This window comes from Canis lupus, chromosome 17 (assembly GCF_011100685.1).
Source record: "Canis lupus familiaris isolate Mischka breed German Shepherd chromosome 17, alternate assembly UU_Cfam_GSD_1.0, whole genome shotgun sequence".
Lineage (NCBI taxonomy): Eukaryota > Metazoa > Chordata > Mammalia > Carnivora > Canidae > Canis > Canis lupus.
The window spans coordinates 42,525,346-42,597,434 of NC_049238.1; the positions used below are offsets into that span (position 1 = coordinate 42,525,346).

The window sequence follows — 72,089 nt, forward strand, 5'->3', positions numbered from 1 at the left end:
AAACAGTGCTTATTTTGGAGTACAGTGCACATCCTCATGGGTCATACTCTGTACCTCGCCTTTAGGACCCTGCTGGAACTTACATGGTTCCAGTTACATGTCTAAAAGCAAGGGAGAGGTGTTGGGTACGGGTCCTGAGGAAAATCAGCATTGCCTTGCATCACAACTGCCTCCCGGAAGCCATTACCATCTCCTTGGAGAATGCAAGGTTAATCATCTCAGAAGAAGGCAAAAGGCTGCTGTCACTGGGGATTGGAATGTCAAAGCCACTCAAAGTGAAGAGGTTGATACCATTGGCTTTGGGCAGATATAAGGAGATTTATTCTAGTAATTGGTTTACTTCCTATAATAAATTATGAAGACTGAGAAACCCTAAGATTTGCTTTCTGCAAGCTGGAGGAGTAGGGAAGCAGGTGGTGAAATTCAATCTGATTCGGAAGGCCTGAGAATCAGGAGTAATATACCAGAAGGGCAAAGAAGATGGATATCCAAGCTCAGAGAGAGTAAATTCACACTTTTGCCTTTTTGTTCTATTGGAGGCCTCAAAGAATGGGATGATGCTTACCCACTTTGGTGAGGACATCTTGTTCCCTCAGCCTATGATTCAAATGTTAATTTATTCTAGAAACACCCACACAGACACAATCAGAAATGCTTTTCCAGCTTTCTGGGCATCCCTTAGCTCAATAAGTTGACATATCAAATTAACAATTGCATGGATATAGATGGTAAAGAAAGAGAGAGGAAAGAAAGAAAGAAAAAGAAAGAAAAAGAAAGAAAGAAAGAAAGAAAGAAAGAAAGAAAGAAAGAAATGATAGAAGAAGAAGAAAGAAAGCACCTCAACCTCACCGACGAAAACTGCACGCCTTCCTTCCTTCCGTTCCTTCCTCCCCTCCCTCCTCCCTCCATCCCTCCCTCCTTCCTTCCTTCCTTCCTTCCCTTCCTTCCTCCTTCCTCCTTCCTCCCTCCCTCCCTCCCTCCTCCCCCCCCTCCCTCCCTCCTCCCTCCCTCCCCTCCCTCCTTCCTTCCTTCCTCCTTCCTTCTCCTTCCTTCCTGTCCTTCCTTCCGTCCTTCCGACTGACAGTAAGAAGATTACCGTGGTAGGTGATCGGACATGTAGATAGCATGTGATTTCAACTTTGATACACATTTCAAAAGGAAGTCTCAAGTAGTGGAGTGGAAAAGGAAACTTACTGGTTTAATCAATAATTTACAGACAATAAGGCACACTTGGTTTCAGTTTCTTTGGTTTCAGTTATTATGTTAAATCATAGTCTAGAAGCAGATAGCCCTCCTTTTGACATATCATCAGAAGATCAGTAGTAGTCTAACTACATCACATAGCCTATGCCATTCATGTCATTTCATCTCATCACATAAGCATTTTATCATTTCATGTCATTAGAAGAAGAGTAAGTACAGTACAATAAGATATTTTGAGGAGCACCTGGGTGGCTCTGTGGTTGACATCTGCCCAGGCTGTGATCCTAGGGTCCTGGGATAGAGTCTCAGCTTAGACTCCCTGCAGGGATCCTATCCTGCTTCTCCCTCTGCCTATGTCTCTGCCTCTCTCTGTGTTTCTCATGAATAAATAAATGTTTAAAAAATATATTTTGAAAGACCAATTTTACCTAACTTATTACAGTATATTGTTATAATTTTTTTCTATTTTATTATTAGTTATTGTTGCTAATCTCTTCCTGTGCCTATTTTATAAATTAAACTGGTATGTATGTATAGGAAAAAATACAGCATATATAGTGTTCCATACTACATGTGGTTTCAGGCATCTCCTGGGTATCTTGGAACGTATCTCTTATAGATAAGAGCCGGTGGGGGTGGCTACTGTAGTAAGGTTTGAGTTAGAACAGCATCATCTAGCCAAAAAGCTGAAACTATTATGAAAATAAATTTCCTCATTAAAAAAGGGGAACTCTATATTTTTGCAACTTTGAAAAATATTGCTCATTAAAATGTTTAAAATGTCAGCTGGTTCTTAAATTATATTAATTAGAAACAATGCCAAACACTTTTATTTTGTCTCAATTCATCCTAATTAAAAAAGTTCAATGTTCACTTGAAAGGAAGCTTCTTAAAGCTCATCCAATGGATGTCAGAAAAAAAAAAAAAAGAATGTCATAAAGACAAAACAAAACAAAACCTTACAGTATTCTATGTATTAACATCTAAGAAAGTTATATGAACTGATTGGAATCTCACACACTATGTACTTTTTTTTTACTATATACTTTTTTAAATCTTGTGATTCCACTGTCAAAATATTAAGCACACAAATAAACTCTTATTTCTGTTCTATGAACAAAACTTTCTCAAATCATTTGTTTAGTCATTTATTAAAGAATAGATTCTGTGGAACACTCAAGTCTAAAAATATGTGTTAAGTTCTGGAGAATACTAGTAAGTATGAAGCTTCTTGACTGTATGTGAAATGAGGATGGAGATACTGTTTGTATGTTCACTATTATCCCCTAACACCTATCAGTTTTTGGCACATAGTAAGTAGATGCTCCAAAAATAAATGTCAAAAACTCTGAAAATTAAGTTGATATAATAAGGCATGCACCTGCAAAAATTAAATGAAATTCTATTATTTATAATTAAGTCCTTATATTGGCACTTGTAACTTTTCCAAGTACTTTCCTAAGTTGTCTCGTTTGATTTTAATAACTTCATAGCACAGAGAACTTTTATTTTACTAAATAGGGTGCATTAACTGATGTGTCTAAATTGCCATAGCAGAACCACTAAAACTCAGACCCATATTTCTTTTTTCCAGCCCTAGGAAATATTTATTTATTTATTTATTTATTTATTTATTTATTTATTTATTTATTTGATAGAGAGAGAGAATGAGCTAGATAGGAGGTTGGCTAGGAGTAAAGGAAGGGGGTAGAGAATCTTAAGCAGGCTTCTTGCTCAGTGTGGAGCCCTATGCAGGGCTTGATCTCACAACCCTGAGATCATGACCTGAGCTGCAATCAAAAGTTAGATGCTTGCCTGACTGAGTCACTCAAGTGTCCCAGGGAATCATATTTCCTATATGATTTATATATATTGTAAGACACATATACTAAGGAAGTAGCTTCAAAATTACTCCTCTGAGTCACTATTCTCAAATATAGTTTCTCACTCTCTTAAAACAATTCAAGCAGAATACCTAATCCAATTTTTCCAGTGAGCAATCATTATCTCATATTTCTTTTACTATTTTCCTAGCATAATATTTAGATACTATTGTGTAAAAGATAAAGTAAAAATAGGCTGTTTGGAATAACTTGTTTCCTGATAATTTTCGTTCCTCAGATCCAAGTAGCCTAAGACCAGGAGAAGGAGGAGGATAATTAAGTCTACCTTAATATTCTGAATAATTCTTTAGGTTACTTGCTTTTAAAAGTTAGTTAGTTGGCTATTGTGCATTGATAACACATACTAAGACTGTGAATTGAATTATCTTATTTTTCCTACAAAATCCCTACAAGGTAGACACTGATAAATCCTTTTATTTTGAGGAAGATAGGGAGGCTTGGAAGGTTCAAGCAATTTTTCTTTTCAAGGACTAAAGGAAAGACTGGAACAGGGGCAATCTGAATCCAAAGCTATCCTTTTAATCCCATGCATGCTTACCTGAGTAAAGCTTGTTTGTGTCTTCCTAGCATATATATGCAAACATAAATGCAATGATTATCTTCCTGCACTTTCATTCTCTGGTATTGCTTGATAAATTATTTGCTCCCCACTATATACTTATACTAATATATATATTCAGCCTCATAATCAAGGACCAAGGGTATATCTTAGATTGGAAGAGAAAGGAAAAAAATAAATAAATAAAAATAAAATAAAAAATAAAAAAGGAAGAGAAAGGAAAATAACTAATAGTTATGTAGCCCTACCAATGAATCAAATAACATGCTCCTCCTGATTATACTTTGCTGGATTCATTTTTTAAGTGGATGCAATCTGGCAATGAGTACCCTTCCCTGACACTATTCACATTTAAGAAGACCTTGTTGTGCCTGTGGTCACTGAAATAGATAACTGAACTTCAGTTTCTATGCTTTGAACACCGAGTTCATGAAATCTGATGCAAAATACTAAAAGGAATAGTATCAGTTGGTGTTAAAATACAAAGGTTGGTTTTAAATCATTAGACCAGAATAGTAGGATAAAATTACATCTGCAATACATATTACATATATCTGGAGAGTCTTTTTTTTTTTTTTTTTCTGGAGAGTCTTATTAAAGCTAAGTTCAGAAATAGCAATTAAGCAAAATTTATGGATTAATGATGAATCAAGAAATTTGATGTAGAATTTGGAGACAGAATGCATTTAAAAACAACACACATGATTTGGTTCAGTAATTTTCAAAGAGATAGCTTTAATAAATAACTGAGAGTTTGTCATATTAACCAGGTATCAGGGGAGAGAAAGGCTGAGAGAAATGAGTTCGTAGCCTGTGTTAAGATGAAAATTTCTGACATCAAAATCATATGTTTGAGGGATAATAAGAATATTCATTAAAATGGGGCTGCATTAAAGTGACTAGCTAAAAACTGAAATGTCCAAAGCTTGGAATTGTGGGAATGCAGAACTGGAATGGGAATAAGAAATCTGTTTTCTCACATTTTACTATTATCCCAAACTTGAAATGTCATAGCTATCAGTACATGGTCCAGTTAGTAAATCTTTTTTAAATGCTATATACAGAGAACAACAATTTTTTGGATTTTTATTAGGATTCTCCAGAGAAAGAAACAATAGGATGTATAGAACCATAGAGTATATAGAATTCTCTCTCTCTCTCTCTCTCTCTAAAGAGATTTATTTTAAAGAATTGGCTCAGATGATTATGTGGCAACGTTGGCAAATGTAAAATCTGCAGAATAGACTAGCAGGAGACCCAGAAAAGAGTGTTGTAAATCTGAAGGTTGGTAGTCTGAAGATCTAGTTAAGAGCTGATACAACTCAAGTCTGAAAGCTATCTGCTGCAGAAGTCCCTCTTGCTGAGGGCGGAGGGGCAGTCTCTTTTTAATTTAGGCTTTCAACTGAATGAATGTGTTCCGCCCACATTATGAAGGGGAATCTGCTTTACTCTGTCTACCAATTTAAATGTTAACCTCACCCAAAAACACACTAATGGAAACATTCAGAATAATGTTTGACTATATATGGGGGCACCATGGTCCAGCCAGGTTGACTTGTAAAACAAACCATTGTAAGAGTTAAAAGGTCTCCTCTATAATCCTTAAGTACAAACTATATGATAGTTTACTAATACTGTGGAGAAAGTTACTTTGCCTGTAAAATGAGGGAAGTCCTACTTCTTTTGATAGCATTGTTGTAAAATAAAAAAGGCAGTAACAAATATAAATGTTCTTACCATAGCATCTGGTATTTGTTGGTATTTAATAAATAATACTCATAATTTATTAATAACTTTGCATGTTTGCCCTTTGCCTGAATGAACTTTTCTTGCCCTTTCTTTTCTGGAATAAAGCCTAGATCTTAAGTCCTTTAATTAGTCTTTGAACTTTCTCAATTTCTATCTTTCCTGTACAATGAAATGAGTTTCCAAATAATAAATGCATTGGATTTCTATTTCTAATTTTCTACCTTAAATTAATATACTTCTGTCTCCTAACTTGACCTAAAGGGGCCCTGATCTAGTTAGACATGTTAATCTTTGAATGTAGCTCGGTTGATCCTAAATTTCCAGATTAAAATAGAGAAAGCTAAATTACCTAGGTTAAAAAAATACATTTCACCACATAACTTATATGTGCTATTTGCAGGAAAACGAGCAATGAGATACTTTTAACAATCCAAATATCTAAACCTATAAGGACAGTGCATGTGGGGGAGAAATAAGACATTTACTCTACAGCAATGAGTTCAGATTCACAATTGTGAAAATGGATGCCCATTTGGGAGCAATTAATAAAAGATGTCCCTAAACTCTGAATTACTACAACGTTTCTGACCTATTTACAACAAAAATAAATCTTCTGACGAATTTCAAGTTTTCTTTCTTTTTTTTAAAAAAAAATTATGTATTTATTCATGAGAGACACACAGAGAGAGAGAGGGAGAGGCAGGGACACAGGCAGAGGGAGAAACAGGCTCCACGCAGGGAGCCCGACCTGGGACTCCATCCCAGGTCTCCAGCATCACACCCTGGGCTGAAGGCGGCCCTAAACCGCTGAGCCCCCCAGGCTGCCCTGTTTGAAGTTTTCTGGGTCTGAAGGCTCCAGGAGTCTGGCTCCTTTTTTCTCTTTTGCCTTTGGCAATATTGGCAATTTAGATATTCAGTTGGCCTGCCTACGTAAGCGAAATCCACATTTATACCCTGAAGTTCCAACCCCAGCTTAGACCAACACATTACTCCTCTGCAGAGCATAATGAATATGGCCTTATTCCTGTGACAGTACAATAAGGATAAAGAAAAACCAACTCAATTCATTATCTTAACACAAATAAAAATCCCCACCTGAATTATTATTTTCTCATTAACCTCACTTAATGAACCTCACTATGAATCATTTTAAATCCATCTTATCTCTAGTTTCCCTTTGCTCTGTTCCCATATATATTCAACTTGCTAAGATCTCTAGATTTGCTATGACTCTTAAGTTTTTCCTCTTAATCTAATACTAGTCTCCACTGACTTCACCAAGCACTTATTACTTACTATATATCCCAACAAGCATGACTTTTTCCACTCATATCCTCAACTCCTACACCAATGTTAGCCATATTCCTCTGCTAATAGCAAGGTTTTCAGACAGATTGAACTCTTAATCATATTCTGGATTTCCTGTTAATTCACTATGAATTCAAAAAGTGGATTTGGTCTTCATCTTAGCAGGGGAACTGATCTTTTAGCTTCACATTGTCTTTGACACTTTTTTTTTTTTGAACAGTGATCTTTAAATTACAGACTTCTCTAGGCTGCTGTGAGCACAGAACATGCCCTCAAATTATAAGTCTATTTGTGCTGGTTGGCAAGTGCATTTATTAGCATTAATGCATCTATTATTTTTAATTAATTCTTAGAACTTCTCTTTTACCAATAGTAAAATCATCAGCTGCAATTTGCAAATGAAAATGATCACAGTGTTTCTCGTGTCCCATATAACAGTGCCTCTCATTATCTAACCCAGAAAAGCACTTATTATTTACTCTTATTTTAGTCCCTTTTTTTCTTGTTATCTGTTTGCCTAACAACCTGTGGAACTCTTAACAATGTGACAAAAGTTTCCTAATTGCTCTTTCCACCCCATACTGATATCAGAGTGGATTCTGACCTTCTCTATTCTTTTTCTAGCTTATTTCTGTACTGCTAGAACAACAAAACACATTTTTGAGAGCAACAACAACAGCAACAACAAAAAAAAAAAACACAAAAAACCCTGCCTTTGGAACTCATAGTAGTTTTGTGTACAAGACCAGAGAGAGGCAATATCTTTAAACCTCCACTATCTAGATCATTTCAGATCATAAGTGATTATAATATTTTTATTCAGTGTAATTCTGTATATTTATTTTAAAAGTGATTAAATTTTGAATGTAATTTTAATATTTTAAATGCACTTACAATTACAAAAACATGCTCCTTGGAATAAACTGGGTAAGCATTATAGGCTATACATAGTCTTAAACACAAAACCACATCATAACCAGGACTATCTTGTTCACATGAAAAATTAAATAAAAATAATGTGGAAAATACTAAGTACTTTGCATTTTATTTTCCTTAGTATTTATATTAAAAAAAACACATTAGCCTATATTTCATTCAATCTTGTAGTAGTCTCAGAGGACATTTATAATAACGATTGTTTTATACTGAATACACAATTTCTCAAAACTTTCCAGTGACTTCATCAAAATCAATAGATAATTAGATAGAATTAAAGCCAAATTCCACTGATTTCTGCTACAGCAAATGCTCCTGTAACAATAAGATATCATGTCCAATAACTAAGATTCCAAAATTAATTCAATCAATACATATACTGAATGTCCTCTTTGTAAGTCAGATTTTAAATGAAAGGAAAGGATATGATAAATATATGTCAATAATCACATTGAAAAAAATAAAACCGATGCTTAATACAGGAAAGTGAATCATGATCAAAATATATTAGTTCTAGTGAGAACAAACATGGAAAAAGCAAAGAACCAGGAATAAAGAAAAGAGAGTAAGCATTTACACAGTACAGCTCATGTTCCAAATGTAGTTTATGTTATGTGATTTATTATCTTAATTGATCAGTTTCCTCCATGCTGATGGGGTAAGCAAGTTTCCAATTACATTTACAGATAAGGAATGGGCCTAGGTCATTTAAGAAGTTACCCAGAATCACACACTATGGGAAAACCAGTGCTAAACTTGCAATTGGCTCTATTTTTTTTTTTTTTATCAAAGTCATTTTCTCTTGATGTATGGGAATATGGATAACAAAGAAATGAGCTGACTGGTGCAATCATCTAATACTTTAAAGAAGTAGGAAGCCTTCATAAACAAAGATGATAGGAAGAATAGGAAGTTTTTTGTATCTAAAAAGAATTTAATATGCATTACTTTTGGTTCACAAACTGGCTCCCACACATAGAGGGCTAAGAGAGATCAAAGAAAGAGATAGGGTCCGTGGTCTCTCGCGCGGGACGGAGGGGCTGGCAGGAGTGGCGCTTTCTCAGCACTAGACCTGGACTCCGACCCGGCGCCAGAGTACAGTCGTTTTGAATCAAAGATACATGACTTGCGAGAACAAATGATGAACAGCAGCATGAGCTCTGGGTCTGGATCCCTCCGAACAAGTGAGAAGAGGTCTTTGTATGTCAGGGCCCTGTTTGATTATGATCGAACTCGGGACAGCTGCCTGCCAAGCCAGGGGCTCAGCTTCTCCTATGGTGACATTCTGCATGTCATTAATGCATCTGATGATGAGTGGTGGCAGGCAAGATTGGTGACCCCACATGGAGAAAGTGAGCAAATCGGTGTGATCCCCAGTAAAAAGAGGGTGGAAAAGAAAGAAAGAGCTCGATTGAAAACCGTGAAGTTCCATGCCAGGACGGGGATGATGGAGTCTAACAGGTCGATCAAAACGAAACGTAAAAAGAGTTTCCGCCTCTCTCGAAAGTTTCCATTTTACAAGAGCAAAGAAAACATGGCCCAGGAGAGCAGCATACAGGAACAGGGAGTGACATCCAACACCAGTGACAGCGAAAGCAGTTCCAAAGGACAAGAGGATGCAATTTTGCCATATGAGCCAGTGACACGGCAAGAAATTCACTATGCAAGACCTGTGATCATCCTGGGCCCAATGAAGGACAGAGTCAACGATGACCTGATATCCGAGTTCCCACATAAATTTGGATCCTGTGTGCCGCATACCACTCGGCCTCGACGTGATAATGAGGTGGATGGACAAGACTACCACTTTGTGGTCTCCCGAGAACAAATGGAGAAGGATATTCAGGACAACAAGTTCATCGAAGCAGGCCAATTTAATGATAATCTCTATGGGACCAGCATCCAGTCAGTGCGGGCAGTTGCAGAGAGGGGCAAGCACTGTATCTTAGATGTTTCTGGCAATGCTATCAAGAGGCTGCAGCAAGTACAACTTTACCCCATAGCCATTTTCATCAAGCCCAAATCCATTGAAGCATTTATGGAAATGAACCGACGGCAGACATACGAACAAGCAAATAAGATCTATGACAAAGCTATGAAACTGGAGCAGGAGTTTGGAGAATACTTCACAGCCATTGTACAGGGTGACTCACTGGAAGAGATTTACAACAAGATCAAACAAATCATCGAGGACCAGTCTGGGCACTACATTTGGGTCCCATCCCCTGAAAAACTCTGAAGAATCCCCACCAAGCACTCTTGTGAACAGAAGACATCAAGTCCCTCTTCCCTCCTCCCTCTTCAGTCCTGTCCCCACCAGGAGAACAAATGACTACTGTTCTTGTCCCCTTTTTTAGATATGTCCCAAAAATTGAGTTTTCTAGTCCTAAAAAAAAAAAAAAAAAAAAAAAAAAAAAAAAAAAAAAAAAAAACAAAGAAAGAGATAGATCACTCCAGATTCATAGGTGGCAGGTTTCATAAGCAAGGGGATGTACAAATGTGGTTCATCTTGGGCTGTCACAAGATAAGTAGAACTTTGCACCTGCCCACCTGAATCTTAAAAATGTACATCAAAATTAAAAGCTCTCATTCTCAGATCCACAGTCATCCATTTAATCTTTGCTTTCTCCTTTCTCTCTTTACTCAACAATTACATTATTATGCCTAGTTAAACATCAGATAAAAATAACTAAATCTGAGCATTAGATGAGTCCCTCCACATAGCAGGCAATGTGCCAGGTGCCTTAAAAAATGCATCTCATTAAATTTTTGCTGGGACACTGTGAGTTATACCATGTCATCCCTGAGTCAGGGTAAAAGAAATCTAAATAGTAAAGACAAATCTCCCCTCCTGAAGTAAGGAAATAAACCAGGTGATGATCTTCTCCCATGGAACTATTTGGTTCCCTGAGAGTATGGTAGTATATCAGTACTAATCACCACTGCCAGAAAATTAAACACCTAGCAAATCCTGGTCAACTTTAGAGAGTTAAGGAAGAGCCTTCATTCCTGCTATCATGGCCACTTTGTCCATTAGCTAATTCAGTCATCCTGGGGATGCTGGAAAAGGAGCCTGAGATAAATCCACCAAGTCATCAAATGCTTTGTCCACAATGTAAGGCTTTTGATAAGTGTTACATGTGGGTCATGTATAGCCTCATGTTCCACATCATATTGAGATGTCCATTTACATGGTTTCCTCACTTTTTGATAAGGCAAGTTCTCCATTTTTTGTTCCAATTCCTTGACCATTTAAAGTGTTAGATACTTTTCTTTTATCACAGTAGATTCAACATTAAAAAAATATCAATTGTACCAGGAAGAATGGACAAGAAGTTATTCTGCTCACTGGACAAATTTCCTTTATCCGTTGCCTGTAAGTAAAGTTCACTTCTAAGTTAGACTCTGATGTCACTTTAATCAAACTGAAATTGGTTCCAATACATTATAAAATATCATCCCTAAACTAGGTTTATTTTGTTGATTTTTTTTAACCTTAGTTAACTAGTAACTAAGGGACAATTCCCCTGAGGCCAAATTTTTTAAAACATTTTCCTTTTTAAAAACATTTTCTTAAAGATCACAATGCTTACATCACCAGTTTATATTAAGACACTTTGGTTTCTGTATCAACATCGTAACTATTTGGGGGAGTGGAGAAAGCTTAGTGGTATAATAATACATCCAAATTTATTATCTTGTGACTCATCTGTCTACTAATCTCCTTTTAATAGGCCATTATTTCATCTGGATTTGCATTAACTTACCTTACACACAGATAGAAGCTCATCTGCTTGAATGAACATGGATTCTGGTATACACACACATAAACACACATATAACTTCTAATTCAAATTTAGCTAAAATATATACTCCTTCCTCCTTCAGAAAACACACTAAAATCCATTCTGTACACACAATTTCCAGGTTTTAGTTAGTTGCTATAGTTCATTTCCTGAGTGATCCTTTCCTTTTTGGGATATATCCTTTATATACCAGTGTGGGAGAGACTAGGATGCAAGTGTAATTACAGATAGAGTGGCACCACATAACAGGGAAATGAGGGATATCTTTAAGTATCTACTATTAGGGCATTCATTCAGGTTACGGGACTATAGTATTTTTAGCAGAAAATGCTCAGAAAAGGAAGAGGGAACTTATTCATATGGGAAGAGAATGACAGAAGAGGATTTTTAGACATTGGGGATCCCCAGATCTTCATACATAACACAATTTCAACACTTCAGGTGCTAGTCCTTCCTTCTTTATTTGCATTAATAATTCTTCACAGAAAGACCAGAAAAAGTTGAGAATATAGCTGACAATTCAATTAAACTACCTGCAGAAACAAATTGCAAATCTGATTTATGGCCATATCAACTGTCCAGTTGTAAGAAGATAGTTGTATCAAAATACTTTCATACATATTCCTTGAGTTTCAGTTTGTAGTTGGAATTTAGTGATTTTATCTGGACTATTCTTTTATTTTAAATTTCCTCAGGCATTCAGTCATGACTACCCTACTATGTGGCCTTTGTATTCTTGCTTATCACACTAATAGGGGCAGCAGTTGTGCAGTAGTCAAGAGCAGCTTCTTCCACAGAATAACTTAATTGTGTTCCCCTTAAACATCATGGACTGTGAGCCCTGTGTCAGACTATGAACATAGTTTTCTATCCTATTATAAACTGATTTATTTCAGTCTCTATTGAATAGATTTAATTCTCTATTTTGAAGTTATTTATCACTTAGAATTCCTTAGTTGTAATCAAGATGGTCTGACTGTAGTTACATAATCAGAAGTGTAATTGTTAGAAAGGATCAATCCAAGCAATCAGACTTGGAAATCGATAGTCATCAATCAAATTCAGATGTGTTTGGTTCTGATACAGTTGTGTAATAAGAGTAGCAATGTGGGGATTTAGCTGCAAGAACTGAATGAGCTCCAAATATTTAGGTGACTTTATTCATCGCCTTATTCATATTCAGTCTTCAGACAATGAAGGTTTGTGTATCTTAGATTTCAGATTTATTCTTTGTTGAGGATAGGAAAAAGGTTCATTACATAGAATTCTGTTGGGGGAAGTTATCTCACCAAAATAACATCAAGGTAATTTTAGAAAGTGGAAATAAATGTTGCATATGTGGGCTAAATTTGGTTTAAATATATACCAGCATTATACAGGTCTAAATATAGCCCAAAACTTAATAGAGTTCAAATGGCCTTACTTGCCTTAACACAGGCACAGCCTCAATACACACTTTTTCCAGTTTGGTTCTGATATTATTATCCTCATCATAAAGTTATACAGGCTCAGAAAATGAAATCCATACTGCATTCAACATCTTTTATTTCCAACAGTGCTTGCTTATAGTAGAGGCTTTATAAATATTTGTTGAAAAGTTAAAAAATAATCAATCAGAAATGAAAAAACACAATAAATGAAATTGGAAACAGGCTTGATGCAATGAAGAACAGGCTGGAAGAAGCAGAGGACCGAATTAGTGCTATAGAAGACATAATAATGGAAAATAATGAAGGTGAACACAGAGAGAAAGAAGAATTATGGAACATAAGAATAGACTTAGAGCACTCAGTGACTCCATCAAATGTAATAACATTGTATTATAGTAGTCCTAGAGGACAAAGCCATGGGAAAGGAGGCAAAATTCATTTCAAGAGATAATAGCATTGGGGATCACTGGGTGGCTCAGTGGTTTCGTGCCTGCCTTTGGCCCAGGGCGCCATCCTGGAGTCCCGGAATCAAGTCCTGCTTCGGGCTCCTGGCATGGAGCCTGCTTCTCCCTCTCCTCTGCCTGTGTCTCTGCCTCTCTCTCTCTCTCTCTGTCTATCATAAATAAATAAAAATAAGTTTTCAAAAAAAAAAAAAAAGAAATTTCTTAAAAAAAAAAAAAGAAATAATAGCATAAAAACTTCCCTAATCTGGGGAAGGAAACAGACATCCAGATCCAAAAGGCACAGAAAACTGCCATCAAAATCAACAAAAGCAGGCCAACACTGACATATTGGAATTAAATTTGCAAAATGTAGTGATAAATATTTTTAAAAATCTTAAAAGGAGCAAGACAATAGAAGTCCTTAACTGACAAGGGAAAACCCATAGGGCTAGCTGGAGATTCCTCAACAGAAACTTGTCAAGCAAGAAGGGAATGTCATGATATATTCAAAGTGCTGAATGGGAAAAATCTGTAGCCAAAAAAACTCTATTTTTTTTTTTTATTCACAATAGAAGGAGAGATAAAGAGTTTCCCAGACAAACAAAAACTAAAGGAGTTCATGACCACTAAACCAGAAGTAAACCAGAGGATTCTTTAAGTGCAAAGGAGGGACCAAAAGTAACAAAGACAAAAAGGGTCAGAGAAAATTTCCAGAAATGATGACAATACATATAATAAAATGGCAATAAATACATATTTACCAAAAATGACTTTGAATATAAATAGACTAAATGCTCTAATCAAAAGACATACAGGACCTGGGTGTCTCAGCCGGTTAAGTGTCTGACTCATGATTTTGGCTCAGGTCATAATCTCAGGGTCTTAAGATTAACTCCCACTTTGGGTCTGCACTGCATGGGGAGTCTGCATGAGATTCTCTTTCTCCCTCTGCCCCTTCCCCCACTCCTTCTTTCTCTCTCTCAAATACATAAATCTTAAAAAAAAAAAGAAGAAGACAAAATCACCCTGGATTAAAAACATACACACACACACACACACACACACACACAAAAAACAAACAAAAAAACTAGATCCATCTATATGCTGCCTACAAGAGACTCATTTCAGACCTAAAGACACCTGCTCTGAAAGTAATGGGGTGGAGAAATATTTATCACACAAATGGATGTCAAAAAAAAAAAAAAAAAAAAAAGAAAGAAAGAAAGAAAAAGAAAAGCTGGAGTAGCAATACTTATACCACACAAATTAGATTTAAAAAAAAGACTATAAAAAGAGACAAAGGGCATTATATGATCATAAATGGGACAATACAATGAGAAGATATAACAATTATAAATATTTATACAACCAATATGGGAACACCAAAATATATAAAACAATTAATAACAAACATAAAGGAATTAATAATAACATAATAGTATTTGTGGACTTTAACATCCCACTTCCATCAATGTACAGATCATTTAAACAGAAAATTAACAGGAAACAATAGCTTTGAATGATACACCGGACTAGACAGGCAACACATATTCAGAACATTCCACCCTAAAACAGCAGAATACACATTCTTTTTAAGGTCACATGGAACATTCCCCAGAATAGGTCACATATTAGGTCACAAAACATGCCTTAGTAGATACAAAAAACTTGAAATCATATCATACACAATTTCTGACCACAAAGCTATGAAACTAGAAGTCAACCACAAGAAGAAATAGAGAAACACCACAAATACATGGAATCTAAAAAAAACATGCTATTAAACAATGAATGGGTAAAACAGAAAATCCAAGAAGAAATTTAAAAAATACATGGAAACAAATGGAAATGAAAACACAATAGTCCAAAATTTGTGGGATGCAACAAAAGTGGTCCTAAAAGGTAAGTACATAGTAATACAGGCCTGTCTTCCTCAAGAAATAAGAAAAATATAAAATAAACAACCTACTTTTTCACCTAAAGAACAACAAATGTAGCCTAAAGCCATCAGAAGGAAGAAAATAATAAAGATGAGAGCAAAAATAAATAATATAGGAACTAAAACAAACAAAACAGATCAATGAAACTGGTTGGTTCTAGGAGTTGGTTCTTTAAAAAAAAGTAATGAAATTGATAATCTTCTAGCCAGACTTGTCAAAAAGAAAAGAGAAATAATGAAAATAAATAAAATAAAAAATGAGAGGTTAAGTAACAACTAACACCACAGAAATACACTTATAAGAGAATATTATGAAAAACTATATGTTAACAAACTGGACAACCTAGAAGAAATGGATAAACTCCCAGAAACATATAGACTATCAAAACTGAAACGGAAGAAATAGAAAAGTTGAAAAGACCAATAACCAGCAAATATATAGAATCATAAATAAATAAATATCCCAATAAACAAAAGTCCAGGTCCAGATGGCTTTGCAGTGAAATTTACCAAACCTTTAAAGAAGAGTTAATACATACTCTTTTCAGACTATTCCAAAAGATAGAAAAGGAAGGAAAATCTCCAAATTCTGTCCAAGAGGAATGAGCAATACTCTGATACCAAAATCAGATGAAGATTCGACTACAAGAAGAGAACTACAGGCCAATATCTCTGATGAGCATGACTGCAAATAGTCTCGATAAAACACTAACAAACTGAATACAACAATACATTAACATTAAAAATATCAGTCACCACAGTCAAGTGGGATATATTCCCTGGGTGAAAGTGTAGTTCAATTTCACAAATCAATTAATTTGATACACCACATTAGTAAAAGAAAGGATAAGAGCCATATGAACATTTGGGATGCTTACATGACTCAAGTCTGTTTAAGTGGCTGACTCTTGATTTTGGCTGGGATCGAGCCCTGTATTGGACTCTGTGCTCAACTCTGTGCTCTGTTTGAGGATTCCTTCTCTCCCTCTGCTCCTCCTCCTGCTCGCACCCCCACCCCCCCAAAAATAAAGAAACCTTAAAAAGAGAACTACATGATTATTTCTATAGATGCAGAAATAGTATTTGACAAAGTACAACATCCATTCATGATAAAAAACCCTCAACAAAGTAGGTTTAGAGGCAACATAACTCAACATCATAAAGGTCATACATGAAAAATCCACAGCTAATATCATCTTCAATAGGAAGAAAATGAGAGCTTTTCCTCTATGATCAGGAACAAGACCAAGATGTCCATTCTCACCACTGTTATTTAACATAGTATTGGAAGCCCTAGACACAGCGGTCAGATAGCAAAAAGAGATAGAAGGCATCTAAGTTGGCAAGGAAAAAAGTAAAACTTTCACTATTTGCAGATGACCAGATACTTTATAAAGAAAACTCAAAAGACCACCAAAAAAAGAAAAAAAACAAACAAAAATACCCTGCTACACAAAACCAGTAGAGTCACAGGATATAAAATCAATATACAGAAATCTGTTGCATTCTATGCAACAAAAAGCTGCAGAAAGAGAAATTAAGAAATCAACCCCATTTATAATGCATTAAAAATAATAAGATATCTAAGAGTAAACCTAATCAAGGAAGTAAAAACCTATATTCTGAAAACTATATAACACTGATGAAAGACACTGAAGAGGACACAAAGAAATGGAAAAAGATTCCATACTCATGGATTAGAAGAAAAATTATTGTTAAAATGCCTATGTTACCTAAAGCAATCTACACATTTATTGTAATCCCTATCAAAATATCGACAACACCTTTCACAGAGCTAGAATAATCCTAAATTTGTATGGAACCACAAAGAAACCAAATAGCCAAGGCAACCATGAAAAAGAAAAGAAAACCTGGAAGCATAACAGTTCCAGATTTCAAGTTATACTACAAAGTTGTAGTGATCAAAACTGTATGGTGCCAGCACAAAAATAGACTCATAAACCAATGAAACAGAGTAGAAAACCCAGAAATGGACTTTGCAACTATGTGGTCAACTAATCTTTGACAAAGTAGAAAAGAGTATCCAATGGGAAAAAGATAGTCTCTTCAACAAATGCTATTGGGAAAACTGGACGACAACATACAAAGGAATGAAATGAGACCACTTTCTTACACTATACACAAAAATAAATTCAAAATGAATCGAAGACCTAAATATGAGACAGAAAATCATCAAAGTACTAAAGGAGAATATACACAGTGACCTTTTTGACATATACCACAGCAACTTCTTTCTAGATACATCTCTGAGGAAACCAAAACAAAGGCAAAAATGAACTATTGGGACCTCATCAAAATAAAAGGCTTTTGCACAGTGAAGGAAACAACAAAGCTAAAAGTCAACCTACAGAATGGGAGTGGAAGAAGCTATTTGGAAATGACATATATGATTAAGGATTAGTATCCAAAATATATAAAGAACTTATAAAACTCAACACTCATAAAATGAATAATTCAATCAGAAAAATGAGCAAAAGACACCAATAGACCTTTCTCCAAAGAAGACACACAGATGGCCAACAGACACATGAAAAGATGCTTGACATCATTCATCATCAGGGAAATGCAAATCAAAACTACAATGAGATATCATCTCATATCTGTCAGAATGGCTAAAATCAACAACACAAGAAACATCAGGTGTTAGTGAGGATATGGAGAAAGGGAAACTCTCTTGCACTGTTGGTAGGAATGCAAACGGTACAGCCTTGTGGAAAACATTATGGAAATTCCTCAAAAAGTTAAAAATAGAACTACCCTATGATCCAGCAATTGCACTACTAGGTATTTACCAAAAGGATACAAAATCATCAATTAAAAGAAATACATGCACCGTGGCGTTTACAGCAGCATCATCAATAATAGCCAAGCTATGGAAAAAGCCCAAATGTCCTTGAGTGATGAATGGATAAAGAAGAAATGGTGCATATATGCACAAAGGAATATTACTCAGCTATAAAAAAGAATGAAAAATGCCATTTGTAACCACTTGGATGGAGCTATGTTAAAGAGCACAAGCATATATATATGGTCATATATGCCTATATATAGGCGTCTATCTCTATCTATCAATCTATCATCTATAGATATATAGATATCTGTATATATCTGTATTTCTATATATGTGTATATATACATATATATGTTTATAGATGTATACATATGTGTATATGTGTATCTGTGTGTATGTCTGTGTGTGTGTGTGTGTGTGTGTGTGTGTATTTGGTGCCCAGGCAAGAATGGAAGCTTCAAAGCTTATTAGCCGTGGCCTTGCCCATTATCAGAATGTATAGTATTACCTTTCACATGCTGGCACTAATAAAAGCTGATATGTGGAAATCCTTATATTCTTAGAACATAAATCATTTGATATTGAAAATGACCTCTTAACTTATTTAATTCACTTTTCTTTCTAGATTTGAAGAAACTGAGGCATGGGGAAATTTTATCAGCTGTGTCACACTATTAATTTCATCAAGGCATTTAGGACACAGAATCTGTTCTCAAAAGTCAACTACTTCTCTGGAGTTAATGCTTAAAAAAACCTGTTAATGAATGAATGAACATGAAGTGTATGAAAAACTGAGTATAACTAAGATTTGCAACTCTTTTCTAGGTATATAATAAAGGTTAAACCATATAGATGATTGATATATATTTTATTAAAATCAAAATAATATTTTGTATTATTATAGAAGCTTTATCTGGATGGTTTTTGGTTGGAATATTTCAGTTAACATTCAGAATTAGTAAGTAAATGGTAATGTGAATTTATCTTAAATTTTACCTTAAAACTCAAATGCATGCATTCTATATAGGTAAGCCTAGGAGAAAAGCAGTGGCTGTTCAAGGCAGGCTGTGGCAATTTCTTGTGTGTTGAAAACAATGGCAGGTACTGGTTGAGAAACAAAATTTAAATATTTAAATAGTAGGGCAGCCCGGGTGGCTTCAGCCCAGGGCATGATCCTGGAGACCAGGGATTGAGTCCCATGTCAGGCTCCCTGCATGGAACCTGCTTCTCCCTCTGCCTGTGTCTCTGCCTTGCCCTCTCTGATGAATAAATAAATAAAATCTTTTAAAAATAAATATTTAAATACTAATATTAATTAATATCTAATATTTGCTCATTTAGTTAAAATGCTATTTTTATATGCAATGCATGTGGAGAGTCAGTGAAGAAAGTGAAGTTAGAAAAGTACATGCCAATTGGCAGAAATCATGAGTGCTTTTCTTGTATTGGCTTTGGTAATGATTTCTAGAGAGATATTTAGTAGAAGAGGATACTAGATCTTACTAGAGAATCAGAGATGACTGTGAAGTAGAGTTCTTCCTCCCTACCTTGGGAAAAAAAGCACTTCCACTGACAGGATTCTGAGTGAGGGAGCAATGATGATAAAAACCACATGAAATGCTCAGGTGCAGTCAGCAGTACGATAGCAGAGGTTACAAAAGTAAAACCACTAAGAGTGATTTTAAACAACAGGTACAGATTAAGAAACTGAATAACATCAAGAAACTTAATAAAAAGACCCAACATCAGCCACAATGTGGGAAAACCTTTAGGACAAATTACTGGTTTGACAATGGTCAAAGTAAAAAGGTAAAACTTCAGAATTAGAGAAGGGACTACGTTTAAAAGTTTGCAAGAAATTTACTTTTGAACAGGTGTGGATTATCTTTTCTAAAGCTTCCAGCAACAGAACCTCTTTGTACCTTCATTTATGGGAAGAAATAAACGGAAGGCACTTGCGGAAGAGATGTCCTTATCATTCAGGGAAAGGAATCAGTAAGAGGCAAGATAAACAGTCATTCAAACAGGGAACAAGCCTGCATACAGAAATCTCTGGCAAGGCTCAGTCCTCCAAACCAAATGAAACCATAGAGGAGCAAGCAAAGGTGAAGAAGAGAAAAAAGGAGAAGGGATTGTGGCTGAAAATAGGTGAAAAAATAACATTAAAAAACCAACATAGAATACTAAGTTTCTGACCTAAAAAGCACCAGCAGGCTGAGCTTGAAGCTACAGGTATGGAAACTCTAAGGTTACTAGCTCAGAAAGAAAGAAAAGCACAAGGAGAAGCCAGGGCAGATGTGGAGAGAAAAATGGATGGAGATAAGAGTCCTGAGAAAGACACTAATGGCAAAGAGACAAAAACTGGTGTAGGAAAAAGAAAAACAAGCATCCAGAAGTTGAAACATATTCTAAGGAAAAAAGAAAAAGATAAAGTGCCTAGGACATTCTGAAGTTAGAGAAAAGGAAGATCAGGATGTTTCTGTGAAAGGTAAATTCAACTGGAAGAAAACTTTTAAAGCAAGTCTGAGACAGGGCCCAGAAAACAGAATAGCAATCAAAAAGCTAGGGGAAAAAATTGTGTCTCAGTATTTACAGTAACAAATGAACATCCCCAAGAAGAAGATCAGCAAAAATCTCATCTTTAAGTTACAAAAGGGCAAAGTCAAACTCTTGAACAGTTTTGTATTTCAAAAATAAATCCATTCTACTATCAATGTATTCCTTACACCACTGTTAATAAAATATGTAATGAATTACTACTAGAATTTTGCTTTCCAATGTTGTATTTTTAAGATAAGAAAACAATATATTTTTGGTAGCACTTTTATGAGAAAGTAGAATATGTTATTTTCCACAAACATAAACGCATACATTCGCATGATGCATATTCACTGGCCTATTGTTGGATGCAAGATCCAGGTTTTTGGTTTGATTATATGCCTGCTAGTAGCTGGCAGTCTCCATCATCTCTCTTGCATAAATCACATTTAAAAATGAATTCTATAATTTTAATGTTAAGTTCTTTAAAATGGAGTGGGAAACAAAAGCTGATTGCAAAGTCATCTTAGTGCAAAGTGCTTCTAATATTTTTTTTCATAAAATCCCACCTTTTTTTTAGCAAAAAAAGAGTACTCAATTAGCAAATTTTTAGTGAATTGTCTGGCTTATATTTGGAATCATTCAACAAAAATTTTCAGGAAACAAAAAAATTCTTTTTTAACAATCATAATTGGATGAATGCAACATTTAATTAAATTACATAAACATATAATAACTGATATACCTGAAATGAGTATGCTTGGGAACAACAGAATCAATCTTGATGAGCATAAGATTCAGCTTGTAGGAGCAAATATTCATAAGCTTCTTAGAGAGTAATGTGCCAGCTGCACATGTGTATCAAACTTTGGGCATCAGTTGGTAAGTTCCATAACCAAATAGGAGAATGTTGATTAATATTGAAAAACAAAGTGGGGTTATTTATGACAAATCCCTTAGTCACAATTGTTGTCAGTCACAGATACCTGACAACTGTTGATTATGCTGTTTCTGAATATTTGTAAGTCACATGGGAAGTACATCCCTCTGCATTGGCTCTAAACGGTGACAGAAAATGCCACCCCAAATATGCCACTTAGACATTAAGGATTAGTTTGAATTTAAGGCACTTGAAATACAGGAGATGCAAGAAGGGCATTTGAACCTTCCCTTTGGTTCTGGAAAACAGGAAATAAAAACTCCCCTATAACCAGGAAAAAAGAACATTCTTCAATAAGAGTTACAGCTGAGAAAATTTCATACAAAGAGAACTTGGTAAAATAATTCTTACCTTTCTTTAGCTTCCTCACATAGTTTAGTCACTTTTCCACATTTACTTCTCTTTGTTCACACGAGCATAAAAGTATTTGGGTTTTGGCACTTCTTTGGTTCTTTTTTTTTTTTTTTTTCCTTCATGGGGGCTTCTAACTCACATAAAACTTATCAATTTGTATGCTTTTCTCCTGTTAATCTATCTTATGCCAGTTTCTCAGGCCCAACCAAAAATACATAAGAGGTAAAGATAAAATTTTGCTTCCCCTACCCCTCTTATTTTCATCATGGAGAGTTTAGAACAAGACATTTTAGAGTTAAAAAAAAAAAAAGGTTTTAATCTGAGTCCTTAATTTGTCACTTACTAGCTGTTTGAATTTCTAAATAAATTTCTTAACCTGCCCACATCTGAGGTTCCCTATCTACAAAATAGAAATGCTAATGTATATATTGTGTTATTGTTTGAGTAAATAAAACTATATGCAATGGGTTTTAGCAAAATGCCAGGTAAAAAGTACAGATCAAAAATATGGTAGCTTTAACTACATTCCCAATCTCCAATGTAATGCTTTTCTTTTTTTCTTTTTTTTTTATGAGAGTTATCCTTTTTTCTACATTTTCTACATATTGATCAGACCTGGGAGGTTTAAAATGTGTATTTTTACTCCTAATACTCTTTCTCTTGGAAATCTCATTCTAATGAGGTTTTCTTAGATTCATTTGTTTTTCTCATTCTATTACAACAAAGATTTAGCTAATCCAATTTGTCTCCACTTATTTTGCCAAATCATGTCATCTCCCTTCAATTTATTGAGAAAATTCAATTTATGATATATACATCCCTGAGTTGGATGGTGCAAAATACAACCAACACAGTCAATTAGGAAGTGACTAGATATTTTAGGGAAAATCAGAAATTTAGTAAAGGGCAAGCATGCAGAGAAAATCTGAGATATTTAGGATAATAGTGCAAGAACAAAGGCAGATGAGACAAAAGTAAGGTTCTGAGATGTGGATAGTTAGTTGTTGAGCCACTGCTATAGGAAGAAGAGCTGATAATCCAGAAGGCACATGTTTGCAGGAAGCATCATATAAACATCACTGTTCAAGTTCTAACTATAAGCACAATCCTCTGCTTTAAGATGTGTGTTAGAGTCCTTGATCACATTCCAAACCTATAAAATGTGGCCTTCTATAGTAAAAGCAAACCAGAGATCCAAAATAGTCTGAAGTTCAGTAAATACACTAGACATATAACAATGATTCTTTTCACTATGAGAAGAGAAAATAAAACCTAAAAGTGTTGTAACCCAAAGTTATAAAATCATTTAAAAAAAGTACTGCCTTAGGAACACAGAATGTTTTCCCACATCCCAGAGCACTCAAACTGAGCACTTTCCTTTTAAAAAGTTGAAACTAATTTCAAGATAACTTAAACAGATCCTACTACACCTTGAAAGTAAATTTATGGACATTGGTATCTTAAAAGTAATGAGTGATATTGACTAATAAGACAAATCACATTCTCATGTCTGTTGATAGGGCTACATGAATAAATATCTTCTAAGTTCGTTCTTCTCTTTATTTTTGTCTCCCATCTTATATTTCCCTGTAGATAATGTGTAATTAATTTTAATCATTAATATTTTTATACAATGACCAGGGAGCTGAGTGAAAAGGAAAAAAAAAACAAACAACAAAAACACTGAATAAGAAAACAACAACAGCAGTTTTGATGAAAAGCTGAAAACAAAGACTGAAGTACTTCCCAAATTTTAAATATGCTCTCTGAATATGTGGGAACATTACACTATGATTAATAGAGCTGATGAGTGAGTCCTAATACTTTTTAGTTGTGTGACCTTATAAACATTAGTTTACTTATCTTTGAAATGGCAAAAACAACCTTTATTAGAGTGATGTTGAAATAAAACAAGGTAAACTATGCAACAGGTTGGGGCACCTGGATGGCTCAGTTGGTTAAGCATCTGCCTTTGTCTCAGGTCACAATCCCAGGGTCCTGGGATCGAGTTCTGCTGAGCTGAGAGTCTCCTTCTCCCTCTGCACCTCCCCTCCCCCACTTGTTCTCTCTTTCAAATAAATAAATAAAATCTTAAAAATAAACAAAAGTAAACTATGCAACATGTTTGCTATGATGCCCCTGATAAATGATAATTAAATTTTTTTATCAGTATCAGCATCTGCATTATCATTTATATGATATAAGGAAAACAAAATTAAGCTCAGTGCATGTTTGCTAAGACAGCTGATTTTGAGTTTCCACAAATGACAGCCATTAAATACTTAACTGTAGTTACTTATCTCACACTTTGTATCATTTATTCAGATAGAAGTTATTGTGCCATCACAGAAAACTCAGAGAAACACTATATATATATATATATATATATATATATATATATATAAATTTATATATATATAAATTTATATATTTATATATTTCTTAAATATATACACCAAATATATATACATATTAAATAAATATATATATAATATATTTTAAATAAATAAGAGCTAAGTATATGTTTTTGTTGTAAATCAAATAGTATTGGGCAGTATACAATCACTTGGAAAATACTAACAAGACACCACGAATTAAACAATAGCTATGATACAAAACCATGAAATTGTAATAATTCCCAACCTTACTACATTTTAGGACACCCTAGATCAGAGCTGAATTTCATTTTCTCTAATATTCATGGATACAGATAAAAGTACAGAGCCAACTGTAAAGTTTGTTAACAATATAATAAAGGCATCCCATTAACTAATGCATTGGGAAGCTTAGAGCCTTTGAGGAAGTAAGATTTTAGCCCCAGGGACACCTGGGTGGTTCAGCAGTTGAGCGTCTGCCTTCAGCCCAGGGCCTGATCCCGGAGTTTCAGGATCGAATCCCGCATTGGGCTCCTTGCATGGAGCCTGCTTCTCCCTCTGCCCGTGTCTCTGCCTCTCTCTCTGTGGGTCTTTCATGAATAAATAAATACAATCTTTAAAAAAAAATCATTTTAGCCAAAAGATAATTAATACAAAGATTCAGGAGAGCATATAATTAACTAGTATATACTATTTAATATACATGATAAGCAGAGATAATATCTTATCTGCTGTATAAAAATTGGTTTTAATTCACCTCTAGGGTATAAAGGACACAAAGCTCTACTTCATTCTTTTAAAAAGAAGGAAATAAAAAGAAATACTTTTTCTTTTTATTTAATTTATAATATATATTATAATACATATAAGCACACTTTATGTATTTATTATATTTCACTTATAATATTTTCTTTTGATTTTATTAATTAGAAGTGAATAACAAAATCACTAGGATAACTTTCTCAAGTAGCCTGATTCAGTAACCTAACTTGAGAAACACTGCTATATAGAAAGTATGATCAATACATGATCTCCCCAATCGAGGGTTCCACAAAAATGTATTCTGTTGTAGAGAAAATTTATAGAAATTGTAGACAATTAGAATAAGATTTTGTAAGAGCTTAAAAATTATATTTTCGAAACTATCTGGGATGGGATCAGTGAAAAGTTAAAATAGAAATGAGTTGTATTGAGCAAAACTGAGATTAGAAAATCATGAAAGTAGACTATAATTCAGTGTGAAAACTTTTCAGGATATACTGAAATGGTCTTCTTGCGAATATAGTGTTACTCCATCATGACAAAACTATGGGAGGAAGCTGAGACAGCAGTGGCATATAAATGGTACAAGCATCTCTGTTCTTCTGCTCTATCAATTACAAATACAATTAATTGATTATTATACTTTTGTTTTTCTTCTGAATGTGGATGAGGTAGGAAGCCTTCTTCGCACTGCAGGGAGTGAACAAAATAGATTAAATTTGACATGATATCATCTATTTGATATATTGGAAATAAATTTCTGTTTCTTTAAATTCTAGGATTCTGAGTTAATATTCTATATGCTTTCAGAAACATCAATGCATATTTTTTGTGAGTCTAGTCCCTGCCCTTTCTCTGCATATGTAATGTAAAATCCAAAGGGCTTCACACTAAAGATTTATAGTAGCCATTCCTTCAAAACTTTGAAAAGTATTAAGAAACACTTCCAAATTTGTCTCAGTAAATATTAACCACATGCCAAGAGAATAGCACTAAACTTCCTAAAATAAAATAAAACTTGATAAAATATTTTTGTATGGAAAGCATTTAATGACCTAAAGTATAGATAAATTCTACTGGACTTGTTACAAGCATAATATATGAGGACACAGAAAATTTCAACAAGCTTTTTCTATAAAGCTGTGTACCTATGAAAATCAGATTTCCCAAAGGATGAAAAATAGAAGCCAAAAGTAAAGATCATTACATCTATCTCCAAAATTGTATTTAACATGTTAAAATTGTATTGTGTTCCAATCATAAAATTTAAATTGCACTAGTAATACAGGGCAATTGTGATGCATTATCAGAGCTCTTTTGATAAAACTTTTAGTTTTCCTCCTGGCTTATTATTTTCACTAGATGATGACAATATCATTAGTCTTACAGTTTTCTTGATCACTAACACTATTCTGATTTAAATAACTAAATAATCCAGCTTGTATTAGTTACCAATTGTTGCACGACAAATTACCTCAGGATAAACACTTTATTATCTCACAGTTTCTGTGACTTAGAAATTTCAGGCAAATATAACTTGCAGTCATCTGAATCAGGTCTCTGACAAGACTTCAACCAAGTTGTCAACTGGCTCTGTGGTTTCATCTGAAGGGCCAAGTGAATGCAAACCATTCTAGCCTCACCCATTAGGGTAGGTTAGGGTAGAATTCAATTCCTTATGAGCTATTGAATCAAGGTTCTCAGTTCCACACTGGAGCTTATAGGTCTTTACCATGTGGACCTCTCCATAAGCCAACTCATACCACATCAACTGGCTTCTTTCATATTAAGTGAGAGAGAGTTTAAATTATTTGGAAGGATATTTTATCAATAGTGATTACCTAAGTAGTCATACAAAGATGCCATAATTTTCAAATCGTTATGAGGGACAAACAGTTACCAATTTCTAATTCTTCCATTTTATTTGGTTTAAAATTTAGTATATTTATATGATCAATATGGATCTCCAGTGTAGGAAGCATAGCATTTGTTTCTTTGTGCACCTTGTTGCACTAATTATATGCTGCACTGAGGTCGCTGTTCTTCTGATTTCCTAATAACTTGGAACTATAAAATATTAGGGTTTCATGGAGTTTCTAAGTTGTAGATGACCTTAAAAGTGATCAAGTCTCATTCTGTTATTCATTGAAAGACTTGAAAAATATTCCTATTATGAGATTGCTATAGCTTATTATTCCAAGTAATAATAAAAACAAAAATAAATAGCTTTGAACTTTTGTACTTGAAAGTCATCATTATCTAAGCACTGCTTGTTATTAGTTGTATGCCCATGGCTTTGAAGAGTAATCTAATTATTCTTCAATATGAAATGACTTTCCATCCTCCCTATTTTTTTTTTCTCCATCAGTGGTTGTTGTTGATAACAGCAGATTAATGGAAAGAACATTGGTTTTGGAGGCAAAGGGGATTGATTCTAACATCTTGAATTAATTGGTGCTTTTTCCATGGGCTTTGGCAAATTGTTTAACTTCTTTACTCCTAATTTTCTTTATATATAAAATGGGATTAATTACATCTCACAAGACTGATATGATGCTTAACAAGAAAACATTTTAATATCATAGCATTATTATTGTCATATGGTCGGCTCACTGGAAAGATTTCTTCCCCCCCAAAAAAAGAAGAAAAAAAAGAGGTCCTGTCCCTCATTTGTTGATTCATATATTAACATAGAGAATGTGAATATTGGGAGAATCCCCTACAGGATAAATGTAATTAAAAAATCTATAAGATAAAAAAAAATGGTAAGTCCAAATACATAATTTCCTAGTTTGACTTTCTTAAGAAGTAGAGGTGTGTGTAAGTTCAACAATCTAGAATGAAAGGAGCAGGATCAATGGATAATCTATGTTGGTAATATGAATAGTGGCACCAATTCACACTTATCTCAAGAGCAATCATACTTAAAGTATCAGTGTTCAATATCCAGCACCTAAGGGTCAGCCCACAGTAAACAGTGACTCTAATATGTATATGTTTGAGAAAGGCAATATTTTTTTTCAGAAAAATAAAGAAACTCATTTATTTTATTATTCAGTTTATTAATTTCACTAGATGAACTTATTTTACTGAGTTGAATATACTTGTAGTTATCAGATTTCTTTTAAAAGAATACTTTCCTATCGTGGTTGAGAGTCCCTAAAACATATTGTTTTCCTAATTTCTTTAAAACCTACCCATCTAAATCTTGCTCATTCATGCTCTTAAAGAAGGAAAAGGGTAATAAGAAAAATTATGAAATATTCTGTAGTCACTTACTTGTACTCTCTGGTTGGTAACATATAGGCATAAATATGCAGTTTTAGGATAAGTACTAAAATTGGAGTCTGATAAATGGATTTTAGCCCAAGGTCTATAACTAATTACTTGAAGAACTTGAACATGTAGATTTACTTACTCTTTAGGTTTTATTTCATTATCTTTGATAAAAAATGGGAAGCAAACACAAAATAAGGGATGAGGAATCCTAAAGTGTATTACTAGAGTTCTTACTTGTTAATAAATGAGGTTCCTGCGCTCAAATCCAGATATGCTATGCTAGCTAATAAACAAATCACACCTTTCTGCCCTAATAAGGAACTGTGGAATGAATGCTTTCACAAGTGATTAAATGTTGCAAGAGGCTTTCATACACCTGCTATGCTAACCATATCATGTTCAGTATGTTTTTAAATGATACTTAATTTATTTATTAGAAAATATTTCTCATTAAATAATTCAATACCTATAACTACTGAGTTAGCTATATTGTATACTTACCAGAGGAAGTATTCAAAGGAATAAAGAATTTGAAATACTTTTAAAAAATAAATTATAAATGTATTAAAATATGTAAAATGTATTCTCTATTGTTTCTACTTATAATATAGAGTATATTTGTTCATAAGAATTAATGTGTGAGAGATGCCTGGGCGGCTCAGAGGTTGAGCGTCTGCCTTTGGCTCAGGGCGTGATCCTGGAGTCCTGAGATTGAGTCCCACATCAGGCTTCCCACATGGAGCCTGCTTCTTCCTCTGCCTATGTCTCTGCCTCTCTCTGTACGTCTCTCATGAATAAATAAATATTTTTTTAAAAAAAAAAGAATTAATGTGTGAGTCAAACTAAAACAGCCACATATAATTCTTCTGCTTTACCCAATGTAAGGCTTGATAGTCCTATAATTTATCTATATCAACCTCTGTATCTGTGACTGTATCTGTATTTATACCTTTGTCAGTCTGTCTTTCTATCTACCATCCATGTATCTGCTTTTTTGCAACTAAAAAGGCAGTCAGAAGTATACCGGTGGTATGGACCTCAACTCAAGCATGATAAACCTCCCACATTATCTTGGAGAATAAAGAAACAAAACTCTATTTTTTCTTGTGATAGGCTGCCTTCTAAAATATCACCAATGATTCACATTCTTGTGTGTGAGATGGTCATGGTGATTTGTTTCTAGTAAGTAGAATGTTGTAAAAAGTTTGATAGGTTGTCACTTCAAGTTTATTTTTTTAAAAGATTTTATTTATTTATTCATGAAAGACACAGGGAAAGAGAGAGGCAGAGACACAGGCAGAAGGAGAAGCAGGCTCCATGCAGGAAGCCTGACATGGGACTCGATCTTGGGGCTCCAGGATCACGCCCTGGATGGAAGGCAGGCGCTAAACTGATGAGCCACCCGGGGATTCCCCATCACTTCAAGTTTAGACAAAAAACACTAACTTCCTTCTTTCCTTTACTCTGTCTCTTTTCTTCATATATTTTTTATACTCCTTCCCCTCCTATCATCTTCCTTGCTTGCTCTGATCAAGCAAACTGTGGACTACCCAATGGAGAGATCCTGTTACAATAAATTAAAAGCAGTGTTTGGTCAAAAGTCACTAGAGAATTGAAAATCTAGTCTGATAGCTCACAAGGAATGGAACCATACCAAACACTATCAGAATTTGAGATTGGGTCATTCCCCAATCTAGTCTTCAGATAAGACAGATAAACCATTAGCCAGCCTTATTAAAAAGAAGAGAGAGAAGACTCAAATTAATAAAATCATGAATGAGAAAGGAGAGATCACTACCAACACCAAGGAAATACAAACGATTTTAAAAACATATTATGAGCAGCTATAGGCCAATAAATTAGGCAATCTAGAAGAAATGGACGCATTCCTGGAAAGCCACAAACTACCAAAACTGGAACAGGAAGAAATAGAAAACCTCAACAGGCCAATAACCAGGGAGGAAATTGAAGCAGTCATCAAAAACCTCCCAAGACACAAGAGTCCAGGGCCAGATGGCTTCCCAGGGGAATTTTATCAAACGTTTAAAGAAGAAACCATACCTATTCTACTAAAGCTGTTTGGAAAGATAGAAAGAGATGGAGTACTTCCAAATTCGTTCTATCAGGCCAGCATCACCTTAATTCCAAACCAGACAAAGACCCCACCAAAAAGGAGAATTACAGACCAATATCCCTGATGAACATGGATGCAAAAATTCTCAACAAGATACTGGCCAACAGGATCCAACAGTACATTAAGAAAATTATTCACCATGACCAAGTAGGATTTATCCCCGGGACACAAGGCTGGTTCAACACCCGTAAAACAATCAATGTGATTCATCATATCAGCAAGAGTAAAACCAAGAACCATATGATCCTCTCATTAGATGCAGAGAAAGCATTTGACAAAATACAGCATCCATTTCTGATCAAAACTCTTCAGAGTATAGGGATAGACGGAACATTCCTCAACATCTTAAAAGCCATCTACGAAAAGCTCACAGCAAATATCATTCTCAATGGGGAAGCACTGGGAGCCTTTCCCCTAAGATGAGGAACAAGACAGGGATGTCCACTCTCACCACTGCTATTCAACATAGTACTGGAAGTCCTAGCCTCAGCAATCAGACAACAAAAAGACATTAAAGGCATTCAAATTGGCAGAGAAGAAGTCAAACTCTCCCTCTTCACCAATGACATGATACTGTACATAGAAAACCCAAAAGTCTCCACCCCAAGATTGCTAGAACTCATACAGCAATTTGGTAGCGTGGCATGATACACAATCAATCCCAGAAATCAGTGGCATTTCTATACACTAACAATGAGACTGAAGAAAGAGAAATTAAGGAGTCAATCCCATTTACAATTGCACCCAAAAGCATAAGATACCTAGGAATAAACCTAACCAAAGAGGTAAAGGATCTATACCCTCAAAACTATAGAACACTTCTGAAAGGAATTGAGGAAGACACAAAGAGATGGAAAAATATTCCATGCTCATGGATTGGCAGAATTAATATTGTGAAAATGTCAATGTTACCCAGGGCAATATACACGTTTAATGCAATCCCTATCAAAATACCATGGACTTTCTTCAGAGAGTTAGAACAAATTATTTTAAGATTTGTGTGGAATCAGAAAAGACCCCGAATAGCCAGGGGAATTTTAAAAAGGAAAACCATATCTGGGGGCATCACAATGCCAGATTTCAGGTTGTACTACAAAGCTGTGGTCATCAACAGTGTGGTATTGGCACAAAAACAGACACATAGATCAATGGAACAGAATAGAGAACCCTGAAGTGGACCCTGAACTTTATGGTTAACTAATATTCGATAAAGGAGGAAAGACTATCCACTGGAAGAAAGACAGTCTCTTCAATAAATGGTGCTGGGAAAATTGGACATCCACATGCAGAAGAATGAAACTAGACCATTTTCTTGCACCAGACACAAAGATAAACTCAAAATGGATGAAAGATCTAAATGTGAGACAAGATTCCATCAAAATCCTAGAGGAGAACATAGGCAACACCCTTTTTGAACTCGGCCACAGTAACTTCTTGCAAGATACATCCACGAAGGCAAAAGAAACAAAAGCAAAAATGAACTATTGAGACTTCATCAAGATAAGAAGCTTCTGCACAGCAAAGGATACAGTCAACAAAACTCAAAGACAACCTGCAGAATGGGAGAAGATATTTGCAAATGACGTATCAGATAAAAGGCTAGTTTCCAAGATCTATAAAGAACTTCTTAAACTCAACACCAAAGAAACAAACAATCCAATCATGAAATGGGCAAAAGACATGAACAGAAATCTCACAGAGGAAGACATAGACATGGCCAACATGCACATGAGAAAATGCTCTGCATCACTTGCCATCAGGGAAATACAAATCAAAACCACAATGAGATACCACCTCACACCAGTGAGAATGGGGCAAATTAACAAGGCAGGAAACAACAAATGTTGGAGAGGATGCGGAGAAAAGGGAACCCTCTTAGACTGTTGGTGGGAATGTGAACTGGTGCAGCCACTCTGGAAAACTGTGTGGAGGTTCCTCAAAGAGTTAAAAATAGACCTGCCCTACGACCCATCAATTGCACTGTTGGCGATTTACCCCAAAGATACAGATGCAGTGAAACGCCAGGACACCTGCACCCCGATGTTTCTAGCAGCAATGGCCACAATAGCCAAACTGTGGAAGGATCCTCGGTGTCCATCGAAAGATGAATGGATAAAGAAGATGTGGCTTATGTATACGATGGAATATTACTCAGCCATTAGAAAGGACAAATACCCACCATTTGCTTCAACGTGGATTGAACTGGAGGGTATTATGCTGAGTGAAGTAAGTCAGTCGGAGAAGGACAAACATTATATGTTCTCATTGATTTGGGGAATATAAATAATAGTGAAAGGGAATATAAGGGAAGGAAGAAGAAATGTGTGGGAAATATCAGAAAGGGAGACATAACGTAAAGACTGCTAACTCTGGGAAACGAACTAGGGGTGGTAGAAGGGGAGGAGGGCGGGGGGGTGGGAGTGATTGGGTGACGGGCACTGGGGGTTATTCTGTATGTTGGTAAATTCAACAGTAATAAAAAAAAAAAAAAAGACCACAGCCTGGTTTACTGGTGAGAGACACTGAACCAGACAATCCAGAAAAGCCATGCAAAAATTCCAAAACCACAAAGACTAGGAGAGAATAAATGTTTTGAGCAACTAAGTTTCGTCATAATTTACTTATGCAACGATAGGCAATTAATACATTTCTCCTGCTACAATAACTTTTAGTGAATAAATCTGTATTATTGTTTTATATTTTAAACTATGACTTAAATCACTTATCCTTATTCTAGAGGTCTGCAAATTACTATTTGTGGGTGCTAGCAATAGAGAATGAGTAGGCTTGGTATCCATATTTCACACAAACACATCCATTATGACTCCATGCAGTCACTGCAAACAAACTCTGAAATAATAGTGAATCAAAATTTAAATCTGAGCCTTCAGTTTGAATGTCTATGCAATACTTTTTCCATCAACAATACAACAAAATAACTTGTGGTTCTGAGTTCTAAGGGAATGTACTTATTAGGTTAATATTTACATTTATATTATTCAAATTCCCACGTCAAATGATAAAAGAAGTGTTCAGATTTAGCTGTAAGGGTCTTTCATGGTCCTGCCTCAGCTCCTCATTGTTCTTTCTTATTTTGTGTTTTTTGTTTAATTGTTTGTTTTCATTGCCTTTAAAGGTGGCAGGTTTCTGAGGATCTTATAATTGAATTATCCATTAAAATTTGCTTGATATAATTATTGATTAGAAAAGAAGACTGGTAGGATTTTAATATTTCAAATCAAATGATAAATGTAATATTATCCAGAGATCAGATTAAGTGGAAGTGACTGCATTATGTATCTTAATGCTAGTAAGTGCTTCTGTAGGTTATTTAAAGATGCTAAATAGAAGGTTCCTGGGAAGGAAAGGAACCCTTCCAATTAGCTCCCTCTAAAAAGGTCAGCTTTGAAACTTAGAGTCAGCGTCTTTGTCTTTGGGGCTTGAATGACAATTAGCCAAATGTCACAATGTAATTGTAGCCTTAGCTGATGCACTATGCTGACAGTTACCCCAGGATGGTAATTTTGATATGTGTAATTGCATCCCATCAGTAGCTGGGTAACATTTCCTGTCAAGTGGTCAGAACTCTAAAATGAATGGAAACAAACAGAGAAACAGATGTAAAATATCAGTATCAGGTAAACCTGAGTACCCTACCATGAGGTGGTGGTTTAACCCAGGTTTGAGATGTCTCCTCACTTAATAAGGGACTTACTTCTTATTACATATATTAAAAAGGAAAACTAACATTAGGCTACCAGGTTTTGTAAAAGATTGGAAATGTCAAGTTATCAATATATTCATTAGTAGTCCATGCTCAAAGGCAGCCAAATCTTGCAAGTATAAGGTTGAATTGAAAACAGGGAGCATGTTATGTAATTTTTACTAAGTAACAATATGAAAGCACTAAGGACAAAGAGAAGGAGGAGAAAGAGGAGGAGGAGTAGAAGAAAAAAGTTCTGTTCAATTTAAATTTAGAATGCTGGGGCACCTGCGTGGCTCAGTGGTTGAGTGTCTGCCTTTCGCTCAGGTCATGGCCCAGAGTCCCGGGATCCAGTCTCCCATCAAACTCCCTGTAGGGAGCCTGCTTCTCCCTCTGCTTTTCCCTCCGCCTATGTCTCTGCCTCTCTTTCTGTGTTTCTCATGAATGGATAAAATCTTTAAAAATAAATAAATAAATAAATAAATAAATAAATAAATAAATAAATAAATTTAGAATGCCATTACCAATCAATAAGAGAAATCTTTCATATGGGATTCTTAATAATATGTATTAGTAAGTTTCAGTCTATGGAGAATTGACAAATATGCTTTATTATTTGATCTTGATAATAACATTGTGAGTAGAGAGGCATTTAAAATTTTATCATTTAAAAATGAAGGAAAAGTTTTTCAGAGTAGCAAGATTTACTGAAGAGAATATACCCAGAAAATGGTAGCACTAGTATTTATAACCTGTCTGATTTCTGTTGCTTCTTTTGTAATTATAAAAAAATAACTGATAACTGATGCATTTCAAAAATAAGTTATATGTATGAGTGTGTAGGTATATGTACACCTTTGCATCCAATAAATTCTAGCATAGGACTTCTATTTATTCTTTAACTGTGTGCACGTGTTGTGTGTATGTGTGTGTGTGTGTGTATGTCCTTTATGGAGGGAGGTAAAGGTAGTTAGCTAAATAGATTTCACTGACGTCTTTCAGATCTGAACAAATGCTTATCTGAGCAATGATGCAAGTAAGCATACCTCCTTCCCCTGCAACTGATATACTTTTCACTTAAAACCCATGTGAAAGACAGTCTCATTAAGCAAGATATGAAACTCATCATCTCACACATCAAAAAACATATATATTTATATTCATTTGTTTATTTTAACTTTAAGGAAGTTCATAAGTGCAAATCATTCTAAAGTGATCATTTTAGAGCTACTTATTAGAACCATGGGATTAGAACATTGAATATGAGATGATTTAATTCTGTTGTTTCTTATTGGAAGTAGTTTTACCAAACTAAGAATATCTTTAGAAAAGCAGACAATGCAACTAAAAACAGCTGGCATGCTTGATTTGAAAGAGCTAAAGAAAAAATATGCACTAATCCTAAAAATAATCACTAGCTATCAACAATATCTTTTGAAAGTGTCCAATGACATTAATGAGTTGGAAACAAAACACATACGGTTCCAGAAAAAGAAAGCTTACAACAGTTTGAATCAGATCTAGTCTAGGAATGCTGGTGAAACTCTTTCCATGGCCAGGTACACTGCCTATGTAAGCAGTATATATCATTAGGAAACATGGTGTTATAGACTAAATATTTGTATCTCCCCAAAATTCATGTTAAACTCTAATGCCTGTTATGATGGTATTTGGAGATGGGACCTTTGGGAGGACTTACCTGAGGGTGGAGCCATCACAAATGGGACTAATGCCCTTACAAAAGAGACTACAGGGAGCTTCCATACCCACTTCCAACATGTGAAGACACAGCAAAACTATGTCTATCTATGAACCAGGAAGGGGGCTCTCACTAGACACAAATCTGCCAGCAGTTTGATTTTAGACTTTCCAGCCTCCTGAATTGTGAGAAATAAAATTCTGCTGTTTGTAAGCCACACAGTCTACAGTATTCTGTTACAGCAATCCAAATATACTAAGGCATATATGGCAAGCATAAAATTTGTGGGGGTGGTTCCAGTGATGATGAAGTATATTTATATGGCATGTTGGAGCTGAGGAGCAATGAGAGTTTTGCTGTTCAAGACCATCTAATGAATGGCTAAGCTCAGGAGTTATCTAGGATAAGGATTTAGGAAATAGTGATGCACAGGTCCAAGGAGTAACCTACATCATAACAAATTTACTTAAAATTGCCCCCTAGATAGAATCTAAGCTTTCTCATTGAAACATATAAGAATACTTCTGTATGCCTCATTTTTCCTGAAAATACTTTGTTTTCCTTTCATCACTCCTCAAATGCGGCAGAAAGGAGCAAGCAACAGAATAGGGTTTTGTTTTTGTTTTTGTTTTGTTTGTTTCCTGGGGTAAAAGGACTTTCTTCACTTCAAATTGCTCTAAGGAAAAGCTAATAATTATTCCTCTAGGATAGAGGGCATTGTGTGTTTACATATGGACAAAATCAGCATTATGCCAGTTTATTTGAAGGAAAGAGAAAAGATCTGGCAGCTACAAAGATTGATGTCCAGTTAAACAAGTCATTAGGTGGTTAGGTCATGTTTTGAAAAATAGATTTTGCTCCCCCTCCCTGTGTTTTAATGCACAAGTCAAGGTAAAAATTTTATTTGTAAGTCATTCTAAAAGTTTTATTGAAGGGAAAGACATTTGTGCAACTATATAATAATATTCTTTTTATTAGACTATTGTTAAAGAATTATATCATATACAGTATTGCAAATCATTCCCATAAACATTGTGATGGGGGTGAAATTTTGTTTGACTATAGAGAAGCTCTCCAGTGATATTAAAATTAAATGTATTCAATGCTTTGGGTCTCATCATCTGGATTGCAAAAAGATCTTTTGCTATGATAAAACCGTTATTAAAGGGACACAGACATAATAATGAAGCAGAGTTATAGTGCAGTACTAATAAAGACCATGAAGAATCACATTTTAAAGGTAAGTTAAATTAGGCTTAGACAAATAATAAACATTTTCTGAAAAAGAAGCAATATGTTCCTATTTAGTTCAAGATAAAATACTTGTCATCTGAAAGACATGATGTGGAGGGGGAAAGACAGAACAGTTAAGAACAAAATATTAATCTAGCTAATGGCTATCTTGCAAAGTTAAAAGTAGAAAGAAGAACCTTGAGGTTGATATTGTCCTTAATTCATAGTCACTGGAGCACAGGAATCATATAGAACTAATGTAGCCTCACAGATACTTAGGATCCTACCAGGGTACATTCAATACTAATTAAAGTTCTACAATGACAAGGTCACAGTGCTAAAACAGACCTTGGTTTTCAAAGAAGACAAGGAGCAGACATTTCCAGCTGAGTATTCAGAGACTGGGCTCCTGAGAATCTGTAGACATCACCTTTCATAAGAGTATAGGAAAGGGAGCTATATTTTTCCTTCCTTGTTTCATTTCTGCTCCCAACTGTATAACCATCGTTAGCCCTGTCCAAGTTAGGGCCAGAAGGTTGAGAGGGTGACAAACTGTGAATCAAGAAAAAATTCTGATTGAAAAAGCCAGATAATCTTTTATAAATATAATTTATTGGTATTATTAGATGGGGGGCAAGTTCTGAACTGCTGACTGAGGACAGGGTCTTCTATCCAGATAAGGACTCTGGCCTTCAGTTCCTGCTGGGTCCTTGAGGTTGCTTGCCAAAGCGACTATAAAATTACAGAAAAGGGAGCATTGACTACTGAGTGAAAATATTCACCTCTTTCCTTTTCTTAATAAAAGCCAATACCAATTGGTATAGCCATTTGAATCATGCTTGTCAGAAGGTTAAAACAGGTAACTTCAGGGACACCTGAGTGGCTCAGCGGTTGAGCATCCGCCTTCGTCTCAGGGCGTGATCCCAGTCCCAGGATCGAGTCCCACATCAGGCTCTTGCATGGAGCCTGCTTCTCCCTCTGCCTGTGTTTCTGACTCTCCCTATGTGTGTCTCTCATGAATAAATAAATAAAATATTTTTTAAAATTTTTTAAAATAAAAAAACACAAGTAACTTCAAAATGGAATTTTAAAACCAAAGATTTTGTCGAACAATTAACTAAGACATGACACAGGTTTGAGATTTCCATTCTAATTTTTTTTTCAGTATAGAAATTCAATGATTAAAAGATTTTTTTTAAATAATCTTGAGTATGTGTATAGACGTGGTATTAATCAATTATGATTCATTAACATGTTGGGATTCTTAATCAGATTTGTAACAAGTTAGATTCTAGAAGATATAAAGATAATCTAAAGGTAACAAGCATTGGGCAACTAAGATCTAAATTCAATAGCTGGTAAGAATGATCAGAGATGTTCAGGGTATCTTAGGATAAAGAACACTCAAAACCAAGAAGTATTGGATTAAAGGCTAAAGAAGCACAAAGTGATCTTGATCAGTATAACAGCTTTTGTAATATGCTGCTCATTTTTATCTGCTTTAAATAACCTTAATTTAGCTTTCTTTAGAAGATGGAGCAGATAAAACCCTCAATTACATGGTCTTGGATTTACCACTTAAAAAAAAAAAGAAAAAAAAAAGATGATGGAAGACTTAGAGATTAAGGTGCTTTGTTACATATTTATTTCTAGAAGATTCTGTATCATATAACTATGCTCCATTAGTAAATCTCAAAAAGTAGAAGATCATGCAAAAAAAGAGTTGCAGGAATTCTTGTGCACAAATCCCTAAATGCATTACCTTAAGAAAGAATATCTTCTCTCTGATTAAAAGCATCAGGTAAGGATGGTCTAGTAACCAAGGGTGGTCTAGTTTTTTGGAAATTTTGACTATAATAGAAATTTCGTTGTCATAATAAAACTGAATCTCTTTTTTCCTTTATATTTACTCTATTGGGCCAAAAAAATCTGGAGCCATGTAGATCAACTGTAATCTTTCTTCCAAATAATAGAACTAAGATGAAATAAAAATAAATTTCCTCATGAATCTTCTCTAATCAATGAAAAAATTTTTTTTCATATATGTGGTATTGATTTCTTTTCTATGTTGATTAATCTCCCTGGACACATCCCAAACTGTCCCGTCACTATTTTAAATTGTGGTGTTCCGAACTAAATTCAACAATAAGTGGTATAAAATGATAGAAAAAAATACAGTGTTGTATTTTTATCCTACTTATGTGAGATTTTATACTTCCTTTCAGGCAACCTGATTATATCAGAGTTCAGAATTGTAATATCATGTTATTTACACAAGTTATATTTCCAGATGTCTACAACTTGATATATTTTATATGATTAAACTTAATAAAGTATTACATAATTGTTTTATTTAGTAAATACAGGACTCATTTTTCCCATTAAATTTATACTTAGATGATTCAATCCATTATTCACATCTGCCCAGGTCCTTCTGGATTCTATTTAACCATTCAAGTTATTAACAAACTGTCTCATCTTTTTCTTATCCAACGACTTGACAAACTGAAAGAATAGGTAGAGGATTTGGACTCAGAGTAGAAACTAAATTAAATCTTCCTCTCTCACTAGTTTTGTAACCTGAGCCTTTGAGATTTAACTCCTTTGTGTATTCAATGGGGTCACCTGAGTCATGGAATTCTTATAAAGATTGAAATAATAAAACATGTAAAATATTTAGCATAATTTCTGACCTGATGACAAATAGTCTGCAATATTATGGTCATTATTTTTGTTTTCATCCAAGTCGCTAGCAAAAATAAACATAAATTCATATCCTAGGATTGAAGTCCATCAACCCATTTGTCCAAGGACCAAGTTGTTACATCTAAATTCACTTTATTAATCACTTACAAATATGCATAATACTCAATTATGCTACTTAAAATTTAATGCCATTTAACATGAAGCTCTGCCGACTAAAGTCAAATTGCTTAGTGATGAATATACCCAATAACCATTTCTTCAAAATTCACACAACTATTTAAGTACTTCTAATTCTGTCTGTGGATCTCATTTTTATCCCACCAATTTTTGAAGCATTTGAACAGTTCTTTTGGAGTGTTGGATTCTGGACTACAGTTACCTTGGGAAAAGCTAACAAATTCATCCCTCTGGGAAAAAATGGATCCAAACTGAAATTCAGTATAGTCTAAGGTTTACAAATGTTGTAAATTAGAACAATTAGAGAAAATGAGTCCCACACTCCCTTGCCTCTCTGGATATAAAGGAAGATATTGTATTTCTCCTAAGATATTTAATTTATCCTAAGATTAAGGAGTTAGATGTAACAATCAATCATCAGCCCAATGTATGTTAGACATGTGACAAGCACTGGGAGATAACTAAGCTTTCTATGGTGTGGACATCTGCTGGCAAACTCTTATCTTATCTTTTAGTAATAGGGCATGGCTTTTAATTTTTTTAATGAAGACTTCATGTTTTTGAAACAGTTTTAGATTTACTGCAAAACTGAAAGAAAAGTACAGATATTCCCTATAACCCACTCACCCTGCATTCTTACTGTTGTACATTTTATAGGTTTGGTCAAATTAAAATGACATGTATCCATCATTTTTAATTAAAAAAAAAATTTAAAGACTTTATTCATGAGAGACACAGAGAGGCAGAGACACAGGCAGAGGGAGAAGCAAGCTTCCCGGGACTCCAGGATCACGCCCTGAGCCAAAGGCAGGTGCTCAACCACTGAGGCACTCAGGGGACCCTACATCATTTTTTTTTAAAGATTTTATTTATTTATTCATGAGAGACAGAGAGAGAGACAGAGACAGAGATAGAGACACAGGCAGAGGGAGAAGCAGGCTCCATGCAGGGAGCCGGATGTGGGACCCGATCCCAGGACTCCAGGATCAGGCCCTGGGCCGAAGGCAGGCCCTAAACCTCTGAGCCACCCAGGGATCCCTCCCTCCATCATTTTAACACAGTGTTTTCATTGCTCTAATATCCACTTTCTCCACTTATGTGTCCCTCTCTGCCACTTCAGTCTTCGACAAGCACTTATCTTTTTACCATCACCATAGTTTTGTCTTTTCCAGAATTTCACATACTTGGAATAAAACAGGGTATAGCCTGTTCAGACTGGCTTCTTTTAATTAGTAATATGCATTTAAGATTCTTTATCTTTCCATGGCTTGATAAATCATTTCTTTATATTTATTTTTGAAAAGTTATTAATCATTGATTCAATTTCTCTAAAAGACACAGGTCTATCCACATAGTTCACTGATTCTTATAAATTTGGGCAGACTATGTCATTTGAAGGGTTGGTTTATTTCATCTAGGTTATCAAATTTGTCGGCATATAATTATTTATGATATCACTCTTATCCTTTTAAAGTCTATGAACCTGTATGATGCTCCCTCTTTTGTTTCTGATATTAGTAATTTGTGCCCTTTATCTTTTTACTTAATTAAACTTTTAATGGCTTATAAATTTTATTTTCAAAGAACCTTTGATTTTGTTGATTTTTCTGTTGATTCATGATTTGATTTCATGGATTTCTGCTCTCATCATTTATTTTCTTCTGCTTATTTTGGATTTAATCTACCTTCTTCTTTTTGTTTCCTGACATAGGAATGTACATTCAGTAATGTACACTTATATTTTTCTTCTTTTCTAATATATGCATTCAACACATACATTTCCTACTAAGCCCTGCTTTTGCTGCATCTCACAGTTTGAATAAATTGCTTTTATTTTCACATTGTTCAAAATATTTAAAAATTTCTCTTAATATTTTGTCTTTGATCCATATGTTATTTAGAATTATGTTGTTTAATCTCCATGTATTCTTGTATTTTCCAGTTATCTTTCTGTTGTTGCTTTCTATTGTAATTACACTAGGGTCTGAGCGCAGACATTGTATGATTTCTATTTTTCAAATTTGTCAGGTTGTTTTCTGGACTAGAATGTAGTCTGTCTGCTCAATGTTTTATGTGAGCTTGAGAAGAATATGTATTCTACTGTTTTGATATTATATAGTCTCTAGATGCCAATTATGTCCAGTTAATTGATATTGTTGTTGAGTACATGATGACTTTCCTAATTTTATTTCTATTAAAATATAAATTTAATAGAATTTTAAAATTAAATACTAAATAAAATAGGATGTCTATATGGAGAAGAAGGAAATTAGAACCTTATCTCATATCAATATGAAAATAAACTGAAAAATGGATTGAAGACTTAAATGTAAGGCCTAAAACCATAAAACTACTGGAAGAAATAAAGGGAAAAATCTCCTTGAAAATAGTGAGCATTAACTTTTTGGGTATGTCAGCAAAAGCACAGGCAACTAAAGCAAAGATAGACAAGTGGTAATGCATCAAAATAAAAAGCTTTAGTACAGCAAAAGAAACAATCAACAGAATGAAAAGACAACTATAGAATAAGAGAAAATATTGCAAATATATCTGCCTCATGGGTTAATCTCAAAATATATAAGGGACTCCCATAACCTCAATAGAGGACAAAACAATTAACCCAATTTTTAAAAACGGGCCAAGGACAAGAATAGACATGTCTGCAAAGAAGACATACAAAGAGCCATCAAGTATATGAAAGGTGCACAACATTATTAATAATCACGGAAATGCAAATCAAAATCATAATGAGATACTATCTGATACTTGTTAGAATGGCAATTACAGAGACAAGAAATACAGGTATTGATGAGGGTATAGAGAAAAGGAAATGCTTGTACACTGTTGGTGGGAATCAAAATTGGTACAGCCACTATGGAAAACAGTATGGAGATTTCCCGAAAAGTTAAAAATAGAACTAACATTTCCACTTCTGGGTATTTATCTGAAGGAAATGGAAATACTAACTCAAAAAGATATAGGCACCATGTTCATAGCAGCATTATTTCCAATAGCCAAAACATGAAGGCAAACTAAGTGTTCATCACTGGGTGAATGGATAAAGAATTTGTGGTATGTAGTTAAAATGAAACATCCATAAAGAAGAAGAAAATCTTACCATTTGCAACAATATGGATGGAGTCTGGTGGCATTATGCTAAGCGAAATAAGTCAAAGAAAGACAGATACTGTATAATCTCACATATATGAGATTATAAAACAAACAACCAAAATACAGAACTCATATATAATGAAAACATATTGGTGGATGCCAGATTTGGGGGAATGGGGCTTAGAGGAAATGGGTGAAGGGGATCAAAAGGTATAAACTTCCAATTATAAAATAAGTCATAAGGGGGACATCTGAATGGCTCAGTGGTTGAGGGTCTGCCTTAGGCTTAGGGCATGATCCCGGGATCCTGGGATGGAGTGCTGCATTGGGCCCCTGGCAGGGAGTCTGTTTCTCCCTCTGCATAAGTCTCTGCCTCTCTTTCTGTGTCTCTCATGAATGAATAAATAAAATCTTTAAAATAAATAAATAAATAAATAAATAAATAAATAAATAAATAAACAAGTCATAAGGATATAATGCACAACATGACTATAGTTAATAATACCGTATTGCACATTACAAAGTTACTGAGAGTAAATCTTAACAGTTCTTATCACAAGAAAAAAATTGTTACTATGTGCAGTGATGGAAATCAACTAGTTTCATTGTAGTGATTGCTTCACAATATATAGAAATATTGAATCATTATATTGTATACCTGAAACATACAATATTATATGTCAATTATGCCTCAATAATTTTTAAAATGGTAATTCTGTGAGGTGATGAATAGCATGTGGAATGATGAATAATGAGCTTGATTGTGGTGATTATTTCACAATGAATAAATATATCAACATATCAAGTTGTACATCTTGAATATATATATATAATTTTTATTTATCAATTATACTTCGGTAAAGCTTGGTGGGGGTAAACCCTGCTTCATTATTTATATGACAATGCAATGGGTCAAATATAGCTAAGACAATCTTGAATATAAGCATACAGTATACTAGTGTATTTTAGTTTAATGAATACAGAAATAGGGTAATACAGTAGAGAGGGGGAAAAAACAGAGAAAACAGACTGCAGCATTCAGCTGACTTATAAGAAAGATGAAACTGTTTTGCAGCAAGGTAAGGATGGACTTTTCAGAAATAGGTGCTTTTCCACATAAAGACAATGATTTGATCCTGATTGATCATCCTTACACCACTTCATACAAGATAAAAATTCCAGATGTGTTATAGATTTACACATAAAGGATTAAAATAATAATCTAAATACAAAATAAAAAATATGGAGCTTTTAGATAATTACGTTAATATACTTTGAGTAAGTTTACGATTTATTAAGTAGAATAATCAAAAAAGGAACTAAAGAGCTCTACATTAGAAGAAAAATAACTTTATCAGACTGCATCAGAATTCAGAAGCTCTCTTTATTTAAGGACCCATCAAGACTAAGAAAAGCCAAGAAACGGAGTAGAGAAGATATTTTGCAAAAACAGTTTATAGCCCACGTTTACAAGAATCAACACATCTGTAAAAGAAAGGATACAATTCAGAAGAAATTCAGACCAAAAACTTGAGTAAATCATACACACAAAATCTGGCATATAAGGAATTACCCTTTGGACACACTTATCGATGCTTTAACAAGTGTTTTGGACTCTTACATTCTTATCTGACCTGAAATACAATTATTTTTATACTGTTTAATTATATAAAAACATTATTATTTTCTCCTGGCTTCTTCTTTGACAAGTCTGATAAGTGTATTCTATCTTCTTTGATAAGTTTATTCTATCTTCTTTATTGTTTTGGAAAAGCAGAAGTAAACATGCAATTTTTTGTTCCATGAACATTTGTTAAACTTGCTAAATGAAGCCACCAAGTTTTGGATTTCTTCTTAGAATATTTTGCCTACTTACTCAGTCTTCATTAATTATGAAACAATGAAGATTTTCTATTTTCTTCTTGTACGAGTTCTAAAAGAACAATTTTTGATCCGAGTTGTCCCTAAAATTTTCTATTCAGTTTATTTAATTAGTAATTCTATCTCACTGCTGGGGCGTGTATGTGTGTGGTTACACACTTTCTCTTCCTGGCTCTCTTTCCACACTCAGTCTTGCCAGAGATTTGTCAATTGTACTAGTCTTTCAAAAAAATCTAATTTTATTGATTCTCTCCTCTCCATTTTATATTTATTTTCTTTTTAAATTGAAATCCTTCTCATTTTATTTCTCCTTTTTTTGTTAATTTAGGCTGAGTTACCTCATTAATTCTCATCCTTTGTTTTTAAGATACACCTTTTAAGACTCTGCATATCCTTCTCAGCATCAATTTAGTTCTCTCCCAAATGTTTTGATAGGCAATATTTTAATCACCATGCAGTTAGTTATAAATGTTTTCTAATTCTTACTATGATATATATTTCTACCAGACATTATTTTATGATAGTCTTATTAACTTTCGAACCCATGTTAATTATATAATTACGTGGAATCCTTTCACTTCTAGCCTAGCGTATTAGCAATCAGAACACAGACTGGTGGTACAGATTCTTGAAGTCCTTATATGCAGTCAATTTTATCAATATCTTTGTATTTGGAAAGATTAAATTCTGTGGTTTCTGAGTTCACTGTTCTATATATAAATGTTAGGTGGACTTAAAAAAAAATATTTACTTGAGAGAGAGAGAAAGAGAAAGAGGGAGAGAGAGAGAGAGAGAGAGAGAGAGAGAGAGAGAGAGGCTACCTGGGTAGCTCAGCGGTTGAGCATCTGCCTTTGACTCAGGGTATGATCCCAGGCCAGGGATCGAGTCCCGCATTAGGCTCACTGTGAGGAGCCTGTTTCTCCCTCTGCCCATGTCTCTGCCTCTCTCTGTGTGCGTGTCTCATGAATAAATAAATAAAATCTTAGAAAAAGAGATAGAGAGTGAGAGAGCAAGAAAGTGAGCATGAGTGGGAGACGCAGAGGCAGAGGGAGAGAGAGAATCCCAAGCAACTCCAGCCTGAGCATGGAGCCCAATGTGAGGCTCAATCTCACCACCATGAGATCATGACCTGAGTGGAAACCAAGAGTTGGAGACTCAACTGACTTTTCCATCCAGGTTCTCCAAATATTGGGTTGATTTTAAAAATGTGTTTAAGTATTCCATAACTTTTTAAAATCTTAGTAACCTGTCCTAGCAATTGCTAAGAAAAATATGTTAAATTGAAATGCCTGGTATTTCTGTCTTTTGCTTTCTACATTTTGAGGGTAAACTGTTAAGTGAATGATCTCTTAGAGTATAGATGTAATCATGGTAATTGGATCTTTTTATCATAGAAATGAGTAATTTTTTAACTAGTAATTATGTTTGCCTTACATTCTATTTTGTCTGTTATCATTAAAGCTATATCAGCTTTTCTGGTTTGAGTTTGCTTAGCAGTACCTTGTCATCTTTTACTATCAATCATTTGGTATGTTATTATCTAGTTATGTTGCTTATAAATAGCACAGTTTGGATTACATTTGGAACCCATGATGACAACTTCTTTTTTTCTGAAGAATTTAATCAATTTTAGCTATAAAAACTAAAGTTTAAGTGGACTTGTTTTTCACTTTACATTCCATTTATTTTATGTATTTTCCCTTTTAAATTTTAGCTTCCATTTGAATTTATTATTTATTCTTTTGTTTATATCCCTCTACTAGTTTGTAAGTTACACTTTGTTTCTGTCCTTTATTATGTGCTCCAGACATTACAATATGCGCTCTTGATCGATCTCAAAGTTTAATTGATACATTTTACTTGTCCTGGAAAATTTAAAGATTTTAGAACATTTTAACTTCATTCTTCCACATCAACAATGGCATGCTAATTTGTGTGCATTTTAATTCTTTCCTTTTTCATGTAAATTCCACAAACCACTAATATTGCTTTATGCAGTTAATATACATTTAGTGTTCCCGATGTATAATTAACGCATTGATTTCCCTTATACTTCCTACTCAAGCCCCCCATTAGCACAACATTTAGAATTTTCTTTATAGAATATCTGTGGGTGGCACACCATGGTGATTTCTGTCAGAAAATGTCCTTATATCACTTTCATTCTGAAAGACGCCTTCACTGGTTATAATGATCTAGGCTGACAGTTACTGCTCTCTCAGCGCATGGGCACTGTCATATTTCTGTCTTCTCACATCCATTGTGACAGAAGGGAAGTCATTTGTCAAACTGTTACCTCTTCTAAGGTAAACATTTAGTTCTGGCAGCTTGTAAAATCTATGTCTTATTTTTAGTGTTCTTCATTATTACCACAATGTAAGTTTCATTTTATTTATCCTGCTTGTTAATACTTGTGAGTCTCCGGGATTCTTGGATCTTTCATAAATCCTTTCATTAGTCTCTCTCATCAGTTCTACACAGTCTCAGAGTTTTACCCAATTAAATATTGTCTTTGATATACAATTCTATTCCTTTTTGGAAATTCAATCAGTGAAAATAATTGTTCTGGGTTTGTAGCCCATAATATTAGTGGAGATGCAAGCCTTCACTACTTTCTATGTAACACTATTATTATTAGATTGTATTTTAGAGAAATTTATTAGAATCTAAGTAGCTTGAGGAGAAAGACAACTTATTATTTGTCTTTGCTTGTGTTTCTTATACTACCTACCACGATAAAAAGATAATATTTGGTGATTATTTATAACAATTCATTCCTTATTTTTTTCTAAATATAAATGAAACTGGGAATCAAAAGCAAAACAGATTAGCTATATCAATGATTTATATGTTGTTGAAAAAGAGCTTTGAAGCATTGTGATGCATTTTCCCGGTTAAGACGTTTCCATTTTTGACAATTATTGTGAAATGCCATCATCTAGAGATATATTAAAATATAAAGGCTATAAAATATTTGAAGGCCATGGCCCTATGCATAGATGAACAAAATGAGACAGCCACTGTAAATAAACATCTCTCTAACCTACAATATGTCTTAACTATCATGGACATTTCAAGTAATTGAAATTGTGGAATTAGGAAAAGGTGAAAAAATCCTTAAGATGAGAAAAATTGGCGGGTTAAGTGAGGTGACTTTAGACTCTCAGAACATACTGTCATTGGTATAATACCCAATCTATTTTTTGTTAGATTTTTTTTTAAAGCTTAAAAAAATGGAGAACAATCAAGCAACTTTGGTTCTATTCCTGTTTTTTCCCCTGTATTCTGCTTTATTTTTTTTCTGCTTTATTTTTTAAGATGAAATGCAAACAGACTTTTTTCTTTTATTTAGTTATTTTTGTTTCAAGTTTTCATTTAAATTCCAGTTAGTTAACAAATAGTGTAATATCAGTTTCAGGAGTAGAATTTAGGGATTCATAACTTACATGTAACACCGGGTGCCCTCCTTAATACCCATTCCCCCATTTAACCCATCCCCTTGCCCACCTCTAGTAATCCTTGTTTAGTTCTCTATAGTTAAGAGTCTGTTTTATGGTTTGCCTCTCTCCCCCCCCCACCATGTTCACCTGTTTTATTTCTTAAACTCCACATATGAGTGAAATTATATGGTATTTGTCCTTCTCTGATTTATTTCACTTAGCATAATACATTCTAGCTCCATCCATGTGGTTATAAATGGCAAGATTTCATTTTTTATGGCTGAGTAATATCCCATTGTACTTATATACTAGTTCTTCTTTATCCCTTCATCAGTTAATGGACATTTGGGCTCTTTCCATAATTTGGCTATTGTTGATAATGCTGCTATAAACACCAGGGTGCATGTATCACTTCAAATCAGTATTTTTGTATCTGATGGGTAAATACCAAGTAGTTGGATTGCTGAACCATGGAGTATTCCTATTTTTATCTTTTTGAAGAATTTCTATACTGTTTGCCATAGTTGCTGCACCAGTTTGCATCCCCACTAACATGTAAGAGGGTTACCTTTTCTCCACATCTCGCCAACACCTGTTGTTTCTTGTAATGTTGATTTTAGCCTTCTGAATCATGTGAGGTGATATCTCATCATAGTTTTGATTTGCATCTCCCTGATGATGAATGATTTCAAGCATCTTTTCATGTGTCTGTTAGCCACTTGTGTGTCTTCTTTGGAGAAATATCTATTCATGTTTTCTGCCCGTTTTCAATTGGATTATTTATTTATCAGGTGTTGAGTTTTATAAGTTCTTTATATATTTTGGATATTAATCCTTCATCAGATACATCATTTCCAAATATCTTCTCCACTCCATAGGTTGTCTTTTAGTTTTGTTGATTGTTTCCTTCACTGTGCAAAAGCTTTTGATCATGATGAAGCCCCAATCATGTATTTATTTATTTATTTATTTATTTATTTATTTATTTATGTTTTGTTTCCATTGCCTCAGGAAATGTATCTAGAAAGAAGATGCTATGGCTGATATCAGAGAGGTTACTGTCTATGTTCTCTTCTGGAATTTTGATATTTTCCTGTCTCACAAGTCTTTGATTCATTTTGAATTTATTTTTGTGTATGGTGTAAGAAAGTAGTCCAGTTTCATTCCTTTGCTTTTTGCTGTCCAGTTTTCATAACAGCATTTGCTGACGAGACTTTTTCTCATTGGATATTCTTTGCTGCTTTGTCGAAGATTAATTGACCATTTAGTTGTGGGTTGATTTCTGGGTTTTCTGCTCTGATACATTAGACCTAAAGATACCTGCAAATTGAAAGTGAGGGAATGGCGAAACATTTATCATGCACATGGATGTCAAATGAAAGCCAGAGTAGCAATACTTACTTATATAGGACAAACTAGACCTTAAAACAAAGTTTGTAAAAAGAGACAAGTGCATTATATAATCACAAAGGAGACAATTCAACAAGAAGTTAGAACTGTAAATATTTATGCATTCAATAACATGCTTTTTTAATACATTAAGCTGTGTACAACTGTGTGACATGTGAACAGCCAGGAGGATTATTTATCTAGGCCCAAACTCACAATGGTGGATTCTCACATAACAAAGTACATACTGTTTCTCTTTCTACAACAAACATAAACACATACACAAGCACACAATACATAGACAATGTATATTAAAATCATATTCATTTAAATTTCATAGTTAATTTGTAATGGAAACTTCATATTGCAGACATCCTGTCATGTGAACATCCATGACTGTATAGTAATCCAGACATGTATGTCACCTATTGGGTAAGTTCATCTTCTTCCACCTCTTCAACCTTGGACACGACACTGTACAAATTCTCTAATGTTATAGATCCTCACTTGAAAATCAGGAATATGATATTTTACCCTCTTGAGGAAGGGGTAAGTGACAGGTGTTTATGATAAACTAACTCAGAGCTATATGTTTCTGGTCCACTTTCGTTCTAAGTAAGTCAGTTATTAAGTATAATACAATTGAAAAGAACAACAAAGAAAATGTCTACACATAGGAGTCCACAATTTGGAAATTAGTAATTCAGATTGAATTCTATACACTCATCTTTCCCATGCTACCGATTCTTCCTTCTTTTTCCTCTCCTCTTCTCATCCTTCTTCTTTGTCTTCATCTCTCTCATTAGCAAGTTGTCATTAGATAAAAATCAAAGACAAACCGAGGTGAAGCAGAATCTATTTCTGACACAATATTCTGCATGACTGAAAAGTTAGCTGGGGAACACCTTCCAGGTATAATCAGTGGTTTATGAACTTGTCTGGTTCAAAAATACTATGAGATATACATTGTATATCACAGCTTAAGATAAACATGCAAAATCTGAAAAAGCATTTCACTAAACTCCCCTCTACCAATATAATATGTGGTACACACATGTTCAACTCTATTTCATCTTTAAAACAATGTTCATGTCTACAAAGTTGTTGTTTTATAATCCACTAATGTGTTACCTGACCTACAGTATAAAACTCACTCATGAAAGATATCCATTGTTATAAGACTTTAGTAATAGCCATTCTTCTGTAATTTGTCTCATCTAATAAAATAAACGATTTATTTTTATTTTTTTATTTATTTTATTTAGGATAGAAGAATTTATTTTTATTTTTATTTTTTTGTTTGTGTTACTGCTATATTTTTTATAATAAATTTATTTTTTATTGGTGTTCAATTTGCCAACATACAGAATAACACCCAGTGCTCATCTCGTCAAGTGCCCCCTTCAGTACCCGTCACCCATTCACCCCCACCCCCCACCCTCCTCCCCTTCCACCACCCCTAGTTCATTTCCCAGAGTTAGGAGTCTTTATGTTCTGTCTCCCTTTCTGATATTTCCCACACATTTCTTCTCCCTTCCCTTATATTCCCTTTCACTATTATTTATATTCCCCAAATGAATGAGAACATATAATGTTTGTCCAGGATAGAAGAATTTAAATTCAGTGTCCAGTACCCTAAAATAGTGTTGAGGATGCAGTACAGGTATATAGGCTGAATGTACCTTATATATGCTTTTTAATTAATTTGTAATTATGTTTATTTTTTGTCATGTGTGTCTTATTTAAAAACATCAACCAGAGCTAAACATAAGATTCATAATAGAAAGTTTTGTTTAATTTGTTTCTAGAGAAATATACTGTAACTTTTTAATTATAAGGATTTTATCTATAAAATTTGGATTTAAGTGGAAAAATAGATATAAAATTCCTAATAAATCTTACTTATTTTAATTTTCTCTTCTGTTGTGTACTTTGAAAGAATTATATTTTATTTACTTTTTATTTTTTGGAAATTTTTATTTATTTATTTAGCCTGTGGTGGGGGAAGGGCAAAGGGAGAAAACAGAGAATCTCAAGCCGACTCTGCAGCATGAAGCCTAAGGCGAGACTGATCCTGGAGCTGGATCACAGGACCCCGAGATCATGACCTCTGCTGAAATCAAGAATAAGACACTTAACTGATTAAGCTACTGCTTTGGAAGAATTTTAAAAACAACTTGAAACATTGATGTTTTTCTTAGATGATATTTTTATGTAATGTTTTAGAGAAGAAAACAAGGCATAAATCTGGGTAAAGGGTAGGTTCCTTTGGTTAAGGTAGGTATTTAAGAAGTGGCAAGTTAATTAGGGATTATCTTTCGATGAGTTAAAAACTACGTGGATGGGTGAGCTTCTTAGGTTTGTTAATTCTTATTTTTTAAAGATATTATTTATTTATTCATGAGACACAGAAAGAGAGAGAGGCAGAGGGAGGAGCAGGCTCTAAGCAGGGAGCCTAATGTGGGACTCGATCCCCAGACTCTAGGATCACACCCTGGGCAGGAGGCAGGTGCTAAATCGCTGAGCCACCCAGGGATCCCCAGGTTGTTTACTCTTAATGATATTCACTTTATTTTATTTTATTTTTCTCATAATCTGTGCCCATAAAGCAAACCTTCACATTATATGTAACCTACAGGTTTTTAATTCAATCAGATTATTTTTATAATACCAATGAAGACAATGTAAAAAAAAATTGGAACGTAGGGATTTTTTTTTTGTAATACACTCTTGAATAACTCAAAGTTATTTAAGTTCCCCATGTTTCAAAGGTAAAGATTTTTTAATCTATTAACTTGTACTCTTCATTTATTATAGTTTGATCATACTCTCTCATTTGCAATTTTTGTACAATAATATACTATATGAATAGCCAATATGCTTTAATATTTCTCTGTACCAAAGTACTTATAAATATATGGAAATAAAGACGTTTTTCAACCATAATATTTGCAAACATATTGAATTAATCAATTTTCCAATTTTCTCAACCCTTCTGTATGCATTGGTTAAAAACAAGTGGTATAGCAATTCTGTCTTGGCTTCATGTTAGAATAATGGGAAGAAAAAGAATAATGGGGAAGTTTTTAAAAATTGCGTTTAGGTTGTTTACTAGAATAATTAGAATTTCTGGTAATGTGACTCAGACTACAGTGTTTGGTAAGCTCTCTAGATGATTTCATTGTGTAGCTAGGGTGCAAAAGCACTGCACACAAAAAGATTAATAGTTGAAATTAATAGACATTTGGTAAATATGGCATTATTGTTACTTTTCTTAAAAACGTAGAACGTGAGATTCAAAGAAATGAAAAATCATTTTACATGTGTGATCTATTTTTTTTCAAAAAACCTGAAGCCTCATAATCAAGCTTTAAATGAGTTGTTCATAATTCAAAATTGTTTAATGACCTATGTGATATGTGTCATGTCTTTGGAAGAATTTCAAATATTGAGTGTTTTACAGATATAGAAGTTCTATTCTCCTATTTTTATCTATGTAAACAAGGCATTTCTGTAGCTTAAAAAATCAAATCGATGTTAGAGTTGTCTCCTTTAAGTATGACATAATACTCATCTAGCTCTACATCATTAAAGAGATATATTAAATAAAACCTAACATTTTATATTTAATATTTTCTCAAAATGTGTAATTTTTATTTTTTATTTTATTTTATTTTTTTAAGATTTTTTTTTATTTAATCATGAAAGACACATACAGAGAGAAGCAGAGACACAGGCAGAGGGAGAAGCAGGCTTTATGCAGGGAGCTTGATGTGGAGGTCGATCTTAGGACCCCGGGACCATGCCCTGAGCCAAAGGCAGACAGACGCTCAACCGCTGAGCCACCCAGGAGCCCCCCAAAATGTGTAATTTTTAAATATGCTAGCAAAATACATAAAATGTGTTGAAATATTGGGCCTTTTTTTAATAGGGAATTATATATATAATACATTAGAGATAACTTATATATTATATATTTAATATTATGCTAAAATATTATATATGATTTATATATACATACAAATTATTCATACATACACATAAGTCTATCAATGTACATATTTTTGTTGCCTAGTGTAGTAAATCATTTTTAAAAACTTTCAAACATAGGAATGTGTTAAATTAGCATATTTGTGGAAGAGGTAGAAGAAAAACTACATGACTAAGGAGGAACAAATGCACTACATAATGAAATTCTGCAGGTTCTTTTATTTTTTTTTTTCTCAATAGTGTGAGTTTCAAATCTCTATGGAATTGGAAATCATTTAGCTATGTTTAATGTGACTTCATAATTCTTTTATTTTTTTAGATTTTATTTATATATTCATGTGAGATACAGAGAGATAGGCAGAAGGAGAAACAGGCTCCCCTCAGGGAGCCCAATGTGGGACTCTATTCCAAGCCTGGGATCATGCCCTGAGCTGAGGGCAGATGCTCAACCATTGAGCCACCCAGGCATCCCAGTGACTTCATAATTCTGTTGTGAATTATGATACTATATAGTATTTCAAAAATTAAAGTATCCTGTTTGCTGAAATAATTTAGGTACTATTAGATCTACAGAAGGGACACAGGTTTCCAAAGTTATTTTAGTAACATTTCAATCAAAAGTTGTAAGGCTTTTATATGTGAAGGTCCCCTTCACACTTCCTTAGTTTTCCTTAATTTTAATTTTTAGTACTTTGTTAAATAAAGTTTAGAATAATAGTTCATTTTCCCCAATCTTATTAGAATTTTTATCAAAATTCTACTAATCTTAAACTTAATTTAAAATACCAGATATATTTGTGTTATTAATGCTTTCTTCCCAGTAATACACTATTAACTTATATTTATTGATATCTTTGGGTCTACTTACACATATATACTTTTCTTAATCTAATTGCTAAGTAAAATTTAATGTTTATTTCTAAGTAGTTTGACTTTATCATTTATTATATTGGGAAGGTTTTTATTCTTGGTCTTCTCAGTTTATTTTCTGACTTAGAAAATGTATGGCATTTCATATATGCATTTTAAGAAATTTTCCCACATGTGGATCTTTTTAAGATTCTAGTATTTTTGTGTTGATGATGTTAGGTTTTCTAGTCTACAAAAATCTATATGGTAGGAAGATACTAATAATTCATCTTTTAAAAATATTTTTTATGTTTTAATTTTATTGCATCGGCCAGTGATTTTAAGCTGGGTAAATGATTATTGAAGTTGTATCTTGCTATTAACAGAAACAGCTATTTTCCTTTTATATTTTTATCAAATACTTTGTAATTGAGAATAATGCATAGATCTGTCAGAATAATTATGAGCGGTAAGGTACTCTTATTTTTCCTTAGCCTCCAATATATTTTCTAAGAGTGTACTAGGTCTTGACTTTTTAGATTCCTGCTTGTTGTAAAAGAATAGTTACCTGTTACATGCTTAATACTCTGTTTAAAATTGTGGGATCGAAACTGAAAACTAAGTGTGCTGAGCATATTTTTGCATACTGTATTGCCTGATTTTAGTTTCAGCTAATAAAATGAGGTTGCAAGGGCATGGGGGTGGCTCAGTTATTTAAGCATCTGCCTTGGGATTAGGTCATGATCCCAGGGCCCTGGGATCCCTCTGGCATTGGCTCCCAGCTCAGTAGGGAAGTCTCCCTCTCCCACTACCTTCCCCCATCCCAGGCTTGTGCTCTCTCCCACTCTCTCTTGAATAAATAAATAAAATCTTTTTAAAAAATGAGGTGGCAAATCAAGCTTTTTTTCACCTGAAATTCTCAAGAAGTTTATATGCTCTGGTGCTACATATGTATAAATGATATGCTATATAACTTTCTCCAAGATTTGAAGAAATTATGTATAAAAACAGCATATGGTGATCCTCATTAGGGGGCAAATAATTTAATAGCTTTTCTAATGTCTATTCCTTTTGACATTGTACTTTTATCAAAATTTATTAACTTTTTCAAAGGCAGTATTTTTGGGCATATTAGTAAACATTTTTTCCATCTTATATAATTCATTACATTTTCTGCTTAAAAATCTAGTATTTCCTATCTTTGGACTTACTTTTAATTTTTAAAATGTATCTATATTTATATTTGGTAGATTTTTATATTTGATCTATATATTTTTATTTGGAAAATTATGCTGTGAATTCCCCATGACTCAAGATTTGGCTGTATTCTATCATCTTTTATTTTTTACTTAATTTCTAAATTAAATAAGAAATAGAAAAAATAATGTCATTCACTTTGTGATGAAATTAGAAGCAGCTCTGGAAATCTGAAGATCTCTTCCTCTGGCAATGAGGGATGTGGTTGTGTGATAGAAAGACCCACACATTTGAGTTCAGCAACTGAAATTATTAATCATCTTTTCTTTTTTGCCATGTATATCTGTAATACTACTTGATATTTCATATTAGCCTTTCAGCATCCTCATTTATGTACCTTCTCTTTCCCTTTTTTTTCTTAATGTCAAAATAAGGAGGTAATAATGCTAATAACTCAAAGTTAAAATTTAAAGTTATTTTCCTATTGAATTTATTTAAGTTTTCATAGGAAGTTTAAGGAAATGAATATTTATTATCTGTTATCTCATGTCAAATTCATGGCAATGCTACTGAGTTTTACGTTAATTTTCTCATTTAGTCTTCATAATATTACTTAAAAATAGCTATTTTATTCCCATTTTACAGAAGAGTAATTAGGCTTATATGAAACAAGGAGGAAGTGCAGTTTAAATCAAAAAGTGTCTAACTTTAAAATCTAAGCCATTCAGTTGATAGGCAGTGGGAATGGAGAATGGGGACCCCAGAAAGCCCAGAGCAGCCACATCCCTGCCACCTGCCTAGTTTCCATTATAACCAGGAAGAGCCGAAGCTTCCACAAAGAAACCGCAGTCACCATCAAGGTAACCATGAGCAGCCAGGCTGAGATCCAGCTGCTGTCAGCAGCAAATACAGACATCAACCTGGCACCACAGTGTGCAGAAACCCAGGCAACCTCACACAGGCAGTGCCTGTAGGTGGGGACAAGAAGATCATTGCAACTAATGTTTTGGGGAAAGTAAAATGGTTCGATGTAAGAAACAGATGTGGTTTCATCAACAAAAATGATGTATATATAAACCAAGGATGATGCATTTGTACACCAGACTGTCATAAAGACTAACCCTAGAAGTATAGGAGAAGGAGAGACTGGAATTGATGTTATTGAAGGAGAAAAGGGTGCAGAGGTAGCAAATGTCACCAATCCTGGTGGAGTTTCAATTTAAGGCAGTAAACATATAGCAGATTGTCACCACTATAGACCCCTTCCACATCCACATCCCAGGGGTTCAATGCAATTGTCATCAGGATAATCAGAATAGTGAGCATGGGGAAACGAATGTGGGATCAGAGAGCACTCTTGAAGGCCAGGCCCAACATGCCTATCCTAGCTCAGGTGATGGTTGCCACCTATTTATCTGCAGAGACCCCATGGGCACCAATTACAGTATTCCAAACCTCCTGTACAGGAAGAGGTGGTGGAGGGAGCTGACAAACAGGGTGCAGGAGAACAAGGTAGACCAGTGAGACAGAATATGTATCAGGGTTATAGATTGGTATTCTGCAGGGGTCCTCATTGCCAAAGACAGCCTAGGAAGGACAGCAATGAAGAAGATAAGGAAAATCAAGGAGATGAGAGACCATGTCAGTAGCCACTTCAAAGTTAGTACCACAGCATCATCAATTATCTGCTGAGACCTTCAGAAAACCCTAACCCACAAGATGACAAAGTGATAAAGGCAGTGCATTCAGCAGCTGAAAATGTGCCCACTCCCAAACCTGGAAGTGGGGTGGGGGGCTAAGTAAATGCTGATTTACCATTACCATCTTTATCATCATCCACATTAGGGTTTAGTCATCCAACAAAAAAGAAATGATTATGAAACTCCAGCAATAAAAAATAAACAATTGATGAGAGTTGTAGACTGTGAGCGCCTACCTTTTGTCTAGATAACTAGGATTATCTGCATTATCTATTCAGCATGTTTGTTTTTAAATTGTCTCTTTTTGGTAATGACAAATATGCTGTATTTGTTTTTGTAAGCCTGTTTTTTTTTTATCAATACACCTTTAAAGTTTTTTAAATTGTTTCATATCTGGTCAAATTGAGATTTTTTAAGAACCTAACTTTTAATGTCTAATAAAAGGTAATAACCTATTTTTTTCTACAAGCCAACAAATTGTTAACAAAGATCTTAAATAATTGTCAAAAAGCTAGGCCATTCATAGTAATAGCATCCAAGAAGACAGACATTTAAACTGAAGCAAACTCAAAAAGAGCAACTTCTGAGTAATTAGCAAAATATTAAGCTTTAGCCAAGAGATAAAAAGTAAAGTAGGAGAATGATGAAGCACCACAATCAAGATTAAGAAATGTTTCTAAAATCACAAACTTTCAATTAGAAGTAGGACAGATTATGGTCATGACTGAAGATTAGGGAAGTACTGATTGTATCAATGACTCATAGTAGTTCAGTTCAGAATTTTATAAGATATGATTCTAGAAATATTCTGATTCTCTCTTGAAATTCTGTTTCAGAAAGAAAATGTTAACTAGTCTAAACAGGTAAGAGCTGCAGACATGATACAACTAGGAAACTGACTTGAGTTGGTTACCACAAAAAAGTTTTCAACATTTAGAAAGTTGAAGCACATATTCCAGGATATATGAAAATTCTGGCAATGATACCTGAATCCTCTGGCCTTGGAATGTTTACTTCTGAGCTATCTGGTTATCTGGAAGAAAGAAAAGCAGGCTATAAACCCACTCAACATAATTTATTGACAACAAAGCCTATTTATGCATTTATTTTGATAAACAGATGAAATGGCAACTTGCAGCATATGGACCTTTTGAAACTCTCTCCATGCTAAAAAATAAGGGGAAATGCATGTGGCAGAACACTTCAAAAATAAGCAAACCTCAGACATTTATCATGAGATGTCTGATGAACCCAAACACAGCTGTGTACACTTCTATCAATTGAATATGGCATTTTTCCTCAAAAACAGCAAACACCTCTTCATGTTTCCAGCCTACTTGTAACACCATCCTCATTAATAGTTTTGTTCATGGATAGCGTACTATAAATGAGAAAGGCTTGCTCTTAGCCCATGCACAAGCTAAATTGAAGTGAGGAGAATACTATTTCTAGAAAATGCAACATCCTCAGAAAGCCCTAAGAGTTATTACAAAGCAACCCATTTTGATCTGAATGAGATATGATGAGCAGCCTGTGAGCAAATGGATGGAAAGTTGACGGGCATGATAGGTTAAAATAAAAACAGACTATTTCAAAGATTTTACTTTCTAAATAGATATAATGTAACATATTGGTTGAAATAAGTTGAATTATTTTCAAAAAATTTTTGCATAGCATGGGTAAATACCATCTGAGAATGGGAAAAAAGGAACAACATTGTACTGGAAACAATCTCTGTCTGAAAATAAAAACATTGTTTATATGTGTTTCCCTCAAAGGTAGCAACATGTCAGCATGATAACTCAACAATGAAACAACAAATTCAAAACAAGACAAAAACAAAAGCAAACAGCATGGTTGACCATATAGACATCCCATTATATTTATACATTTTATTTTTATGTGTACAGAAGTTATATGTATTATTAGTTTCATACGTGTTGGTTTATTCTTAGCTAAATCATAGTTTCCATGAGAGTTGAGATCAATTATTGAAAAAAAAATATATATATATATATTACAGTCTTAGGAACCTGCCTAATATTTAATATAAAAAAAGATGTTTAAATATAGACCTAACAGGATAGGAGGGAGAAAATAGGGAAAACTAAGTATCTGAAGAAATAATGGGCAAAAGTTCCCAAATTTGATGAAATACAAAAAATATACAGATATAAGCAGGTTAGCAAATAAAAGCAGAAAAAATACAAACAAAATATTCTACACATAATAAATTAAAGCTGCTGACAACCAAAGATGAAGAGAAAATCTTGAAAGCAGCCAAGATAAAATAACAGATTTAATGTAGTAGAAATTGATTCAAATAATCACTGATTCCTCATCTGAAACTGGAATCTAGAAAATAGTGGATACATTATGTGCACTGAGAACAATTTAAATGTCAAATCAAAATTTGAAATCCAGTTTAAATATCCTGTGAGATTTAAGGCAAAATATATTTTCAAAAAAAAGAAAACCAAGAAAATTTAGGATCAACAGACCCACCCTACAATAAATTCTAAGGAAAATTCTTCTAAGAGAAGAAACATGATACTCAGTTTTCAAGAAGGAATGAAGAACACTAAAATTAATAATTATCTTGGTATATATAAACTACTTCCCTTCTAAATATTCATTTTTATTATATAAATCCAACATCTTATGAAGGCATTTGCCAGTGCAAGATCATATATATAGAGAAAATTATATTTAGGAAACTTTATATATATAAAATATATAAATTATATATATTATGCATACATATATAAATTATCTAATGATAATTACATACATATTACATATATATGGAACAATAATTTCTACTTGAATATTAAATAATTGGTTATTAGTAATAGAAATATACAAGAATACTTCTGCATCTAAGAAGTGAATTTGGGATGCCTGCGTGGCTCAGCGGTTTAGCACCTGCCTTTGGCTCAGGGTGTGATCCTGGAGTCCTGGGATCGAGTCCCACATTGGGCTCCCTGAGTGGAGCCTGCTTCTCCCTCTGCCTGTCTCTCTCTCTCTCTCTCTCTCTCTCTCTCTCTCTCTCTGTGTCTCTCATTAATAAATAAATAAAATCTTAAAACATAATAATAAAAAAATAAAAAGTGAATTTAGTAAAATCACATTTTAGTAAAATCAAAGTTAATATTGTTAAAAACTGTACTTCTGATACTAGTAGCAAATAATTGGAAATAATAAAAATAAATACCATTAATATTAGTGTTAAAATCTTTTTAAAAGTTAGGAATATATAGGAATAATATATAAAGGTTGTCTAGGACTTCTACTTTGAAAATTATAAAATATTGATAAGGTAAATTAGAAAAGATCAAGTAAATGGGAATAGAAGTCATACTCATGAAATGGTATACTCAATACTGTTAGAATCCTAACTGCTTCAATTACAGATTCAATACAATCACAATTTTAATTGAAGTGGTCTTTTATTTCACAGAAATATACAAGCTGAATCTAAAATTTTAATGTAAATATAAAGAACAGAACATAGGCATAATCTAGAGCATTGTGGGAAAATACTAAAGAACAAATAGTGTATAATTATTAAATAAACATAGAGATAACATACTAAGTTGCATGCATGAATCTCAAAAAATATTATCTATATAATGAAAAAAAAAACTTTCCCAAAATACATAATGCATGATTTCAATAATATGAAATTCTAGAAGAGGGAAATCAATTCCATGGGAAAAACGTAGAAGACTAAATGGTTGCCTCTCAGGGATGGGAGCAGAAAGTGATGAAGTGCATAGGGAGATTTCTGATCAATGATAAAGTTCTGTAAGCTAGTGTTTGGGGTTAAACAGGTGATTGAATGGATACGTGTAAATTGTACATTCACTGTATGTAGATTTTGCATTAAAAGTAAAATACAGGTATCGAACTCTAATGATATGCATGTTTAGATATTTAGCAAAAAATTTACTTTGAAATGTACAGAAAATAACAAATTAATGGCTGTGTAGAGAAATAAGTACATGATAGAGCATGTATAGGAAAATATTAATCTAGGTGATATGCTTATCAGTGTTCTCCATAAAATCCCTTCAGATTTTTAGGATAATGATTGTAGTAAAAGTTGGGAAAAATAAAAATTGCTTTTTGGAAATACATGTTTTTGCTTTTGAAGTCCTTTCCTTCCACAAAGTAACAGCAACTCCAGAGCAATCATGCTCATCATTCAGAAGGCATGAGAATATAAATGTGATGATAATGGCAACTTTATAGTCTTTAGAAGATAATCACCAACTCTATAGCCTTTAGAAAAGTAATTAGTGAAACACCTCTATTCTTAGCATAAATTTAGCTAAGTGATCTTGTCAGTTTCCTCCCTTGCTCCAAACTTCAGTCCACATCTAAGAATTAGGAGTTTCTTGTCAGCTCAATTATTTTAGGATGAAGACTCAAAGTCTATATTCTCATAATCAAAGGCCATATTAAAACATTTGGTGGATGTGATATCTAGTTGAAATTGCACGGGCTTTGGAATTATGTAGACAAGGATTGAAATCTCAGTTTAACCTCTTATTTTTTTTTTTTTTTAGTTTAACCTCTTATTAACTGTAAAATAATAAACAGAGAAGTCAATGAAGTTATCTGAACCAATTATGATTGTATAACATAATGCATTAAGGCATCTGACACATATTATGCTCTTTGTAAGTAGTGGCTTTTTAAGTTTTTTATGCAAGATGGAATATTTTCTAGAGGCTCAGATCTTCACAAATCATCTAGAGTTTCAGGGTAACAACTGAGAATGTCTTCTTTTAACACTATTGTCTAAATTAAAAAAAAAAGAAAAGAAGAAACATAGCACCATTTAGGTAAAAATCATTCTCTATTCAATAATAAGAACCTCAGGCATTAACAACCTCTTAGATGCAAAATGACAAGTAGGATGTAATCTATGTTACAGTACCATATCTTTGTTTTGTTTTTTAAGATTTATTTATTTATATTAGAAAGAGAGAAAGGGAGAGAGAGAGCTGGGGGAGAGGCTGAGGGTGAGAGAGTCTCAAGCAGACTCTGCAGTCAGTGCAGAGCCAATGAGGAGCTTGATCTTATGAACCTGAGAATAGGACCTGAGCCAAAACCTACAGTCAGGTGTTCAACCAACTGCACCACCCAGGAGCCCCTAGAGTACCATTTCTCAATCAATAATTTTAATACAACTTTTGGACAAGATATTTGAATAAAATATGTAATCTATTAGACCAAATGACATAATTGGAAAAAGTCAGAGTTATATGTATATAAACAGAACAGAAAATGTCAGGATAGTTATCATACCTAGGGCATTCTACTTCACTAACTAAAATGATCTAGTACCATCTCTCTCACAGAAATAGTAGAGTGACTTTGTATAAGTCATTGAAAGTTCTTAATCTGAGGTTTTTATTTATTTTATTGTATTTGTTTTTATTTTTTAAATTAAATTAAATTTTTAAAAATATTTTATTTATTTTGAGAGTGGTGGAGTGGGCAGAGGCAGGAAGAAGCAGAGGCTCGCCCAAGCAGGGAGCCCGATACAGGGCTTGACCCCAGGACCCTGGGATCACCACCTGAGCCGAAGGCAGACACTTAACCAATTGAGCCACCTAGGTTCCCCTCAGGTTTTTATTTGAAAAATAGGAGGAGAAGAATATATATATTTTTAATTTTTTTCTATTATTGTTTCCATTAAGAGTCCCCTAGATCCAATGCAATGAGCTATACAGGACAAATGTGGCTTTTGAACTATCTAATATCAGAATCTCTTGAAATTTTAACAGGACTTACCTACCTTGAAAACCCATTTTTTTTTCTGAAGGAGAGAAGAATTAAGTTTCCACATTTGGAAAATAATCCTTTTCTAAGAGTGGTTTCCAACATTGGCTGAATTTTAGTATCATATGGGAGTTTAACAAATAATGATATTTTGGTCACAATTCAAAGATTCTGATTTAATGCGTTTGTGGTTCTGAGTATTGGAATTGTTAAAATCTCCCCAGGTGATCCTAATATTATTATCTATTATTATTGCTACTGCTCTAAAACAGTTTTTGAACCTAATGTGTATATAATCACTTGTAGATCTTGTTAAACTATTGATTCTGATTTAGTACATATGGGGTTGAGCCTGAGACTTTCCTTTTTAATTTTTAAAATATTTTACTTATTTATTCATGAAAAACACACAGAGAGAGGCAGAGACATAGCAGAGGGAGAAATGGGCTTCCTACAGGGAACCTGATGTGGGACTCTGATCCCAGGACCCTCAGATAATGACTTGAGCCAAAGGCAGAGGCTCAATCACTGAGCCACCCAGGTCCCCAAGCTTGAGACTCTCTAACATTGCCAAGACAAGCCCATTCTTGATGACCTATCACAAGGCTGTTGTCAAGGTTCAAGGAGCTAAAAATTGGTGCTGGGCCTACTTTGACCTTGTACTCTAACTTCAACAGAATGTAGAACTGAGTCTAAAAATCAGAGGGCTCAAATCATTCCTTTAATTCTCGTGTCAATTACTAACTGAGTCCCTTTCTTTTTCCCCTCTGTTAGAAAGTGGACAGTCTTTTGGCAAAATGAATAGCTTTGATTAGGATAAGTGGCAAAACTTATTGTTGAGGTGAAATTAACTGGGAGATTCAATGAGGAATTGAAGCTACTAAAATTTTGCTATCCAGTACAGAGTCCACTAGCCATATGTGTGTATGGAGCACTTAAATACGGCTAGTTTTCAGCAAATACAAAACACATACTAGATTTTAGACACTTAGCATGATCAAAATGGAATGAAACTTAAAAATCATTATGAAGAAAGATTTCAAAGCAAAAACCTAGTCTCCCGACTTGAAAAACTAAGATAAAAAGTTTAAATTCAACCCAAATCAAGGAGGACAACAATAATAATTATTAAGTATTAATAAATCTTTGAAACAAATTAGAGAATACAAATATAAAATCAACAAAAAGTTGTCTTCTCTAAAAATATCAACAAAATTGTCAAGCCTTTAGATAGAATAACCAAACCAGAGAGAAAACCAGATGAACTAAATGAAATTGATAAACTCTGAGAGAGACATATTTTACCATAATGACTTAAGAAAAAAACAGAAATTATCAACAAATGTATAAAATGTAAAGAACGGCGCTTGGGTGGCTCAGTCATTTAGTGTCTGACTCTTGATTTTGGCTCAGATCATGATCTCAGGGTTGTGAGATCAAGCCCAGTGGGCTCCACCCTGGGTGTAGCGCCTACTTGACACTCTCTTTCTCCTCTTCCCTCTGCTCCTTCCCCTCCTCCTCTGTCTTAAAAAAAAAAAAAAAAGAGAGAGAGAGAGAGAGAGACTGAATTACTGAATTTGTAGAACAAAACAAAAAAACTAACCCTAAAGAAAAGTCCAGTGCCAGATGGATTCAGTGCTAAATTCTTCCAAACATTTAAAGAGGGATTAACATCAATTCTTTACAAATTCTAAGAAGTTAGAAAGGAATAATTCCTAATGCATTGTATTAGGGCAGTATTGCCCAGAGAGCAAAGAAAACGAACACATTACAAGAAAGAAAAACTATAGATCAATATACCTTATGAATATAGATGCAAAAATCATCAACAAAATACTAGCAAGCAGAATTGTGCAATATTTTAAAATGATTATACAACATGACCAAATGAAATTTATCCTGGGAACACAAGTGGTTCAATGTACAAAAATCAATATAATAACACTAACAAACTAGAAATATGAAGAAACTTCAAACTAATAAAACCCACTACCAACATCACACTTAATGGTGAAAAGTTCAAAGCTTTTCATCTAAGTTCAGGACTAAAACAAGGATCCCTGCTCTCATCACTTCTATTCAACATTGTACTGGAGGTTCTATTCAGGGACGTTAGGCAAGAAAAAGAAAAAAAAAAAAAAGTCACCCTTATTAGAAAGGAAGAAGTAAAAGTCTCTATCTACAGGTGGTCTGATCTTGTATATAAAAAATATCCTACAGAATTCACAAGAAAATATTACAGCTAATAAATACATTTAATAAGATTGCATGATAAAAGATAAGTATAAAATCAGTTGTGTTTCTACGCATTATCAATGAACTATCTAAAAATAAAATTAAAAAAAACAATTCTGCAACAATCAAAAATGACAAAATAGGTAAGCATATAACAGAAAAGTATAAGACGTGTAGTAACTACTATAAAACATTATAAAAGAAATTAAATAAGACTTAAATAAATGGAATTACAACCCATGTCCATGGATCAGAAGGCTTATATTATTAAGATGGCATTACTCTCAAAATTGATCTAATATTCTTCAATCTCTATCAAAATTCCTGCTGCCTAGTTTGTTTTGTAAGAAATTAAAAGGCGGTTCCCAAAATCCAAGTAAGAAACACATAATAGCCAAAATACATTTCTAAAAGGATGAAAACTACTGGAAGGTACACTTTCTATTAAAAAAAATTTACAACTGAGCAGCCCCGGTGGCGCAGCGGTTTAGCCCTGCCTGCAGCCCAGGGTGTGATCATGGAGACCCGGGATCAAGCCCCACGTCGGGCTCCTTGCATGGAGCCTGCTTCTCCCTCTGCCTGTGTCTCTGCCTGTGTCTCTCTCTGTGTGTCTCTCATGAATAAATAAATAAAATCTTTAAAAATTTTTTCACAACAATCCTACAATAATCTACGTAGTGTAGTACTTGCATTATGGTTAGACATACAGCTCTATGAAATAGAATTGTTATGAAATAAATATTTACATTTATGGTCAGCTGATTCTTTGCCAGGGGTGCCAGGACAATTTAATTTGAAAAAAAAATAGTAAATAGTATTTCTACAGAGGTTGCTGGGACACCTAGATATCAAGAAGACAAAAAGGAAAAAAAAAGAAAAAAGAAAAAAAAAGAATTTGGAAACTTATCTCCTACTACACAGAAAAAATAACTCTAAATGCATTACAAACCTAAATAGATGAATTCACAAAAATTAAAACTTTCCATGCTTTAAAGTACACAATCAACACAGTAAAAGGCAGCACTCAGAAAAAGAAAAATAATTGCAAATCATATATCTGAAAGATTATAGTATATATATAATAAACAAATAATTACTACAACTCAACAACAACAAAAAACCGTCCATTTAAAAATAATGGACACGGGATTTGATTAGATATTTTTCCCAAGAAGGTATATAACCAGTCACTACATAGAAAGATGCTTACTTTTATGCAAACCAAAAGCAATGAGATAATACTTTACACCTGCTAGAATGACAATTCCCATCACAGATCACTGATGAGAATATAAAATGATTCAAACACTTTGGAAACACAATTTAGCAATTGCCATATAATCCATATTTTCTACTCCTAGGGATATATCAAAAAGAATTAATAACATATGTTCATGCAAAATATTATATACCAGTGTTCATTGTAGCATTATGCACAGTAGCCAAAATTTGGAAACAACCCAAAAGTCCATCAGTTAATGAGTTAATAAGTGTAATATGGTATAATCCATAAAATTAATATTATTCAATTATAAAAAAGGAACAAAGTACAGATACATAATTCAACATTGATGGGTCCTTAAGACATTATGCTGAGTTAAAAAGCCAGATGCAGAAAGCCATATATTATATAATTATGTTTATATTGGATAGCCAAAATAGGCAAATCTATAGAGGCAAAAAGTATATTAATGGTTCTAGTTACTGTAGACAGTAAAAGAATTAGAAATTACTACTCCTGATGAGTACTAGGCTAATTTGGGGGGAAGTAAAAATATTCTGGATTTAGTTATTGGTAATGTTTGCACAACTTTCAGATATAAAAAAAAAAACAATGAATCCAATGTATACTTTAAAAGTGTATATCTTATGATATGCGAATCATACCTGTTTTTTAAAGTAATCCCTGAAGGGATCAAACTGTTTCAAAATAATTTAACTCTGTGCCAGAGCACAACCCACGAATATTTATAGGAATCCAGAGACATTCAGCATCCATCAAGTAAAATTCACAATGTTTAGCATCTAATCAATTAATACCATGCATGCCAATAAACAGGAAAATATAACCATACTGAGAATAAAAACAAAACAATCAAAACTGATCCAGAATTGACACAGACATTCAACATTTAGGCTTTTCTCTGCTGCTGCAAAGGAACTTTGAAGATTATCTCATCAATGACCATGAAAATGAAATATAATCTAAAATAAAACATAATTTATTTTTAAATTCAGAGAGCAGAACTTGTTCAGGAGCAGGGTAGATATTATATGCACACAAATTATGTCTTTCGTGGTTTGATGAGAAGGACATTAGGAAATACTTTTGTATCTTCCAGTATATCTCACTGACTTCCTGGCCACAGTCAACTTTATCACTCACAGTTCATAATTTGAACTTAAACAAAAGTCTTCTTACTTCTAACTTTTAATACAAATGCGCCTGCAGTTTTTGCAGGATTTCATCCAAGCTATCTGAGTTATATCACATCCTTCCTAGAAAAAGAAAGAACTATGAAAGCGGGGAAACATGCAGTCATAACAAGTGAGCTTCAATGAAGTAAGAAATCATTCCTCTTAATTTTTTAAAAGATAGATTTATTTATTTGAAAGAGAGTGGAGAGAGCATGTGTGAGCGCATGCACCTGAGAGCAGGGCAAAGGACCAGAGGGAGAGACACACATAGTCAGAAACTGAACTGCGCGCAAAGCCCAACATAGGGCTTTACGTGGGTGGGACTTGATCTCACAACTCTGTGATTTCCACCTGAGCCAAAACCAAGCGTTGGATGCCCAGTTCACTGCACCACCAAGGTGGCCCCTGCCATTCCTTTGAATCTGTCCATGGCACAGGCTGTATTCTGAAATCAAGGAACTAGTCGGGCTCCCAGCAAGGTCATGTCTCTGCCTCTCTTACCTTTCTTGAGGTGTTTCTTTTAAAAAGTCTTTTGTAGATGAGGCACTGTTCACTTAGTTCTCAAGTCCTTTTCAGAGGAAAATCATTCCACATGTAGCTGTAGATTTGTTTTGTCCATAGGAGGAGGTGAGTTCAAGGTCTCTCTATGCTGCCACCTTGATTTGTACATGTGTAGTATCTCTTGTGTTTGTCCTTACCAAGGCAACATTTTAATCTACATTTAAAGCAAGCCTTCCCATTTTTCTCCATTGGAAATAGTAATGGGCTTTCTGGTATTTTATGAGAAGAAAATGTCCATTTTTACTCAGAGATACGGAGTGCAATGGGATATAAAATAATTCTTTTTTATTTGTTTTTATTTTTATTATTTCGTATATATTTTTATTGGAGTTCGATTTGCCAACATATAGCATAACACACAGTGCCCATCCCACCAAGTGCCTCCCTCAGTGCCCATCACCCAGTCACCCCGTCCCCCTGACAACCTCCCCTTCCACTACCCCTTTGTTCGTTTCCCAGAGTTAGGAGTCTCTCATATTCTGTCCCCCTCTCTGATATCTTTTCCATTCATCTTTCGATGGACACAAGATAAAAAGCTTCTGCACAGCAAAAGAAACAGTCAACAAAACTAAAAAACAACTTACAGAATGGGAGAAGATATTTGCAAATGACGTATCAGATAAAGTAATTCTTGAGAGGATTTCTTTCTACGCGCTGTTTTAAACAGCCTTATTTAAAAAAAAAATAAAAAAAATAAACAGCCTTATTTCTAGTACCAGACTGCAAAATGACGCAAAGAGAAATACATCCTCTATTGCAGTACACATTATTATTCTTGATTTTGGGGGACAATATTGCCTTGTCTGATCAATAAACTTTGATGTCTGACTTATCAGAAGTCAATATCTGCTTTTTCAAGCTATTTTATTTTTTTTTAATGGTATGAGAGGTTAAGTGGTTTGTGTAGTGCCATGGGGTGAGTCATTCCTGAAGCGCAACCTAAAAACCCAGAAATATGAATACTATCCCACGTTCACCCATGAAAAGTATTTCTTAAAGAAAGCATAATTTCTTGCTTTTGGGAACTCCTGTTTTTGTCTTCAAGATTCCAAACTTGATATTGGTTATAATAATAGTTGTATCATTCTGATATCCATTTAGATGTTATGAGTTCTTTAGATATTTAAGAAAAAAAAAGAATTATTACAGTAAAGCCTTGAACATAAGTGAAGAAAGTGAACAGACCTCTTGGTTGTTTAAAATGGAGAAGTCTTGGGGATCCCTGGGTGGCTCAGTAGTTTAGCACCTGCCTTCAGCCCAGGGCACAATCCTGGAGTCCCGGGATCGAGTCCCACCTCGGGCTCCCGGCATGGAGCCTGCTTCTCCCTCTGCCTGTGTCTCTGACTCTTTCTCTTTCTCTCTCTCTCTGTCTATCATGAAAAAATAAATAAAATCTTTTAAAAAAATGGTGAAGTCTTATGGAGGTGGTGCTTGAAATCTAACTTTCTGGCTTATAATTGGGTCTTTTGGAATATCAAAAGTTTAAAAATATATTGCATATTTGACTATACTGATTGAATTATATAATTTCAATCAGGAAATAATTTCAAGTATTGGAATTTAGAACAAGAAAGGGATAAAATTCTACTGGGATATCTAAGGTTGGTAGAAGGTTTGAAGTACATGTATACATTTCTGCCTGATGGTAACTTGAAATTTTATTTTCAACTCTCCTCTTGTTTCTATCACTTCTACAATTTTGATAGGCAGGGTCCACATCAGTGAGTCTTGATTTGGGTCTGAGACTCTGCATTTTTAACAAGCTCTACAGCAACAAAAGTGACTGGAAGCTTCTTTAACACAGTAGTTTTTAAGTCAACCACATATTTGCAATAACTAGAAAGCTTTTAAAAAGTACCAATTAGAATCTGAGGTGAATCCCAGGCTTTGGAATATTTGTAGGGTTGAAAATCACTAGTATTGAAATTTCAATCATTCTTCAAATCCCAGGTTAGGTCTCCACTTCCATTCATCTCTCATTGATGTCTTCCCTATTGATTTCATTCTTCGCTTTTCATTTACTTTCCTGATAATCTGCAGCATCTTCTAGTCAAAGTGACAAGATGTATTTTTACTTTTTGTAAATCTACTACATATTTCACCGTGTTATCCTTGTGTCCCTAATAAAACACTCTCTCTGTGAATGCAAAAACTGTTATCTCTGCATTAAATGTATAGTGTTCCATTATCATTGAAACATATCGGGTTCCCATTAACTAGAGGCTAACTCCCCAATCAGCTAGTAGTTATGGTATTTGAAAAACAATTTAGAAAATGCTTTTATACATTCTTATTTTTGTTTCATAGCAAACTTGTACATGAAGTAATTTTCAACATTTATACCAATAAATGGAGAAAAGAGGTAGTTTTTAAGTTTAACATGGATACTAACTACTAGAGCCAAAATAATAGAAGTGGTAACAAATTGTAAAATGCAGGCAAAGATATTTGAAGTAACTAAACCAAGGGCTAAAGTTCCTGAATGATGTAACTTAGATTTGAACTCAGAACTCCAGCATCCATATTTTAAGGACCTTGATGTTACTGCTGAGGAACTCACACATTGGTGTCTATATTTTAAACTGTAGATCCAGTTGAGATTTGAAAATTATTCATTAACACTTTGAAGAAGCATGTTAACTATTGATTTTGATGATTTACAAATGACTATGAAAGTAGAGCATAAAAACAATTTTGAAATAATTCAAATTGAAAACCTCTTTAGTGAAAATACTCAATTGTCTAAAAGATTGATATAAAATTACTTTTACTTGACTTTACCAGACATTTAACAGTTATTTTTCTAATTTTATACAAATAAAACTTAAGCCCAATATGTGTGTGTGTGTGTGTGTGTGTGTGTGTGTGTGTGGAAAGTAATATAGATGATAGATGGATAGATAGATGATAGATTGATTATATCTGGTAATTTTGCTCTCTAGTCTTATAACATTAAGCACATTTTAGATGATGGATAGAGAGATAGTCAAATAAATACTTTAGAAAAGATACATTGCATTCTTCACTTTTAATCCACTTTTCTGATACTTTAAGAAGGAACACATAAAATTAAAGCCTTATATGCAAGTCCGTATATAGTCTCTAAAGATAAAATCATGAATCCTTAATATGGGAATTACTACTAGAGATATAGGTGCACTTAAAGGCTGCCAGGCAAAATTCTAACTGGGTCCCCATGACTTTTACCCTTGAGGTCACTCCTTTAATTGTAAGCTACAAGGCAAATGTATGCTGCAGATGTGGGTAAATTACTAATCAGTTGACCTTCAAGACAAGGATGCTTGTCTGGGCATCAGAGGCTAAGCCAACCCCATGAGCCCTTGAAGCTGAGGGTTATCTATGGCTAGTTAGAGAGTTAAGTCAAAGTGTTAGGGCAATTCAACAAGACAGATCCTTTTTCCAGACTTGAAGGAGCAAACTGCGATGTTTATGAGGATTTATGAGGACTATGGACAGGAAATCAGTATCTTCCAGAAGCTGACAGTGACTTCTACTTGATTGCTCATAAGAAAGTG

At 34.0% G+C, this 72,089-nt stretch overlaps 1 protein-coding gene and 1 pseudogene across 1 annotated transcript; both read left to right on the top strand.

Moving 5' to 3' along the window:
• The first annotated feature begins 8,675 nt into the window (after nt 1-8,675).
• Nucleotides 8,676-10,042, top strand: LOC483087 (disks large homolog 3-like). The gene has a single exon (XM_038560602.1). It carries the CDS (start codon nt 8,798-8,800, stop codon nt 9,896-9,898), a length of 1,101 nt encoding a protein of 366 aa, XP_038416530.1. The 5' UTR covers nt 8,676-8,797; the 3' UTR covers nt 9,899-10,042.
• A 46,555-nt stretch (nt 10,043-56,597) lies between these two features.
• Nucleotides 56,598-57,495, top strand: LOC100682805 (annotated as a pseudogene).
• The last annotated feature ends 14,594 nt before the right edge of the window (nt 57,496-72,089 follow it).

Excerpts from the sequence above, each read along its gene's own strand:
- LOC483087 (XM_038560602.1), top strand. The coding sequence starts at position 8,798 with ATGATGAACAGCAGCATGAGCTCTGGGTCTGGATCCCTCCGAACAAGT.